Source organism: Centropristis striata, chromosome 2 (genome assembly GCF_030273125.1).
Source record: "Centropristis striata isolate RG_2023a ecotype Rhode Island chromosome 2, C.striata_1.0, whole genome shotgun sequence".
Lineage (NCBI taxonomy): Eukaryota > Metazoa > Chordata > Actinopteri > Perciformes > Serranidae > Centropristis > Centropristis striata.
In genome coordinates, this window is record NC_081518.1 from 41,914,712 (window position 1) to 41,986,800 (window position 72,089).

The window sequence follows — 72,089 nt, forward strand, 5'->3', positions numbered from 1 at the left end:
TATTTTTTTGAGAAAGAATTTTACGAGATTAAAGTGGCAAATCTACGAGAAAAAAATGTGCAGATTTATGAGATTTTAAATGGTGAATCTGTGAGAAAAAAGTTGCTTTTTCCCCACTTTTTTCTCGTAAATCTAGTACTTTTTTCGCGCAGATTTGCCACTTTAAATCTCTTAAATCTGCGACTTTTTTTCTTGTAGATTTGCCACTTTAATCTAGTAAATTTGCAACTTTTTTCTCTAAATATTACCTGAAGTTACCAAATATAGTTCTTTGCCTGATAAAGGGTAAAAAGTGTCAAACCTGCTACACGGACCCGGGGAGGGGGGTAATATTTTGAGAAAAAAGTTACAAATTTATGAGAAAAAAATCTCAAATTAACGGTAAAAAAAAGTTACAAATTTGTAAGAAAAAAAAATCTTAAATTAATAGTAAAAAAGTTGCAAAATGGCAAATCTACGAGAAGAAATATTCAAGAAAAAAATGCACAGATTTATGAGATTTAAAGTGGTGAATCTGCGAGAAAAAAGTTGTTTTTTCACTTTTTTCTCATAAATCTGTGACTTTTTTTCGCGCAGATTTGCCACTTTAATCCTCTTAAATCTGCAACTTTTTTTTCTTGTAGATTTGCCACTTTAATCTAGTAACGTAGCCTGATTTTTGCTGATTAGCTGGAAGAAATCCATGTGGTTCTACGACCTCACAGAGAGACATGGGGACAACATTTTGATATCCACTGAAGTTACCAAATATAGTTTTTCGCCCGATAAAGGGTTAAGCAGTTTATCCTGAACATAGCAGTTCACTGGTTAATATGCTGTACATCAAATGGATTATGATTGCATTTCACTCCTCCTGCCAACAGAGGGGAGTAGCACATTGGAAAATCAAGTGAAACAAGGTGCTGAGAGTTGTATGCAAGCAGAAAAAACCTCCAGTTTGTATATGATGGATTTTTTTCCTCAGTATTATACTACGACAAAAAAAAGAAATAAACTAAAGCCTGGAGGATTCAGTAACCGAAAAAATGTATTATTTCTATGTAAATGTAAATATTTTAATTGTGTGTCTCCTGGTATTTTGTACAATGCCCTTCTGAATCCCTTACTTTCTTTCCCATGGCTGGACAAAAAGTTTATTATCTCATTTTATTTTTTCACACCATTAGGATGGAAACAAAATTAGTTAACTATGTATGAAATCCCAAAATATTCAATATTAAAAAAAAGTTGTAATGAAATCAATAATCAAGTAAATATATAGTGTATAATATATAGATGAGCCAACCGTTTTTTAATCAATTATTAAAACTCAATTAATTATTATGTTATTTTCATAATAACTTATTTAATATATCCTTTTTTAATATATTATGTAGACATTTAATTGCAAAATGCACTCTTTCAAATTCTGGTTTCATATTCTTTTGGGATTTAACCCTTTATCAGGCAAAGAACTATATTTGGTAACTTCAGGTAATATTTCAAGAAAAAAGTTGCAAATTTACTAGATTAAAGTGGCAAATCTACAACAAAAAAGGCGCAGATTTCAGAGATTTAAAGTGGCAAATCTGCGCAAAAAAAGTTGCAGATTTACGAGAAAAAAGTGGAAAAAAAGCAACTTTTTTCTCCCAGATTCCATGCATTCTGTCAACACATTAAGCACTAATTCATGGCAATGTTAACCCTTAATAGGGCACTCATTGAAATACTTGCAATTTCCAAATTTCAACCCTAGAGAATATTGGAGGATATTACATCCAGCCAGAATGTGTAAAAAAAAAACCATATGAAAATAAAAATAATATTTTGAGAAAAATGTTTACGAGATTAAAGTGGCAAATCTACGAGAAAAAAATCCTTAGATTTATGAGATTTAAAGTGGTGAATCTGGGAGAAAAAAGTTGCTTTTTTCCCACTTTTTTCTCGTAAATCTGCAACTTTTTTTCTTGTAGATTTGCCACTTTAATCCAGTAAATTTGCAACTTTTTTCTCGAAATATTACCTGACTCTAACTACCAAATCTAGTTCTTTGCCTGATAAAGGGTTAACTCAATAACATCTTTCATGTTAAGACTTATTTCATAAAGCCACTTTTCACATTAAAACATTTTTTTTACAATGTCATTTGATGAGATTGGTTTTATTTCTGCTCTTTCACCTCTCAGCCAATCACATACAAAGAGGTAGATGGTGGAAAAGAGAAGTCACAGGGTAAATTATATCTGGCATCATATCACTGGGGTACGACACATGCAGTGAGTGTAACTGAAGCAGTGATGTTGGAGAGGTTACAACAGATGGCGCTAGAAATAAAGGGATGGTTTTTGAACAGACCTGCTAAGCAAGACAGAACCAAGGTGTTTTTTGACGGTGCACCATATTGAGTTTTTCTGAAACAACACAAAGTTTGGGGGAGTTAACACTGGCTCTTCATTTTAATGCTGAGTAAATCAATCAAATCAAGCCCTACCGAGTTAAAAAAAACCAGGTTGTTCGCATTTGTAGCATTGTTGGGTGAAAAATAAAGATCTTTGTTTCTATGTCTGTATTGTGTTTATTTACATTAGCAACTAGTTTGTTGATTCAGAATTAGTCCGACACTATTGTTGCTCTAGCTAACAGGTGCTAATTTGCTAATTCGAACTATTATGATTTTGCTAACCAAAGAGGCAGAGGGTGTGATTGGCTGAAAGGTAGAGGGCGGGGACACCACTGTTATGAAAAGTGACATTATGAAATTAACAATAAAAATGAGAAAAACATTTTGGTAACGCTTTATAATAAGGTCCTTAATAACCATTAATTAACAAGTAATAAGGCATTGTTCTCGCTTTAGATCCGGTAGTTGCAAAAAGCATAGTTAACTTATAGTTAACTTATAATAGAGCAAATGAGCAATACAGTATATTTTAATATCAATAAGCAAACAAAATAAGATTAATAAAGGCATGGCAAAGACATCTTGGGTGTTTGTAATGCCTGTATTAACACTTATATAAGCTTATAAACACACAATAATGTTAATAAGCATCTTGTAAGGACTTACAAGGGCCTTATTACTTGTTAATTAATGGTTATTACAAGGACCTTAATATAAAGCGTTACCAACACTTTAAAAGAGAGCATTATGGAAAAAAAAAAGTCCTATTTAAACGTAAAAAAACCCCCAAACACTTGCATGTTTTCCACAATTTATTCATCTGATTATTTATTTAATATTAAACAATTTGGAGCTCCACAGCTGTCAGAACCATTTGACTTGAGGAGGAAGTGATAGTGATGTTGTTTGGTGTTTGGAGCTGGTTTTGTCATCAAGGACCCGAGTTCAAGCCACCTGTTTAATTCTAATACAAACCCATACGTGTTTATGGACCCACCTGGTAGTTTGTGATGCTGGACATGCCTTCCATGGCTGTGTGTGTGTTTGTGTGTTACACATTATGCTTTACTCATCAGCAAGTTTACTGGCTGGGCATGCAGGTGGCCTTTCAACCAGGTGGCCAGTGTGGCATAGAGCCAACACACCAAAGTAGATTAGGCTTGGTCAGAACAGAATAGAAAAGAGTCAAAATACAATACATTATATTTGGTTATACACATTAATCAATGTTTAGTTCACTTTTTCAAATATAATTATGCAGTCTGCACAAAAGAGAATAATATTTCATTGATTCAACACAAAGTGCATTCATCTTTTTCATCATTTATTTGATTAGTTTTATTCTCACTAGAAATTAAATGAAAGTATTCCACTGAAATGCTCATAGCAGAATGATCTCCAAGTAACAACAATTGCCAATTTCTTTTTAAACTAGTTAAATGACCACATCAAACAGCTGAATTAATGTTGCACTCGTGCAATTTCTATGGTTTTCTACTCAAACTCAGACACACCACCAAAGCAGTATACATTTACTGTCAATTTTAGACATTTTACTATTTAATCTTCCAACTGTATGCTCAAAACTTAACATAAAACATTATTAAACTCAAATAGACTGTAATTTGCTAAATTGTATAACCTCAAATACATTATAACTGTAAATTGGCCCATACAGCAATCAAATGCCTTATTTATATTGTGTAGAAGTGTATTTACACACTGCAAAAAAGCCAACTTGTATTTTTTGGCCTAAAACAGTGATTTAAGGTGGTAAAACTTGGAAATATAAATTATTGACATTTAGGGCAATAATGTAAGTTAGCACAACAAAGGAAGCCAGTTGTCTGCTCAAAAACAAGTTTGTGAGTTGTTGTTACTTATATCTTTAAGTTGGGGTTCACAACAAGGGACAATAGTTCTGATAACTCTTATTTCTCTGTTGTGAAATGCGGGAAATCGCTGAAATTCTGTCATTAGCGAAAGCTAGCGGCTAACTGAAGCTAGCGGCTAACTGATGCTAGCGGCTAACTGATGCTAGCGGCGCTGCTCGTTACATCTACAAGAGTAGCCATTAGCGTGTCAATGCTAACTCAAAATTGTGGTCGCAACATTAGCTGACATTTCATAGTGCCGTTACAATCGTGCCAATTCAGCACATTACAGAAGTTAGCAGAAGTAGATTAAAAGTTATTATAATGTAAAATTATAAATTAGTACAACTTACAGTTGAGTTGACAAAAATCTGAATTCAGAGTTGTGCAAACTCAAAAACAAAACTTAAAATATTTAGTTTAATTGTCCAACTTAAAAATGTATCGAAGTTTGTTGCCTTGAAATTTTGAGTTCACCCAACTTTTCTTTTTCTTGCAGTGTAGAGAAAACATGCATATTTGTCTTGTAATGCATTACTGAAATATTTTACTGTAGTTATAATAAAAATAAAGCCTGCAGCATTCTGATTCATATTTGTGACATCCATAAAATAGTATAGAGTGAAAAGGTGCTAAAACCCTTAATCATGATACATATTGCTGCAGGTTGCTAGTGTTATGAGCGACAAAGTTTTCTTGTTGGAATCAGAGTTTACTAACTAAGGGCCCATGCAGGTACAAACAGTACTCATATCAACTAGAATGGGCTTTAGCAAGGGATTTCCCCATGTTTTGTTGGTTGATGCAAAGACAGCTGAGATCATCGGTGTGCGGGCAGGGATTGATTGATGTTAGCCTCTGGGGTTTGATCCCTCCTGAGACAAACCATCATCAGAGACTGCTCACCTGGATACAAAGAGAGCAGTGAAGCAGAATGACTCACACACAACAGGTGCTGATCCTCATGACTAACCGGAAAACCCTGGGTGATAAAACATACTCTTTATTTGTAAGTAAATGTAGCATTTGTAGTTGTCAGCAAAAGTGGTTACACAATATACAATGGGGATTTCCAAGGAGTCACACTCTTACTTTTGGCTTTTTTTTTTTTGCTGAGGTGGCGTAGAACTACTTGAACATTTCAGTTTGTTTGTTTTTCATTTATATGTACATCTAAAACACTGAGAAACTGCACAATTTACTACATGCACTGAGGCTCAAATGAAACTCCCAGGAAGGCTTTAGCAGAGATATTTATGTGTTCAGTAGCCTACAGCACCTTTTTTCCTGCATTAACCTCAGGCCACAAAGATAAGTGAGGATTTGGACATACTTCCCTTCCATACCAAACACAACAAACTACTTGAAACAACTTCAAAACATATCTTCTGGTATCTTGATGGCTTAATGGAATACTTCACTCCTATAATGCCAATTTGTATATCACATCTATGCTAAAATCTTACTATTTAAAAAACTTCTACTTCTACTACTACCACTCGTCCAGGACAGCAGTGCCCGAAATGTTTTGAATAATAAGATTTCAGTGAAAATACATGTGATTGGGAAGAAGTGAGCATAGCACTGGATAAATGAAACTTGAATTATACTGTGTAGGTTCGAGAGAGTTTGTAAAAGGATGTTTTAATATAGTTTTGCAGTTGTTAAATGCATCCCCTACTTACATAAATCCACCATGGAATTACCAACAAGGCATGCAAGAAAAACAAATTATTTAAAACAAAAATTTAAGGTAATGCAGGTTGAGTAATTAATAAATAACAAATTTGCATTTATGCATTTATCATACTACCTCTTTCTCCAACTATTTAATCCTTCTTTGTAACTCCTCAATTCATTAGAAATGTAAACTAGCAACAGGGAAATTGATCTTTTGTGACTGCTGTGGTTTATGAGTTTTTGGACTGAGTAGCTGGTAACCATTAACACACACATTCTGCAAGTAGCTACTTCCTTTTGCCTTAGATCTTATCCAGTGATGGATCTCATTATACGGACGTGTCTCTCCACAGTCCCTGAAAGACAGCAAACGACAGGGACGGCCTGAGGAGCCAGGTTCATTAAGCCGTCCACAGTCATGACAAGTGCTTCCTTTTTACCGGGGCACATGTTGACTAACCTACCTTTTCTGTTTATTTGGAATAAATGCCATTGCAAACATAAAGTGTAATCATTATGTGTGTGCCTGACCGAAACTTCCAGTTACAATATTCTCATATTGATTAATGCAGCTATTCTCAACATTGGGGTCGCGAGATAATTTTTGGGGGTCGCCAAATCATTTTTGGAAGTCAGCTCTGTCCCCACTGTGTTAAAGTGTTCATAGGTTAGTCTTTTTGGTCATTTAATGTCTTTTTTCGGCATTTTGTGTCTTTTTTTAGTCATTTTGTGTCTTTTGGTCATTTTGTTTCCTTTTTTTTGGGCCATTTCGCGTCTTTTTTTTGTAATTTTGGGTCTTTTTTGGTCAATTTGTGACTTTTTGTGGTCATTTTTTTAAAATCATTTTGAGTCCCTTTTTGCTTAATTTGATGTATTTTTTGGTCATTTTGTGTCTTTTTTTTTATCATTTTGTGGTCAATTTGTGTCTTTTTGGTAATTTTGTTTCTTTTTTTTTGGGCCATTTTTTGGTCATTTTGGGTCTTTTTTGGGCCATTTTGGGTCGTTTTTTGGTAATTTTGGGTCTTTTTTGGTCAATTTGATGTATTTTTTTTGGTCATTTTGTGTCTTTTTTTGATAATTTTGTGGTAATTTTGATTCTTTTTGGGGTAATTTTGTGTCTTTTCTGACAAATCCCAAAGTAGCAAGTTCTTACTTTCCAAGGAGTCTCTGTCTGGAAGCTGACTGTTACACACTCAGGAGGTCAGAATGGACCTTTAAACTTATAGCAAAGGACTTAGATTAAAAGTAACAATAAAATATAAATATATATATATATATATATATATATATATATATATATATATATATATATGTAAATGCACAGACAGAGAGATGTTTTAGTTGTTGTCTGCTTCAATATTTGTCCAAAATTCGTCGAGTTTGTCTGATCTGAACTGTGATTGTGTTCAGTGAGGGGGGGTCGCGGACAACATGCATGTTAAATTGGGGGTCGCCACTCAAAAAGGTTGAGAACTACTGGGTTAATGAATAGTGAGTTGAGTTTATTACACACAATGGGTTTTTTTAGCCTACATCTTATCAGTATTTTTCTGTCATATTTAGATTGTGCGTGTGTGTGTGTGTGTGTGTGTGTGTGTGTGTGTGTGTGTGTTGTAATCTATCAGGTCGCTCTGGTAAAGCTTCTCAGGGGAAGGGGGAGGGTCATGTTTGCTGCGTCCGCCTCGGCCCCTTTCTCCTCTCCCTCCCCGCTTCACCTCCATCCGTCCGGTTGATTTAAGCATTGTAGTGGTCAGCTCCATCAAGCCAGCCACAAGCAGACAAGACCATGCCGGAAATCGTCCCCCTTCGAAATAAGAGCCAAGCGTAATCTGGAAGAAAAGTTTTAAATCGTTCAATAAAAAACAGACAGTTTGCAGTTGCAGTTACCTTGACAGCGTATGTTTTCACATTGGTCAAATAAGCCAATATACGGCTTCCATTAACTCCCTGTAGCGTTGTGTAATGTACATTGTTTAATAGATGATGTCCATAGGACAATATATGAGAAAGAAATATGTTAAAGGTTTGGTAGAAATAAAAAAAATAAAAAATCCTGTAATAGTTTATTATAGTGACTCTTTCTGCATAGTCTTCACTGTCATATCATCACACTGTTAAAATAATCACCTAAGGCATTTTTTGTCTCATATTGGGTTTTTTTGCCTAAATCATCTCCTCATGATGCCGGCCACCTATGGTAAAATCACCTACATCCTCAGTTGATCAGATCATGTGATTTTACCCCTTTAAGATCATCACTTCTTTGACAATTTGCCACATTCATAGGCATCAAATAAGAACCCAGCAAAGAAGAGCTAGAGGGAGATTGTTTAGTTATCAGTTTAGTTTATCAGTGTTTTATTGTTGACACTAATATTGGTAATACTCTAAGGTGTCTACATAAGAGTGACATGAGCGTGTCATAAACATAACATGGGATGTGTCATGACACTTTTAAGTAACATTAATGCTCATGATACTTGTCATGTCATGTTTCTGACAGGCTTGTGTGACTCTTATGTAGACACCTTCAAAATAAAGTGTTACCATATCTTGCTTAAGTCACAAAGGCATGTTCAAAAAAATCATTCAAAAGTCATTTATTTCTCTTAAGTTACATCATTTACACACAGTGTTATTACTATGCCAATAGCCATCCCTTGTTACATAATTTTTGAGTGGAATGGTCACTAAATGTCATATGTTACACTTTTGGTGAAGTTTTCTGCAAAACCTGAAAAAATGAGTTAGGCGATTATTTTAACAGGGTGACGATATTCACAGCAAAAAGAACAAGTCAGTCTACTGGACTTTTATTTTGAAAGTCGCGACAGGGACAAGTCGTTACCGTGCTGTGACTCTTGACTCTGGCATCTCCACGTTAAGTCGCTACCGACACTCCACGAACAGCGGACCAGTGTCAGTCCTGCTCCGGTAGGGAGACCTCACAGAGCCGCGGACTGATAGAAACTAGCCTAGTATCGGCTCCGGCAAGATTTCCTCTGGGGGAAAAGGGAAAAACTGGACGCAGAGGGCAAAGAAACTGGCAAATATATATATATTTTTTACGAGTGGTCGCGGTCTTAAAGAGCCGCGTTCGCTGCAGCTCCGACATTGCTCTGACGTTAATGTTGCTGCTGAAGGAGTCGGTCAAGTGCGGAGAACTTTTGGCTTTTTATTTTGTCGTTGTTTTATACTTTGCAACTTTCTCAGGGTATATTAAACTGCACTCCAATAGGCATTGCCACGACAGGGGTTAATAATAATAATCCACTGGTTTTGAATATGTTCGCAGTAAATGATTTACTAAAAAGCATTTTTGTGGTAGATCCACTTTGCTGATAGTAGGCCAGGCAGGTCTTTTGTAAAGTGCACGTTCAAGGTGACGCCTTTGATGTTAATTTAATGAGGCACGCGCTCCAGTGGGTAACTCCCACTCGAGATAACAGTACATTAGGAAAGGTGAGGCGGTCTGTCAACGCTGTGCACACTTGAAGGAGGAAGCTGGACTCATGAGTGAAGACCACTTCTGTATGGAGGGTCTGGTTTTAGTGCGGCTCTGACTCTAAATCTGGAGTGAAGCTCTTTTCCAAGATGCACGTGCACTGCTGAGGACTGTTGTAGCATTCTTGTCGGGGAAAACTTCACAACAGTTTTTCTTTGAGGTTTTTTTTGCATGCATTTTTTGCATTTTGCACGCATGAACTAGCAATACTGCGAGTTAAACTAGTCAAAAACACCGTTTTTAACCGAGCCACACCATGGCCTCCTCCGCGCGGAACAGCTGCTTCTTGTTGCTCTGGAGACGGACGTTCCTCGCGCTGTGGCTGTGCGCGCTGGTGGCGCGTGGAGCAGAAGATGACAGCCCCTTCAACTCAGAGGTAAAAAAACACACAGCAGGCTAATTACTGATGAGACTGGCTAAGTCATGATTGTAACTTACTAACCAGGAGCTACACATGTTTACGACTAGTTAATATCATTTAATACATTTTAACTGGTTTTCTTTCAAAAATGGCCAAAAGGCATTGGGTAAAAAAGCGTTTTGATTCCACCAAAACAGGCATTCACTGCAGGACCGGTTCTAGGCAGCATATATGAGGGGGCATCATGTGGACACATCATGCTCCAGCACTTTTTTTTTTCTGTGCTTATAGTAAGGATGCTTTCTTCATTGAAAGGGGTCTATGTGTCCAACCCCAACCTGGAAAAGTGGATTCAGCCTCTACCTTCAGACCTTCAGACTAAGCTCCTGCTGGTTTAGCTCTTAAGGTCACTGAGGCACGCAACCCCCTGACCACAATAAGGTGGCAACCCCTCAGGGGGGGAAACTGAAAAATAAAAATAAAATAAAACATCCTTCATCCAGATTTCAAACAACAATCATGTATCTTGTGACCCTTTTTCGGCGGATTTTTCAGATACTGCAGATACTTTTGTCAAATTGTAATGTATATTTATTTTGTGAGTATATTAAAATGTGCTTTCTCAACTTCTAAAATTTTGATTTGAGGGAGGAAGACATTTATTTAAGGCCCCAGCGTAGAGTGATTTGATTCACTGTCGAAAAGAGTACCATTTTACATGATTTTTCAAATGAGATAAATGAAAATATACGCATAGGTGTGCTATTCAAATGGTATTCCTTTGGTAAGCAATAAACGGTGTCAAGTATTTACATATAGTTGTGTAATACTATATTATATACACTCACTGGGCACTTTATTATGTACAGTCTGTGCAACTGATTATCATCCCAAATATCTAATCATTCAATCTTATGGCAGCAACTCAGTCCATTTATGTATGTAGACATGGTCAAGATGACCTGCTGAAGTTCAAAACGAGTATCAGAATGGGGAAGAAAGGTGATTTAAGTGACTTTGAAGGTGGCATGGTTGTTGGTGCCAGACTAGCAGAAACTGCTGATCTACTGGGATCTCACACATAACCATCTCAAGTGTTTACAGACAATGTTACGAAAAAGAGTTCAGTGGAAAATGGGCAGACTGGTTCGAGAGAGAAAGGCAACAGAAACTCAAAAAACAACATGTAGAAGACCATCTCTGAGTGCACAACACAACAGTAGCAAAAGACCACACCGCCACTTTATTATTTTATTATTAGGTACACCAAAGTGTCTGGTGAGTGTATATATTTATAGCTGCATGGTCATTTCTGTGTGTCTCATTTTAATCAGCTGAGATGAAGGCAGGGAATGTACCTGTAACAGATTTAAACATAATCTAGCCAATCAGAATTCATAAGGACCATCTAGTCCCCAACATCTGGTTTATGATATTAGTATTGATTACATGATGATTATATTAACCTTTACACAATCATATTCATCGGGTTAGCAACAGGATTAACAGACAGGTGTACAGTCTACAAAAACCTTTGGACCATGCACATCTTAAAGGTCTTCTCTCCCCAAAGAACCTTTTTTCTCCTCATCCCTCTTTCACATTTTAAGGCATGTTTTAGTTCAGTTTTTTTTGGGGTAGTCTAGTAATTATTTGACCATTACATACACAAAAGCAAGCTCATCCCACTTGTACTGATCATCACTCCAGGAGCCGTTGTTGAGGGAACTATTTGTAGTCAAACTTGTTTCTTTAAGTAATCATTGGAGCAGAACCAACAAGACCCAACTCATTTCTCCTAAAGGATATCCAGTGGTATGTCTTTATGGGCTCGCTATTTTTTGCAATGCACTTAGTAAGCATCAACATGTGCCAGAGTAACAAGTTGGAACTTAAACCTGCACTTCTTGCATTCCTGTTTTTGCCAGTCCAGCAGCTATCTAGCATACGTGTTTGTTTTGGGAAACAATGTAAGAGATGCAAACAAGTTGACTTTATGCCTAAAAGAGCGATTAGTGGTGTAGCTGTTGTTTGTTGTTTGACAGAGAGACAGACTGACAGACAGACAGAGAGAGAGACCGCTCCGTCATTAGAGGTGAGCTCGCATTACCAAACTCAGTGACCTGGGGGAGTCTGCCTGTCAGCCAGGTTACGAAATATTCTGATGGGGTGTTTTGTGTATGTGTATGTCCAGGCGTCTGCTCATCATGTGGTTTACTGAGGCAAGCAATAGAAAGTTTACACAATGTGTAGACAGATGAGAAATTCAGAAGTACTTGTTGCTAAATCTTTGTTGTGTTTGTATGCTGAAATAGTATTAATTGCATTACCCATGTCGTCTGCTTAACATTGGGAATGCTCACATCTCTGAAAGTAAAGTGCATCTTGGTCACAGAGTTCCTTGAGAAGTCGTGCTGTGTGTTCGATGATCTGCGCTAATCTCCATAACCTGCCCACTAATCTTTATGGAAAGGGTGACCCCGGCTTTTATGAAGTCACTGGTGGTCTTTGTGGGTGAACATTTGTTTTTACTCACAACACCTATAAAAAGGGTTTTTATGTGTGAAAGGAAAATATGCTCCAGTTTCTTTGGTCAGGAGTCGGCATAGTACATACTGTATTGTTTACTGTCTTAACCCTTTGATGCACAACATGGGTCTAAAGTGACCCGACTGAGTTTTTATATTCTATATCTTTGCAATAAATTAATTTCATCATTCAGTATTCCAGGTTTTCCTCAATTAACTTGTTTTTTGATCATCATACATCCTATTTTTTTGTTTCCATTTCTTACTTTTTCAATAAAAAGCCCTTAAACGCTTCTAATGCACAAGATCATTTTCGACCCATGTGTGTAAACTTGATGTAATAATACAAAAACAATTTTTCTTCATAAAGTATGAAGGGAAAAATGGATATAATGATCTGTTGTAATATATAAAAAAAGATATTATAACACACAGTCAGCATGTTGTGCATCAAAGGGTTAAAAAGAGGTAAAGGATGACATAGAGTCAGAAGAGTAATGACATAACATGTTAAAAGGATGCCTTCTTTGGTTTGGGTCAAAGTTGCCTGTATCTGCTAGGGACGTTTCTATCAATGTATCAATAATTTCCCTGAAGTTCAAACTGCAGTTTCACCTTAGACTAATCAACTAGTCTAAAAGTAAGAAAATACTCATAAAACAATAAAAATTGAGGAACAATTTAATGTATGATGTTGTATATTGTCTGAAAAATGATTGTGTATATTATAATAGTTGTTTGAAATCGTAAATCACTTTTTTCAATAATCAAATCGTATTTTAAATGTAGCTAAAATCAATACGTGGCCAGAATCTGCTTCGCTGGAGCGGCTCAGGTCAGAAATGCGCCTCCTGAACCTGCTGTGTGATCTAATAATTGTTGAAATACCAGCAAGTACTGTGGTGTATAAAGAGTCATGGTTTGGCATCTCTTATACCATTATTATCTTATTATGCAAGTTTAATTTATAGAGCTAGCAGGCGTTTACCCACCTTTTTGATTCATAGCACGCCAGGTCGCTAACTTTAGTCTGTAGCATACATGCTAGCTGACTACCTAGCTAGTAAGCTACTTTTATTGTGCAGACGCTATTTCAGAAAGAGGACTCTGGGCAGGCGAAGGCAGGGAGAACGCAATGCAGTCTGTAGTAACTGTAAAACAAACCCTGACTGTGTTGAAACTACAGTATACACCTACTCTCAAGGTTTATTCACAGACTGAAACACATTGTCTAAAGTTCAATCTGATCCTCATTCTTCAGATGTAGTTTCAATCCATGTGTTCAGCATTTGGCCCAAGACCTCTACTCCTACTCTGTCTGGACAAAAAGGATGACGTGGGAGGGTAGAAGAGTGAAGCAGAAGAGATGAATTAGGAGTGTAACAAGAATCTGAGAAATTTTGATTGAAAAAAAAGTCACAGTAACGACCAAGAAAAACCTGCGGTGGCATTATTTATACAAATAGTGAAAGGAATACAAAGATGGAGAGAGAAAGTTGACGGTGATGGTGACGGTCAGTCTCAGCTGTGCAGCATGTGATGGCTGAATGTGACAGCTGTTCTCTCACTGGAACACACACACACACACACACACACACAGTTCACAGGCACACTGGGCCTGGGACTCCAAGGCATCTCAGGAAATACAATGAAGCCTCTTGTCTGATGAGAGAGAGCTGTGAGAGAGAACTTGCGAATAGGAGAGAAAGCGGATGGGAGAGGACAGAAAGAAACATGGAGGTGATAAGACAGGCTGCATAGAGAGAATGCAAAAAGTGTGCAGCAGCAATTTGTAGCTAAAGCAGAGCAGCGAGGAGAGTGGTAATCAGTGACTTATTGCTGCACATAACTCGAAAACTTCCTCAATCTGTATCCTCATTGTATCCGTGTAATCTGCAGCGTGCTGTCTCTTCACATTCCAGCCGCTTCCCCCGTGCTGCACTGTGATTGGCTATCGCCGTGTACACAAGGACTGGATCTCTGAGCGTGTATTACAAAGATTGTTTCTGTTTAGGTTTTGGATATTGCTGTCCTTGCATTATATGTCTATATGTATATGGGTCAATGACATATAAGGATTGGCTAGATGTCAAATGGTGTAACCACAAAAAAATGATAAATATTACATACTTCATCCACCTACATTGTATTTTATATTATTTTTATATATTAGTGGACTTAAACCTAAAATTACTTCATTTTAAAAAGCTTATTTTTAAAACCATTTCTACCATTTTACACATTTTCATCAATATTGAGCAAAACATATTCAAAATACAACCATTTTTTTCTAAAGTTTTGACAAATTATGTAAAATTTGTTATATACCGTAGTGTTGCAATGTAAACGTTGTATTTTTTTTTTTTCTAATTTTAGTTCACATTTACTTTCCTGTATATAATCAGATTTTTATGGGAAGAAAATTACTGGTTACACCAACTGACACTGGGTTAGATCACGTCATTGACCCATATGTTATACGCAGAAAAATATGCATGCCGTTTTTACTCCACGTGTGCTTTATTACATTTTTTTTTGTGATCAATTATTTTTATTTTCAAAAGAGAAGAGCATGAAACAAGTCAAATACAGTAATACAACAAGTAGTATTCACTTCCCTTTACCCATCCACCCCTCCCAGGTTAGCGACCTCCCCCCTCCCTCGATATCCCAAAAAGATCTTCTACATTACATACAGCATACATCACATAGTACATAAGTCATATCAATGTCCTATATGCCAAAGTAAGTGCATGAAAATAAACAAAAAATTACATATATTTCAAGTAAAGATATCTTTCTCAACTCAGTAAATCTTTAACCATTGCCACTGCAGAGGTCCAGGTTTGGATTGTTTTCTGACTAGCTCCATGCATTTTTGCCACAGACAACTCCATATAGAGTATGCTCAAAAAAATTATTGTAACCACTGGGTGCGTGAGTGTGTGGGGGGGCTTCGAGCGCAAGGCTAGCATTTTCTTAGCTGCAGTCAGCCCCGCTAATAGAGTGCGGGTCCGAGCAGATGACAGATTCAAAGATGAGGTGTCATTTAGAAGTAGTATTTTTTTTTTTTTACATTTTGTCTTTATTTAGAATCACATTTCAATATCACATTACAACAGTCATCACCGTTTTGATAATAGACACTGTGATCCATATTTTCAGATTTTTATAAACAAACAAACGAACGAACAGAACTTGGGGGTGTTTCCATCTACAGTAAGTAGTAAAAAACAGATTAAAACATTTTTTAAAAAGAAAGTTACACAATATTAAACAAAAGAAGGGCGTTTCGGGGCGATGTACAATCTCCACTTCTCCCAGATTTCCTCAAATTTGGCTTTTTGAAGCCTCAGAGAGAAAGTGATTCTTTCCATTACAAAAATTTCATAGATGATGTCATACCACTCGTCTATAGATGGGCTGTCTGGCTTAAGACATTTCCTTGTTATGGCTTTTTTAGCAGCTATAGAAGTAGTATTTTAGGAGAACATGGTATGTCTACCTCCAATAGGCCTGCTTTATTCAATGTTTTAAATAGAACAAATGAAATTCTCCTCCTCCTCTTCATCTGTGTCTCTTTCTTCCTCACTACTCCATTTACTTATCCATCCTCTCGGTAGGACTTTGGGGGGTAAGAGATGGCAGCAGACCAAGCCTTAGGAATAAAAGCTCTGTTAGTATCTTGGCTGACATTGTGGTGGACACACACTCACACTCAAACACGCACACACTCCTGGCAGGTTTTACAACTCCTTGTATATTGCTGGGTCTGGTTTTGGCAGGTAAGCTCAAGGACTCTTTGAAAGACCATTTAATAGACGAGGCCAAACGTACACGCGCACCCACACACACACACCAGCTCCAGCCGATCCCTCCTGTTGTCTAAGACTTGTTTTGTATTCAGCCCAGCTGATGAGAGAAGGTGAGCGGCCAGACTGAAGTACTTTAGTGTTTTAGACGATGGGTGTGAGGGGTGGCGGGGGTTCATATGCCTCCATACGTCTTCTCAACAGCACTGCAGCTCTTCCCTTGTCCCAGACTACAGTGTGTTGTTGTGATAATTTTTGGGGGTCGCCAAATCATTTTGGAAGTCAGCTCTGTCTCCACTGTGTTAAAGTGTTCATGGGTTAATGTGTTTTAGTCTTTTTGGTCATTTGATGTCTTCTTTTGGTCATTTTGTGTTTGTTTTTTTTAGTCATTTTGTGTCCTTTTCTGGTCATTTTGTGTCTTATTTGGTCATTTTGTGTCTTTTCTGGTAATTTTGTGTCTTTTTTTGGTAATTTTGTGGTCAATTTATGTCTTTTGCTAATTTTGTTTCCTTTTTTTGGTAATTTTGTGTCTTTTTTTTGGTAATTTTGTGTCTTTTTTTGGTAATTTTGTGTCTTTTTTGTCATTTTGGGTCTTTTTTTGTCATTTTGGGTCATTTTTGGTCAATTTGTGACTTTTTGTGGTCATTTTTTGTCATTTTATGGTCATTTTGAGTCCTTTTTTGCTTAGTTTGATGTATTTTTTTGGTCATTTTGTGTCTTTTTTTTGATGATTTTGTGGTCATTTTGATTCTTTTTGGGGTAATTTTTTTGTCTTTTCTGACAAATCCCAAAGTAGCAAGTTGTTACTTTCCAGGGAGTCTCTGGCTTGAAGCTGACTGTTACAGACTCAGGAGGTCAGAATGGACCTTTAAACTTATAGCAAAGGACTTAGATCAAAAGTAACAATAAAATATGAAAAAAATACATATAAATGCTGGTTTGGAAGGGAGGCAGAGTGTGTGAGCAACATGGTCTCATAGAAATCAGTGAAATAGCCACGGATTTCGCTTAACTCAAAATCCGTGGAATAGCCACGGAATCACTCAAATTTCCGTGAAACTGACACGGATTTCGCTTCAATGCAAGTTAATGCCAGTCATATCCCGTGGCTATTCCAACATACAAAGTGATTATGTACATTCACTGAGTGAAGATTTAGAAAATAAAACATATATTTCTCGCTAGAAATGTGATCAAAATCCATTTTTATGCAGAAACTAAGTCAAAATATTGATTTTTCACTAAAAATGAGAGAACTGTCCGCCATGTTTTTTGTTCTGACCGCCGGGACCTTGAAAGTCACGTGACTTGGAACAAACCAATAGGAACAAATATCCATGGAATAGCCACGGGATATGACTGTCTTTAACTTGCATTGTAGCGAAATCCGTGTCAGTTTCACGGAAATTTGAGCGATTCCGTGGCTATTCCACGGATTTTGAGTTAAGCGAAATCCGTGGCTATTCCACGGATTCCTGTGAGACCAGGTTGGTGTGAGACAACATCAGATTCCTGGGTATGCACAAAGATTCACACCACAAGGAGTCTAACATCAGCGGACATGAAGGCATTTCCCTTTTTCATCAAGCACTATCACTGCAGCAGTGTGTAGATGCTGATCACAGCGGAGTGGGGAAAGTAAGGTAGCTGGAATGTGAAAGACGCATGTTGACTGAAGATTACACAGGACACAAGCTTAGGTTTTTCTTTAAATCACTTTTATTGGAATTCTAAAGGGAATTGCAATATTACTCCGATGTTGCTCCCACAGAGTCTGTTGTGGTCGGATGACTTTTAGTGGGTGCATTACAGCAAGTGCTTTGTTTTTATCCCCGGGCAGTATGAAATATGAACAGCATTAGCTGACATGAAGCGACAATCAATATTGCTCATTACTAATCAGCTCTTTAAAGATTTTGTGTCTTCTGTGGACATGTTTTTTGTCATTTAGTAAATTCATTTATTTTCTTCAACCCCATCTAGTGGAATTTAACCGAGCAGAATTACCATTTTGCTCAAAAAACTGTCAGATTTTTGTGGGTTGGTTGAATGTGTATGCAGCTGCTGTGATGAAATCAAAGTCCTTGGTAAGAGGCAGTCTGAGTCTTTGATAATGAACAATGAACCATCATAGCTTAGCAAATGTAACCAGGCGCAGTCGGCCTGTCAAGCTTTGCATTTATCCACATGCTAGTGGGGTAGTTAGGGAGACAATTTGCATCTAAAGACTTGAAGATGAAGAGTAAAAAAAAAAAAACATTAAACAAGAAAAGCACTAAACAGACTCGTGATCTGATAGCTGTACTTTCTAAGTGTATATTTTTGGCACCTATTTTTTAGGTAGCTACAGCAAATGAAAGTTGTCATTTCAGTCGGCAAAATCAGTAGCTGGCTGAAAATGAGAAGCCTGCTTTTGTTTGCCTCCTTGTAAAATCAAAGACCTGTTGTTAAGGAGGGTCAATTCCGGCCCAAGGCCCAGGGGGGGACCATGCAAAGCCCAATTTGGAAAATTTGGTCCCCTCTCCACAATTCCCAACAGCTGGCCTGCCCATTGTTTAACTTTATTGAAATTTAGATTGGTATATATGCCACAGTTGTTACTTTTAACTGAAATATGTTCCACGAGAAATCGGACAAGTAGCACAGCAACCATGTGGGGCGGGGCTTATCAGGCAGTGGTTTGTGTTGGATTATTGCTGGTAGTGGTATTATGGCACATAGAAGTCAAAGCACAAGGATCAGTTTCATTTGATTTGATTTGATCTGAACAGGCAAGAAAAGACAGATAGTGCAAGTGTTTAAAGACAGATACAATCCTCTTGCTCTTGCTTAAATCAAAACAACGAACACATATCATCTTAGTGATTGGCACATCGTCCGTGCTGCTTTAATAATAATAATAATAATAATAATAATAATAATAATAATAATAATGCATTTTATTTATAGGCGCCTTTCAGGACTCTCAAGGTCACCTTACAATAAACAATTAAAAACAAAACAATAATAATAAAACAGCAATGGCAGTAATAATAAACAACAATGAAACAATTACAGATTAGAACAATAAAAACAACAATGACAGCAATAATAAACAACACTGAAAAAGTGTTTAGCTGACTAGGAAGCCACAGAATGGTCTTCCAGCAACGCCTATCCACTTGTTGTGCTAACCTCAATGCATGGTTCTGAATGCGTGTTTCTAACATTTACATTTACATTTAGTCATTTAGCAGACGCTTTTATCCAAAGCGACTTACAGGAAGAGTAAAAGCAAACAATCAAAGTATAGTGCAATAATAATTAGTGCATCAATAAGTGCTAATGACAATTATTTGAGGAGTAGAATTATCGTGTGGTGCTAATAGAGAAGATGCTCTCTGAAGAGCTGAAGGTCTTCAGGAGTTTTTTAAAGGTAGAGAGGGACGCCCCTAACAGCTAAAAGTTACCAGGTGCACTGCAAAAAAGCCAACTTGTATATTTTGGCCTAAAACAGTGATTTAATTTGGTACAACTTGGAAATATAAATTACAGACATTTAGGGCAATAATGTAAGTTAGCACAACAAAGGAAGCCAGTTGTCTGCTCAAAAACAAGTTGGTGAGTTGTTGTTACTTATATCTTTAAGTTGGGGTTCACAACAAGGGACAATAGTTCTGATAACTCTTATTTCTTTGTTGTGAAATTCGGTCATTAGCGAAAGCTAGCGGCTAACTGATGCTAGCGGCTATGGGATGCTGGCAGCTAACTGATGCTAGCGGCGCTGCTTGTTACAGCTACAAGAGTAGCCATCAGAGTATCAATGCTAACTCAAAATTGTGGTCGCAACATTAGACTTAAACTTAGAATATTTAGTTTAATTATCCAACTTAAAATTAAGTTTGTTGCCTTGAAATTTTGAGTTCACCCAACTTTTCTTTTTTTGCAGTGTGGAACTCATGCTTGTAAACTTTGGTTACATACATTACATGTATCAGTCTACATACTCATCCCTAGCCTCCGTACTGTGAAGTAGAAATACATGAGCCGTTAAAGCCCAAAAACATAATTTGTACCGTTTTTAAGATGAAAAGAATGTTTTGTGAACCCTAGCACCTGTTTCCCTTGCCAATGTGTGTGTGTGTGTGTGAGAGAGAGAGAGGGTATTTAGATAGTGTTTCAGGAAGTGCATGTTTGTTTTGGAGAGTATGTGTGTGTATGTAATTGTGTGTCTGAAGCTTCCTTATCTGAAGGCAGAGGTGGGTCAGGGTCACATCCAGTTCAGCATCCTCTACATCTCTTCCTGCTCCTACACACTCACTCACACCGCTGATGTCACCGCTGCCAGGAAAGGAAAGGTGAAGATGCGACAGTCAGAGGGAGCGAAAACAGCGTAGAGAATATATTTTACAGCTCTACATCGACAGAAGAAAATAACGGGGTTAAATAAAGTGGAATTAAGATAAAATAAGATAACACTTTAATGTTCCTTGGGGTGAAATTAGGTGTTACAGCAGCATAAAAAGAAACAGTGGGTAGAAGAACAGGAGTCAGCAATATAAAAATGGGAAAAACTATACATTAATCAAAATTACATTAAATCTACATACACATACAAACAAACACCCATATACATATACTACTAATTAATGTTCAGTAATGAGAAATATGTGCTGACTCAAAACTGACTCACATATATCATAATACTGTAGCTAAATTGACAAGCAGTAGCTTAAGTCAGTAGTTCTCAAACTTTTTGAGTCGCGACCCCTAATTTAACATGCATGTTGTCCGCGACCCTCGCTCACTGAACAGAATCTCACATGCACAGTTCAGATCACCCAAAAAAGAAACAAAATGACCAAAAAAAGGAAACAAAATGACCAAAAAGACACAAAATTACCAAAAAAGACACAAATTGACCACAAAATGATCAAAAAAAGACACAAAAAAAGACACAAAATGACCAAAAAAAGACATTAAGTGACCAAAAAGACTAAAACACATTAACACATGAACACTTTAACACAGTGGAGACAGAGCTGACTTCCGAAATGATTTTGCGACCCCCAGAAATCATCTCGCGACCCCAATTGGGGATATTTAAATCAAAAGGATGCAAATAGAAAAGAGGCATACGATTTTTATTTAATTTTTATTTAATAAATTAATGACATTGATGTGTTTTTTATTTGAAATTTGATTTTGCATGTCTGCACTATTTAGTTATATATTGTATGTTTATAAGCGTTGCTGGTTCCATATTTAATGTTAAAGCAAAACATGTTTGGTATGTATTAAAAGGTTTATTTGTTCAATGTTGGCCCGCGATTTTATTCAAGTTTTAAATTTTGGCCCATTGTGTATTTGAGTTTGACACCCCTGCTATAGGATATCCTTTCAAAAGCAGCTACTTTCCCTAAACATAAAGGAATGTTAATAACAAGAATAATGATAGAGCAATGCTAAAGCAATGGATGTAAAAAGTTCAGCACACAGCAGCCCGCCTTTATAAATGTGTTTGGTGAAATAAAGATGAAACAGGTTTTAAAGGTTGAGCTCCTCGGGGCAGGTGCTCCACAGCCTGAGGGCTCAAACACTTTCAGTTTCCACCTTTGACCTCCCAGTGGCCAGTGGATGCACGATAGAGACACGAAGGCTCAGGTAGAGGATTTTTTCCTCACTGCACTGCACCTTCGAGTCAGTTGAATTCATTACAGATTGAATTTGAAGAAATGTTTGGAATGGAGTTCATTCAAATTTAAAAAATATTTTTCTTATGAATGTTTCCTTGCCTTAGGTGAAAATAACACGACCAGAGAGTAGTAAAGCTAAAGAACAAACATCTTTCACGGACACAACCAGCTCAGTTAAACACATCAGCTGCTTTTATTATTAACATTTTATGTTGTTTCATTGCATTTTGATGGCAAATCAGCTCACTATACAACTTAATTACACGTTTTTTTTGCTGCTATCAGAAGAACTTTACACGTCTGATATAAAACTTTGGTGCTACTTGAACAAAGCAAGGTTATTATAGTTAACGAAAACTAACGAAATAACGAAAACTAGAATTGAAAAAACATTTTAACTGAAATAAAAATAAAAACGAAAGTTTTTAAAAAACAATAACTAACTGAAACTGTATTTTGTGGTTACAAAACTAACTAAAACTAACTAAAATTATAGTGAAAATGTCCTTAGTTTTCGTCTTTGTCAATTTTTTTCATACGTAAACCTTTTTGGTTGATATGAAATCTATTTCATCTATCTGGTTTTATGACTTAATAAACTTATTGGGGCCGAGATGGATAAGACAAAGAAAATAAAGGAAACATTTATTGTGACCTTATTGAATCTGGCACCCAACAAATACCCCATTACAAAAAACTAAAACTAAAAAAAAAAATGAAAAAAACTAAACTAAAACTAAGAATTTTCCAAAAAATAAAACTAATCAAAACTAGCAAACTCACTCTAAAAACGAACTAAAACTAACTGAATTTGAAAACAAAAATTGACAACGAAATTAAAACTTAAATGAATGAAAAATCAAAAGGCCATGTTTTTAAAGGGTGACAGCAGTCATCTACTACTTTTATTGATCACAAAGGATGAGAAGCCATCAGGATGCAACAGCCTCAGCTCAGCAACTGACAGTGATTGATCGGTGGAGGCATTATGCGTTCACTCCATAAACATAAATCAGGTCTAAATGTAACGGAAAGAAACATGCGGGCAAAATAAAATATTCAGATTGAAGTCATATTGAGGTTACCAGCTGGGCTGGTGTTTTAATGTCAGTGGCTCTGTGTTGATCATGTCCCTGCCTCTCATCAGTGGGTGATTTCAAAGAGGAGCACCGGTCCACACCTTTGCCTTTTATTACACACAGTCATATTGTAGCTGTGTGGACAGAGCAGGATATTCAAGCAGAGAGAAAACAGAGTAAATCAAAGGTCTGGGAGACCCTTTGTAATTTGTTTTCATTGGACTGTGGGGACATTTTGTTTGTGTAAGACACACAGAGCACATAAACTTTTGTGTCTGTGTGGGGTTACCACCTCCTCTATCCAGTTTGGAAGGTAGTACATATATGTGACCAGAGCACTTGTTATATACAGTATTTAAGGCTACGTTTACATGATGACAGTCTGAACAGAAGACGCAAAAGTGGCGTCTCGTCTTCACTTTTTATTCCGCGTTTAGACGAGCGTTTTCGGGAGGAAATCTGCTGCATACGGTGACGCAAAAGTGTGTGAAATTCGATTGTATGCAGCCAGGCGGCATCACTTAAAGAGATAAGAGCATCTTTGGGCATGTGGAAGTTTTCACGCGACACATTTTCATCAGCTACTCCTTCCACAAAGTTCTCCACCATCACTAGATCTCCCAGGTAGTCCAGATCCTTCTCTGTTCACTAATACTATCTGTACATATCCTGTACATTTGGTGGAAAGACTCCTGTGAGTTTATTAGAGCTGCCAGAGCAGCTTGAAGGTCCCACGCATGGAAATAATCCACATGTTTGTTTATTTTCCTGTACTGGAGCATGTATGTGACGTAAACACATACGTGACGTGAGCAGATCAGATCAGAGTTTTGTGTCTTGTCAGTGTAGACGACACGCTACGGAGGAGAGGATTACACTTTTCCACTTTGGAGGGTGGTTTCAGATTTTTGCGTTTTTAAGCCCCCAAAACGCCGTCACAGTCTAAACGAAAGGCACTTCCGATAAAATATTTTGTCGTTTTTACCCGCAAGCGTCCTCGTGTAAACGGGGCCGAAGATTCAAAATATGTGTGTTTTGTATGTGCGCGTGTGAGAAAGAGAAAGAGATTGTTTTTATGGCTTTTAAGGAGTGGATAAGTAAATATAGATTATCAAGTTGGCGTTGTGAAAGATGGGTGTAAACCTGAGACACTCACACAGCTACATGCATGAGCACACACACACATTCAGACACACACCCTTTTACATTCCCTGCACCACCGTGGGGAGTGTGTCCCTGTGCAGGCGTATCTAGTATCTGTGCTTGCCTGTGTGTGCTTGCGTGTGATATCAGGTTTCTACATAACAGGTGGGATAGACTTTGCGTCATCTGTGATTGGGTCAAATATCCATTTCCTCCCTCCAGTCTGTCATTAACCCCCACCTCCACCCCAGCCCTCCCAGTTTGCTCCCAGATAAAGTCTGCTCCACAGACCCCAGACACCCAGGTCTTAAACCAAAGTCCTCCCTCCCTGCTGAGTACCAAATCTCTGTCATGTCATCATGTTACAGAAGCTGAAGCTGAGAAGGAGACACACTTTGTGGTTTCTACTAGGGCTGGGCGATATGGCCCTAAAAGAATATCACAATGTTTCAGGCTATTTTTGCGATAACGAGTATTCTTCACGATATTACGAAATACTTAAAAAGATATAGAAAATGTTTTTTTTTAGTCTGTATAAATAAATAAAAATCTCAAATGTAGTGTGAAATGCAAATCTCAACAGTTGCCAAATACAAAAAATTTACTCTTGACTCTTGAGTATGAGCAAATAATAAAAATAACCATTTAGGGGTTCCGGGGGCATATTTTAATGACATTTTGTAAAGGAGAATAAAAGTTCTTGTATGTTTTATTTAAGGCATCTTATTTTCACAGTCTTCTTGTAAGTTCTGTGGTGGATTATGTTAACACACCATGCTCTTATTTTGAAACCTGCATGTGTTTAGCAACAGAGAGTAAGTAGCTTTTTGTGATTAAAACAACTTTAATTGTTAGTTAATATTAGCCTTACGCCACTACATCAAGAAGTAGGAATGTTGCCAATATCATGATATGCATCTTTTTTAACCCTAAAAATATCACGATATTTCAGGCTATTTTTGCGATAACGATTATTTTTCACGATATTACGAAATACTTAAAAAGATATAGCAAATGTTTTTTTTTAGTCTGTATAAATAAATAAAAATCTAAAATGTAGTGTGAAGTACAAATCTCAACAGTTGCCAAATACAAAAACGCTGACTCTTGAGTATGAGCAAATAATAAAAAATAACCATTTAGGGGTTCCGGGGGCATATTTTAATGACATTTTGTAAAGGAGAATAAAGGTTCTTGTATGTTTTATTTAAGGCATCTTATTTTGACGGTCTTCTTGTAAGTTCTGTGGTGGATTATGTTAACACACCATGCTCTTATTTTGAAACCTGCATGTGTTTAGCGACAGGGAGTAAGTAGCTTTTTGTGATTAAAACAACTTTAATTGTTAGCCTTGCGCCACTACATCAAGAAGTAGGAATGTTGCCAATATCATGATATGCATCTTTTTTAACCCTAAAAAAAATATACCGATATTATCGTGAACGATACGATATGGCACACCCCTAGTATCTACTGCTTGTGGCAACAATGCTCTCAGCTGCAAAAGCTCCTCCAAAAAACTACAAATTGCCCATATGCTCATAAACCAGCCCAAAAAGTTATTTTCTTTTGTCATATTTCACTTCTTGATTATATAGAAAGAGTCTTGTTTCTGAGATCCTATCATGTCTGTCTAGAGTAAGCCGCTGGGCTTAAAGGCTTATTGTGGACACATTCTGTCTTAGTTTAAATTTAAATTTTTTGATGTTGTCAGCTTCAGTAATATACATTTAATGAGCTTCGATTCAAGTGAGTCAGCATCACATTATACAAATAGATGTTTCCTGTTCCTTGTGTCTCCAGGCCTGGCTGAGGATGTACGGCTACCTGCCCCAGGCCAGCAGACAGATGTCGACCATGCGATCAGCTCAGATTCTGTCCAATGCAATCGGAGACATGCAGCGGTTCTACGGCCTGGAGGTCACTGGACAGATGGACCCTCAAACCATCAGGTTAGCAGGGCTTCACTGTGATGTTTTTGTACATTTAGGCTCACACACTCCTAAAAAAAATACGGACAAGCCCCTAAAACACTTATTTCTTAGTTTCTTTTGTTCAGACAAGGGTAAGTAGGAGATGTTTTTACCTGACATGTTTCGACTGACAACTTCAGTCTTCTTCAGAGGTCCTCTGAAGAAGACTGAAGTTGTCAGTCGAAACATGTCAGGTAAAAACATCTCCTACTTACCCTTGTCTGAACAAAAGAAACTAAGAAATAATATTCAGAAGTAGACAAAATGAAATTGCTGGAAACCCTAAAACACTGTCCTGAAACCCATTTTGGGCCCCAAGCTTTAGGTAAATTGATGCTTTACAACTACTCTGCCATTGTATGACCGTCAGTCATCTCAATACTTCATGCATCTTGCTAGCTTGCCAGTATTTTCCACCCCTGAATCTTTCTTTAGTACATTGGTGTGGGATGCCCTCGAACGTTGGCCACCTCAGAATCAGTTTGTTGGCTAGGAGCTTTCAAAGTTTGGCAATGACTGGCCAAATCAAAGCCCTTGAAATGTTTTTTTTAATAGGATGATTTAGCCTAGAATTAGAAAAAATAGACTCATAACCAGGATAGGGTTTTCCTGTCGAATCCCCAGTAACTGCTTTTGAGCAAAGTGCGAGTTCTCCCCAGTTGCTCTAGAGGAGCAGGATCAGTAGTCAGGCAGCTCACAGGTAAACTCTAAATTAAACAACAAAAGAAGTACACACACTTCAAGGGGAGGAAGTCAGAGTTTACATCATGCTCTTTTAGTTGATCTTTCCTGTCAACACACAAACACACACCCACACACACATTTCTTGCCTGCTTCTGACTTCTTTCAACTCCTTCAGTGCGATGAAGAGACCTCGATGCGGTGTGCCTGACAAGTTTGGAGGCCAGATCAAAACCAACGTGCGGCGGAAACGATATGCCCTCACCGGACATAAATGGAACAAGAGCCACCTCACCTACAGGTATCAAAAAGACTGTTTGTAGAGAAATATCTACCCTGCCAAGCACACACACAAAGTTAGACATAATGTAAGTTGGGATAGGGTTCTTTTGCTGCTTATGAAGCCACAAAGGGATTTTTTTTACTTGAAAACTCACATGGGAAACATGGAACTGGCCTTTGTAAGATTATCTTCCCCTCTTTGTTCTCATAGTATCCAGAACTACACTCCAAAGATTGGAGAGTATAACTCATACGAAGCCATCCGTCGGGCGTTTAAAATCTGGGAGAAGGTGACCCCGCTGACCTTTGACGAAATTCCCTACCAAGAGATCAAATATGGACGCCGCAAGGAGCCTGACATCATGATCTTCTTCGCTTCGGGTTTCCATGGAGACAGCTCTCCTTTTGATGGGGAGGGTGGCTTCCTAGCTCACGCCTACTTCCCTGGACCTGGAATGGGAGGGGACACACACTTTGACTCAGATGAACCATGGACCATAGGAAACCAGAACGTACAAGGTAAACAGTTACTGTCAGTGTAATGCAGAATTATATTGTCTGTATTGGGGAAAAGGAAAATAATAGAAAACATAAATAACAATGGGAAAGATAATGATGTTCCACACATACTAATATGCAACAAAAACCTCTCAAGGAGACTCTAGGGACTAAAAAACAACAACAACAACAACAATAATGTCATAAATGGTTTCAAGTGGGTGAATGGTAGACAGGTAGACCTAAAAGCATAGCGGCTGTGGCTCAGTTGGCAGAGTGGGCGCCCACTGATCGGAAGGCCGGTGGTTCGATCCCTGACTATGGTAGCCTACAAAATATTTACTGATATAATTAGTCAAATCAGAAGTAGGGACATTTTCTCATAGACTTCAATGCAATTTGCAACCAGTGAGGTCGATCGTTGGTGGCGATGATAAAGAATTCAGGTTTATCCCTTTATCAGGCAAATAACTATATTTGGTAACTTCAGGTAATATTTTGAGAAAAAAGTTGCAAATTTATTAGATTAAAGTGGCAAATCTACAAGAAAAAAAGTTGCAAATTTATTAGATTAAAGTGGTTAATCTGTGCCAAAAAACTCTCAGATTTTACAAGAAAAAAGTGGGAAAAAAGCTACATTTTTCTTGCAGATTCACCACTTTAAATCGCCTAAATCTACTTATTTTTTTCTCATAGATTTGCCACTTTAATCTTGTAAACTTTTTTCATGTTTTTTTTTTACACATTCTGGCTGTATGTAATATCCTCCAATATTCTCTAGGGTTGAAATTTGGAATTTGCAAGTATTATTACATCCATGTTGGCTTCACATTTGAGGCTCAGAAGCTACGTAATCTTTATAAGGTCCATAATTATTTCTCTGGGTGCTCAGCTGAAATGCAGTTTGCAGAACAACAGTCATGTCATGTTGTATAGTTTGTAATGGATCCGTATAATAGATTGCTAACAGCTGTCCCTGTCGCTTTTCTCAATACCTAACTAGAGTTGGCATGGCTCAGTTAGCTACATCATCTCTCATTTGTCAGGCACAGCCACTCCATTTACCTCTGTAGAGGTTCAAAGTCGGCACTTGGTGACATCACAGCCAAATAACTCTCCTTATATTCCTCAAATGTTGCTCAGTTTGTGTACAGAGTGATAGATACTAATCCTTGAACTCTTTGACTTATCTGAACAAGCTGCACCAAACACACACACACAGACACATGCAAGGACTTCAGTTCACTGAAATAATTGCTTAAACTTATCGATGCTTCATGCTTAACCTTTACACTTTCCTTCAGATGAACCCTAAACCCAATTACAACTCTCAACGCCAATGTCTAGCACTAAACTAATCCAGGAGTGAAGATTAAAAAAAAAAAGGTCTTCATTTCTTTTTAAAGCTTTAAGAAGTCTACAGAGTTCCTCTTCTTGCTGTGCACCCATTAACCCTGCTGACTAAAGAGGAATCTTTTTCACAATGGGCTTTCTTGCCCTGTTATCTACATACAGACAGCTAAACTTTGTGTGTGTGCATGTTTGACTGTGTGTGTGTGTGTGTGTGATCAGCTGTGTGTGGGATGTGCAGCAGGACAGATCACAGGGACCGTGGAATGCCACAGTAAGTGGGAGTGTGTTCCACTTGGGGATTCTTTAGACCGGTCCCTTTGTTGCACCACACTACTTACACAGCTCAGAAGCAAAGTAGATCCAAATTACAATCCTGTCTGACTTTAGTTAGACACATCTAATTAGTGGGACTCACAGATGTAGTCTTCATTTTACTCCAGCATTTTACTGCCCTCCAATCACACTGGTAAAGAAATATATCCCATACTCTTTGGGAAATTAGAATTTTGCTTGTTTTTTTTTTTCAGCTGGCAAAACACACTCAGATTGATCCAATTAAGTGTATCTTTTCTGTTACACAGCATTTCGAGCTGAAAACAATAACAACAAAAACACAATAGTCATGAAACTTAATTGAGTTCATTGTTTAAGGCAGTTCGTAATAAAAGTGGCTCAACTTTCTATGGCTCTAGCTGATCAAATGAATATTTGCTGCTTTTAAATATGTTCAGGTTTTGCACTCTTAGTTAAACAAAAACTATGTGAAAAAATATCAATAGAAAATACCTAGAAAATTGTAACAAGCATTTGCTCTGACATTTATTGATTTTCTGATTAATCAATACAACAGATTACCAATTATTGATTTAGGAAAAAAAAGCAATTGTTGGTAGTAGTTTCATCATTTGCCTACTGCAAATATGACACAAAAAATCATCTTTACAGTTGCTTTACAGCTACTGATGCAGAACAGGGATATTTTAGGGGGTATGTTCATATGCTGGTGCAAACAAAAGTAAAATGAATTGTACCTAACCTCACATCAAACAGTAGAATTGTATAAAATAAGAAGTGAGACTTTAAGAGCTGTGCTCAAGCCTCAGTTAACATCCAACCTGCAGAAGTGTCCTTGAGTAGGAACAGCAGCTCTGACCTTTGACCTCCTTTGGAACGGTGGTTCAAACAAAAAAGACTTAAGGAAAGACATAGGGATCAATAGTTATGCATAAAAAATTCATTGGAAAGTAAAAGCACAAATCTATTTCATCCATTCTTTGCTGTCTTGCTGTGTTCTTTACCTTTTCCTGACCCTGGCCTCATTTGTCCATTGAGAAAAACAATTCTATTGTGCGTTTTTGGCTCGAACCTTGTGATGCACAATGTGATTAATCAGCCTTTTTCCAGCACAGATGAACTAAAAAAGCTTTCACACTTTATCCAAATAACTTGCTGACATGCACACTCAAACTCACCTTACTCAGATGAAACGCTGTAGGTCAGAAGCTTTTGTGGTTCTTTGTGGTCAGATGACACTAATGTGAGTAAGTCGCTGGCTATTGGCAGGATAAACTTGGAGAGTGTGCTTTGGTTGTCAGGATGCTGCTTTAGTGTGCATATCCTTCATAGGGAATCCCCTCAGCTACTGATGAATGAGGTGTGAGACGAGGTAAACAAGTGAACAATGCTTCAGAGAGCTGAAATAGGGCTTGAATGATAAAATATGCGTGTGTACAGGGTAGTCAGAAATAGTTGCACTGGCTGAACTTCTAACTTCGCCAAGACTTTTGAAGTTTACCCTTGCTTTTCTCTGTCCAACTGAATGGTTGTCACAGTTACCTCACAAAGGCTTCTTTATCTGCTCTCAGTGCTCTCTCTTTCTCTCTCTTTTGGTTCTCAGCTATCTCTGGCACTCTGTCTTGCCCTCTGCTGTTTTCTCTCCTTGAGTGTTAGCTGCAGCTTAGTACACCATGAGGACATTCATGTGACTCTGAAATTATAGATGGTGGGGGAGATGAACTGTGTGTATCCTGTGTAACTGCGTGTGTGTGTGTGTGTGTGTGTTTTGCAAAGAGGAAATGAGGAGATACACAAGGACAAGCATCCAGAGCAGCTCCTCTTCACTTGCATGCACAGCAGTGACATCACCTAGTCCCAATCCCCCAACAGCATGATGTCACTGGCACAAATCTGACCAATGAGTATGTGCCATTTCACCAGACGAAATGGCTAGCAAGTTTAAAGTTCACAGAGAGCAGGGCCTGGCAACAAAGAGGTATTGACTGAGGGGAAGAGCCCGTAATTCACAGATGAAATCATAGGAATATGTTGGTCAAATGTGAACCAGGTTTCCTTTGGTTTTACTCTCAGACTGTGTGAAAGAAGTGGAAGTTGCCTTCGGGGTCTGAAAAGTGGAATGTGCAATTGTGCTTTAAACCTGCATTCTTTCTAATGGCCACTAGGGGGCGACTCCACTCGCGTATGTAAGTGTAAGTGTATGAGGAAATGAGCCTTCTCATTTGATTTATTACCTAAGTAAACATTTTACTAACAAGTTAATAGTCCCAGTTGCTAGTTTCCAGACTTCTTCTTATGGTTCCATTTAGAGTAAAATGCTTTGGGGCGTGGCTACCTCATTATTAAAGTTACCATGGCACTTTTTCAAACAAAAAGAGGTGCTGCAATGAGCATCCATGGCAGTGTGTTTTAAATAGCTGTGAACTTGTCTTTGGTTTTTATCATATTATGGAGCTAACATTGTTAGCAGCAACTTTGCACAGGGTAGCTATGAGCCAGAATCAGTCAGGTTGCCTATATAGATGGAAGTGCATAGTTTTCGAAGGTTCAAAGACCCAAATATGTTCCCTTCTGGCTCCATAAAAACAGGCCAAAATGCCTATAGAGGCTTCAAAAAACAATGTCCACAAACCGTGGGTGATGTCAAAATGGCTACGTCCACTTCTTTTATCCAGTCAATGGCTTTACTTTTCTAAAAACAGTCTGTATGAAGTCTTTTGTGTAGAGAGGAAGTTGATGCAGTGGTCAGTGTGTCAGCTGTGTGGCGGGCAGTGTGTAATTGTTGCGGTGGCATTGGACAACGACCTCCCTTCATTGGTTAGAAATGTTACAAATGTATGTTGATTCATATCAGCAATCATTAGCATGCCTGTGTGTGATTCATCTGCCATATCTACGGAGATGTTTATTGACATCGTAACTGTGAGAGAACAATGAACGCCATTCTTATACACTGAAGGCGTGTATTTATTGGGACTTTCTGCTTTCTGCTGTGGCCTGAAGCTTATGCAGTCATGTTTTTTTCATAAAATACATGTATGACTGGAGAGGGAGACATGTTTTGTTTCTATTTCTCTCCACTGAACAAGCTCAAACAATCCCTTTTCTAGAGATAAAGTGTGAAAAATTCAGTGCATATCTTCTAATTTTCCTTTCTTAACTTGTGTATTTCATTATATCCATACAGGTAATGACCTCTTCCTGGTGGCGGTCCATGAGCTGGGCCATGCTCTGGGTTTAGAGCACTCTAACAACCCACTGGCCATCATGGCGCCCTTCTACCAATGGATGGAGACGGACGATTTCCAGCTGCCTGAGGACGACCGGCGAGGCATCCAGCAGATCTACGGTAGGGTGTTGTTTATAACCTGTACAGAATGCTGAATCCAGGATGACATTTGCGTTTGGAGACAGTTAGCTTAGCTTAGCATGAAGACTGGAAGCAGGGGGAAACAGCTAGACTGGCTCTGTCTAAAGCAGGGGTGGGCAATTCATTTTCCTAAGGGGCCACATGACCAACACCACGAAGGTTGTGGGGGCCGGACCAAAGCTCTGAACTAAATTCTGCTTAATATTAATTTAATCGCTTTATAAAATACAGTCAATTATCTGGTTTTGAGCTGCTACTGATAAGAATACAATGTTGTGATGCTTTTATTTTGAAAAGGTGCCGTCTAGTGTGAAACGGGTGCTTTTATTTTGAAAGATAGTGACAGGATATAACAGGTAGAGCGGTACGAGTGCATCGTAATTCATATAAAGTTGATATAAAGTATCAAAAAGGCTTCTATAGTGGCTGACAGGACACAAGGTTTGTTAAAGTTTATTTATTCTGTCATATATATTAGTGGCTATATTTGTTGTCTTAACTATAGTAAAAGTGCTTGTTTGGTCAAGTGCTAATGCTAATGTTTGTTAGCTCTTACAGTGGATTCACAAGGTGACCAAGGAATGTCTTATTTTTATGTTCATGGAGCTACGATTTTAAATAAATCTTGTGAACTATCAGTAAAGAGTCAAGTCTTTGCAGGTGGGTACGTAAACCACCTTCAAAATAAAAGCACTGCGGTTGTATTGAACTAATTTCTGGGTAACCTCATGTGGCCCGCGGGCCGGCCAATGCCCAGGTCTGGTCTTAAGGTAACAATATCCACCAACCAGCTCCACTGAAGCCTGCTCACTAACATGTTTTTTTTGTCATTTGTTTAATCCGTACAAACTTAAATTTTACAAACAACACATTTTTAATAATACAGGAAACGAGAGGGAAAAAGCAGCCTACCCCAGCTTTATGTTTTATAGCATTTTATTTGAATTCAACACTTCTGAGCTTGATGCATTAGTGTGGTTGTCTCTCTTTCTTCATCAGACAGTCCTTTATCTTGTCTTTATGCATAATGTGATAAAATATTTAACCCATCCTGATTGTTTGTCTCTGCAGGACAACCAGACAGCGGCCCCACCCAGGCGCTGCCCACCGTGACTCCCCGTCGCCCAGATGCAAGACCACCTCAAACACCTCCTCGGCATCCTGACCGGCCCAGGACCACGGAAAGACCAGACCACTACGGACCCAATATCTGTGAAGGGAACTTTGACACAGTTGCTATGCTCCGAGGAGAGATGTTTGTTTTCAAGGTAAATGGATTGAGTTTTGAGGGAAAAGGAAGGTTTTTAACTTCAGCCAAAGCCTAGATAGATAGATAGATAGATAGATAGATAGATAGATAGATAGATAGATAGATAGATAGATAGATAGATAGATAGATAGATAGATAGATAGATAGAGAGAGAGAGAGAGAGAGAGAGAGAGAGAGAGATAGATAGATAGATAGATAGATAGATAGATATACTTAATTTATCCCAAGCTGGGAAATTACAGTGTAACAGCAGCATTACACACAGAGACAATGACAACACAATTAAATAAAAAGAACAACCTAGGCATACTTCAAGCAATAAAATATAAAAATACAATAAAATACAATAAAAAATAAAGTGTCTAAAGAAGGAGTATGTATTAAGGAGTAGAATAGAATTCCAGTGCAGAATAAATATGAATATACAGTATAAAAATGTTGGTGCTATGAAACAAATAAGGTGCAATGAACAGTGTGCATAAACAACACATAAAGTGCATAGACAGTATGTAATGAACCAGACTATTATTTGTTATTGTACAGTGTGATGGCATGTGGCAGGAAAGATTTTTTGTATCAAAGCCTGTTAGCTTGATCGAAGTTACATTATGAGCATAAAACTTAAGAAGAGATATGTTTACCTTCACGGTGGTTTATTACATGTCCTTGCTTGGAAATGCAGTCGGCTTCCAGCAGAGGAGCTGTCCTGACAAGTTAACTGTGTCAATAAATTAGTTATCCTTTTCCCTCGAATCAGTTTAAAACAAATGGCGTGTGCGCTGCCAACAAGGGGTCTGTTTTCAATCAGGTCCTTGTGGATTGTAAACCAACTGGGCCAGTGTTTTTTATGAGCCGGAACACTGTTAAAAGGACGGGGTGTGGTCAGGTGTTTGCCTTAAAGAGCCTCTGGACCCACACAAAACATTCATAAGGGCTGAAGCAGCAGTGAGCTATTAGCTGGGTTATGTTTTAGAAAATGGTTTGCCAGCGCTGGTCATTTGGCTGTTGGCTGCAGTTACTGTCAGCTGGGTTGTATTATATATTTAATATTCAAGGTTTTTTTTTTGTATGTATCATTATACATCTGCAAAGTGTTTTCACCTATCATGGAGGTAATGGTTCAGTCAGTGCCGATGATCTAAGGCATTTTTGTGGTTTCACTTTTAACCCTATAAAGCCTGAACCGTGAAATAATTGCCAGAAAATTCTAAATTTTTTTAAACTGGAGTGGTTGTTGAACCGGCTAACATTTTTTTCAATTCAATATCAATTTTCATATATGAATTTAATTTGGATCATATTTGATACATCAGGTCTTTTTGTGCAATTTGTTGCTCACAATTTGCTTTTCTTGAACTAACATAATCACATAAAACCTAATATTTTTAACCAAATAAAACTTTGACTTTCCTTTTAACATTTTCCTCAAACAAACAAAATATTTTTTTCCATATAAAACAACATCATACATCTGCTGATATGAAGTTTTCACGCAGCAATCACAGATCCACCAGTGGAACCAGCAAATCATTTTTGTTACATCTGGTATTTTTGTGAAATTTGTCGCTCAGTTTTTTTAATCATCAATTCATGTATTCATCAGGTTTTTCAGGAAAAGAAAATATCACACTGATGATGTAGAGGTCCCAAAAACGTATGTATCAAATATGATACACTTGGCTTTATAGGGTTAAAGTTAAAGTAACTTTCAGCAGCAAATTGGACATTTCTTCCTGTGTGTTTTCTCCTCTCCAGGGTTGGTTCAGTGATGCTTTATACATAGAGCAGCTCTACAAAGATAAGTAATGATGTGTGTCGGTGGGAGAGGTCGGAGGATGTGTCCAGTTTTGGCAGCGTTAAACACTGAAAAGGTTTGCAGATATTAGATCGAGCTGCACAGAGAACACCCAGGCTTTACTGTAAAAGAACGTCAGCTTCACTCCCAAAACAGTTGTCATGATTTCTGAAATGTTGACATTTCACAGGGAACCGCAGCAGCAGGGATTCCAACAGCTGAAGATATCCAACAGTATCAAACTATCAACTTGAACTGGATGCCAGTAAATAGTTTGACATGTCTACGTCAAATGTAAAATATATTATCTATACTTACACTACTGGTCAAAAGTTTTAGAACACACCAACTTTTCCAGAATTTAATTGAAAATGATGCAGTTTAATGTCTCAGTGTACTCTGAAATGAATGCACATTTGCAACATTTAAAATTCTTTATTGAGCATGATAGTGTTTTGAAAGTAAAAAAAAGATTCAAAATCACATTTTATGTTGGACTAAAGGACTAAAAAAAGACAAAATGACCAAAAAAGACAAAATTACAAAAAAAGACACCAAAAGACACAGAATGACTTAAAAAGACACAAAATGACCAAAAAAGACACAAAAAAAACACAAAATGACTTACAAAGACATGAAAAGAATTCAAAAATGGACAAAATAGCCCAAGACTCCATAGAGTTAAGTTGTTAACCCATTTCATGTTCCCTGAAAAAGGCCTTCTTGTATAATTCTGAAATGTACATTATTTTTCAGTTTTGGTTAAGCTTACCTTTTTTTATTTTCCTCTGGCAGTTCACCACTTACCTTTGTACCCTTTCAAGCTGTTCATTTGACTTGAACTGCTTGAATTTCAATAAAAAAATGGAAAAATTGGGGTTTTCTAAAACTTTTGACCGGTAGAGTATATAGTACATTGAAGTGAAAAACAACTGATGAAGGTGTTTCCGTTTGCATTAATCCTGGAAAACAGTGTAATCTTAAAGAGCCCTGTCCCTCCAAACACAGAGAACACTCTATGAATATCTCCTATCTTGGACTGTAAGTGTTTCTGACACTGGCCAGGACTTATAAGACTTGGCGTACAGCTGCCTGGACAAGTGCTGCACATGGTCAGACGGTTATATCTGTGCTCTTGGATTTCATTTCAGTCAGTAATGTCTGTGTTCTTGGGTTTCATTCACAGTAATGAAGCTAGTCTGGATAGCATTAATCAGTTACCAAAATTAACTTTTTCCTTGCTGCAAGTGGTTCTTAAACTATGATCTAATCAGAGTGGACGCAGACCAAAAATAATCTATACAAGCAGATATCTGCATATGAACTGGACAAGACTTTGGTACTGAAGCATTCTTTTTCTTCAGAGTTAAATTGAATGTTAATTGGATGGATTGCTATGAATATATGCATGTGCATTTGTTCAATTTTCGGACAAGTCTAGTTTTCATTAGCTATTTTAAGCTTTAACAAGAGAGTGTGATTGACTTGTAGTTCAGTCAGGTGTATGGGTGGCACCTTGATATCATGGCTCCAACTCTGGCTCCAAATGACATCACCGGCACAAGATGGCTGCGTCCGTAACCGGGATATTTCGGCTTCATTTTGTACAGTGGGAGGAAGTGAAGAGTTGTCGTCCATTCTATATACAGTATATATCATGGCCATGTTTATTGTTTATTGTTTATTGTATCCTTTGGATCCCCATTAGTCTTAAGAGATTTAAATTATTTATTAGATTTAAATTGTATGATTTTAAGAACAAACAACGGTCACATAAAACGAAACCAAATAGTCTATACAATATTTAGATATTTAGACATAGTCTGTATAAAATGAATAAACTGACCACATAAACATAACAGATAAAATACATAAATAATAATAAAAGAAAGAGGGGAAAGTGAAGTGAAGAGTTGTCGTCCATTCTATATACAGTATATATCATGGCCATGTTTATTGTTTATTGTTTATTGTATCCTTTGGATCCCCATTAGTCTTCATAGAGATGAAGACTATTCTTCCTGGGGTCCACATTAAATCAAACAATTATTACACAATTACAGCGTTTACACAGATAATAACATGATGTTATTCATCCTAACATGTAATGATGCTGATGTTAGACTTCATACAGTGTTCAGAGTGGCTGGAGACCTGTAACTGTTATCCAGTTAGATGCTTTAATGGCATTTAGTGCTTTACTTGGGATTCTTTTCCCACTGTGCTTTTCATGTTCGAATTTTAAATTCTGAAAAAATGCCTCCACTTTTCAGAAATTGTATTTATAAATAGTAGACATTGTTCCTCTCTGCTGTTACTCTGCATAGGAAGAATAGCTTACTTAATGTACTGAGAGAGTGGGAGTAATCTGAAGCACATCAGTCCCACTCTCGCTTCTCCACAGAGTCCTGTCCATTAAAAGAAGAAAGGGGCTGTCACTTTTTTTATTCTCTTTTTAGTATTTCTTCCCAGCGGAGGGCTGGGCCATAAAGACAACCAGCAGAGCACACAGAGCTACTTTCAATATTGAAACTCCCACACTGAGATCTGGTCTGTTCTGCTGAGGACTAATATGGTCAAGTCAGTCTTAATCTGGTCAACGCAAGGAGCTGTCAGCCCACACAAATTGAAAAGCACGCAGTCTGTTCGGTTCGGCCCTGATCTGTTTCTCTCTCCGACCCATCTCCGTTCTGTTCTGTTCCATTCCATACCGTGCCGCGCCGTCTCGTCTGCCAGGGTGTCCTGCGTGAAGGACAAAACTAGGTGTGCTTGCCAAAAGGAAGCAGCACTGAGCATTTTAGCGTTACATTATCCAGGACAAGCAGGGCTACTGACTCACCACTTATGAATGAGTCTGAGGGCTTCTAGTGTAAATCTGTCTGCTGGCGTGTGTGCACAGCATATAGAGTAGATGTGGATGTTCTGTGCTCGGGTTAAAATGTGCCACTAGTGATTGCTGACTTGATAATGAGATCACAGTTTGGTATAAAGTTATCTTGTATTAGGCTGAACAGAGAGAGTGCAATAAAGGGACGTGATAAAGCCACCAGAGCAGAGACCGACTATTATTAGCCTGCCAGTGTTCCGCTATTGTTAGTTTATTGTACGTTCTGGTCTAGTTATCCTTGCTTGGCATGATGACCACCAAGCATTACTACAGCGCTGTCAGACCTCAGTGGGTCAAATAGTTAAAATCAGTGGACTAATGAGAAGAGAATACCTTTCTACAGCAGCTTTATGGGCATCCACTGCATATTTCGCTGCAGAGGAATGTTTTGAAAAGGCAGAGGGATAGGATGAGGGATGAAGCCATATGTTTTGAACTTATTTGGGCATTGGTTTACTTTGACTCTGAGTTTCAGGAGTTAAGAAAGACAAAGAAAAAACTACTGAATATAGGGTTACTTTGGTGCTTTTATAATGCAATCAATCAGAATATGTTTTGAGAGCAAACTTTCCTCGCTGCAGAGAAACATTTTATTTGAGAGGAAAACTATCAACACTGCGTTTTTTTTTTCTCCATTAAAATACGTTTGTGATTTTAAGTGTGTTATTGCGGATTAGAAACTTGCCTCTGCACCTCACTGTTGGAAATTCAATTTTTCTTTTTCTCTCTGCCATCAGGCCCACAGTGTCCTTGGTGTAACATTTAGACATTGCCATATGCCAAAAAAAGAAGCTAAAATTGCACTCAGCGACAAAACTTCATTGGTTTCCACTGTAATATCATTACCACAATATCTTTTGTGAATTGGACTTTGCAATTGGGCTGATAGTAGTTTCAAGTTATGTGCAATTCATGGTGCTTTCAGTGGACACAGTCTATTTGTTGTGAATTCACCTGTGTGTGTTTTTAAAGTCAATTTTCAAGTCAAGTCAGTTTTATTTATATAGCCCAAAATCACATCACAATACGACATCCTCTGTCCTTAGACCCTCACATCAGCCGGGGAAAAACTCCTTAAAAAAACCCTTTTAGCAGGGGAAAAAGAAGAAGAAACCTCAGGGAGAGACAGAGGAGGGATCCATCTCCCAGGACGGACAGACGTGCAATAGATGTCGTTGTTTCAAGCAGCAATAAGAAATGATCAACGCCTAAACACACAATTTTTTGTCCCCTTAGGGCCGTTGGTTCTGGCGAGTGCGTAGGAACAGAGTTCTGGATAACTATCCCATGCCGATCAGTCACTTCTGGAGGGGTCTGCCTGGAGACATCGATGCTGCCTACGAGAGACACGACGGCAGGTTCGTCTTCTTTAAAGGTAAGCAGCAAACACTCTGACACGAGCACATTAATGAATGAATAAGAGTTAGGTCAAGGTCAAGGTCACGTTTATTTCTAGAGCACCTTATCTACAACCAAGGTTGACCAAAGTGCTTTACATAATTGAATAACAACAAAAAATCCAATCCAATACAAGATACATAGTTGAATAACAATAAACTCACAAATAAAAATAAAAGACAATTTAATCGAATAATATATGAGATGAGATGTACAATACAGCACACAGAAACAACTTTCTTCTCACGCAGGTTCGAAAGCCTGGGAGAAAAAATGAGTCTTAAGAGAAGATTTAAAATTGTCCAAAGTCTTTGACGACCGGATATGCAGCAATAAACTGTTCCACAGCTTCGGGGCAGCCACTGCAAAAGAGCGATCGCCTTTTGTTTTTAGCATTTAGACACATCCAGGTAGGGCTCATTTTAAAAACAAACATCAGGATCTTAAAATCTATTCTGAAATGGACAGGAAGCCAGTGTAGAGAGGCCAGAACTGGGGTTATGTGTTCACGTTTCTTTGTGCCTGTTAAAAGATGCGCTGCAGCATTCTGTACAAGTTGTAGGTGTCGCAATGAGTTCTGGTCTAAACCTACATACAGCGAGTTGCAAAAATCCAGTTTTGTGGAAATGAAAGCATGAATAACCTTCTCCAGGTCACTAGGAGAGAGGTACGGTTTGTGTTGTGTGTTTTGATCCGATTTACTGACACTGGTCTGTACCGAACTGTGTGCACATTCTTAAAAAGTTTGGTTTTGTAACCCAAAACATGTGTTTCTGGTATCTTGTTGTTTAAATCTTTACATTAGCTCTATGGAGCAGTTTTGACATCCAGATAAAAAAAAAATCCCTTGTCTGAATGTGCTATCTTTTACCTTGCAACCCAATGGAGATAAAAAAAAAAATCCAATAGCTGATGTATATAATTTAACACAAATATCTGTAAAGACCAAGAGCAGAGAACAGCTAGTCAGTACCTTTACTTGTTACCTTTTATCCTTTTGGCCAGGGAAGGATTATTGGATCATGTTTAATATAGAAGAAATCTGTAATTATCATATTTTTGTATGATATAAATCAAATATCGAACCACAGTTTTGCATCCAAACCAAATTTCTATTCATAAAAATGGCAACTCTTTTTAGAAGATCATTAAAGCGACTGAGTCAGATTCACCTCTTCATCCATACTCCTCTTATCCTCCTCCACCCGATCTCCCTCAGGGAATAAACATAACATCTATGATTCTGGTTCTTGTTGCTCTAAAAACAGGCCTGGCCTGTTCTAAATAATCTTCTTCTAGTTTTATTAGCTGTCACTTTTAGAGCAACACAGACTTCCAGAAGCAACATCAGCCTTTGAGAATATTCCCAATTTTGAAATTAGGGTAGCAGCTGCCTTACAGCGCCCAGGAAATAAACTTTGTGTCACAGCACTGCGATTCTTAAATAGCAACATCCAAACAGTGTTTGGATTCATTTTCCAGTCAAGCAGCACAGTTTACTCTGTCATGCCAATACACAATACTAAATGGATTTACTGGATGCTGTGTTGGAACACAAGATCAACAAGAACAATTTATCATAGGTCAGTCAGTCTTACATAGAAATGTAAAAATATTATTCAAAGTCAAAGACAAAGTCAAATTTATTTATATAGAGCATTTACAGACGGCTGAGTGCTTCACATAAAAGTGCAAAAAGTGCAATAAAATACAGAATTGACAAAGGTAACAAAAAAAACAAAAACAAAGCAAAATTAAATTTAAAATAAATTAAAAGAAGATGGGATATACACTACTGGTCAAAAGTTTTAGAACACACCAACTTTTCCAGAATTTAATTGAAAATGATGCAGTTTAATGTCTCAGTGTACTCTGAAATTAATGCACATTTGCAACATTTAAAATTCTTTATTGAGCATGATAGTGTTTTGAAAGTAAAAAAAAGATTCAAAATCACATTTTATGTTGAACTAAAGGACTAAAAAAAGACACAAAAAGACACAAAATGACTTACAAAGACATGAAAAGAATTCAAAAATGGACAAAATAGCCCAAGACTCCATAGAGTTAAGTTGTTAACCCATTTCTTGTTCCCTGAAAAAAGGCCTACTTGCATAATTCTGAAATGTAGCCTTACCTTTTTTTATTTACCTCTGGCAGTTCACCACTTATCTTTGTACCCTTTCAAGCTGTTGATTTGACTTGAACTGCTTGATTTTCAATAAAAAACTGGAAAAATTGGGGTGTTCTAAAACTTTTGACCGGTAGTGTATTTAAAAGCACTGTGGGATTACTAAGGGATACTATTCCCTAGCACTTGCCGGAGGAAAAAAACAAAACTTTAATAGAAGGCAAGAGAAAAGAGGTGGGGGTTTTTTTCTTCTCTTCTCATTTTCATAGATAAGATATTGCAATGTTCTTGAAGTCCAGCGTTCATATCACGAACATATGGAACATGAGTATACATTTTGACATACTCTCCTGCACAGAAAACCATCCACCATCTGGTTTATTTTTTACAACCTGAATACATTTGTAATGCCCCATGGTAATTTCACTCCATCATGCTTTAATGCTTTCATATTTTAACAGTAAAACAGATTCTGGAACTGAATCCATCTTCAGATGATGTTGAAGATGTACATAATGTATTGTACATGCGGAGGATAAATCTATTTTAGCACGGCTCATTATTTATACTGCCAGTCACTGAGACCAGCTTGTCTTTTACAACTGTGGATAAAGTTTGCTGAACGAAAAAAGAAAGAAGTGAGTCTTTAATGCGGCTTGACTCTGGGAGCTACAGGCTTTGGGGCAGCTGTTGGTGATGAGGAGGATGATGTCATCGGCAAGCCTCTCAGTGTGACACTTGGCTGCAGGCCATTAGCAAAGAAAGAACAAGAGAAACGAAAAGGAAGGGAAGAAAAAAGGAAGGAAGGACTGGCAGACCTGAGAAGGGGACCTTTAAATGGACCAATCAGATCACTCAACACCCTTACTTTCTGTCAGAGGAAGACAGCAGGCCTTTTTCAAGCTGCTTTTTTTCTGTTCTTTTTTTTTTATTTAACCTTTATTTAACCAGGGAATATCCCATTGAGATTAAGAACCTCTTTTTCTTTAAGGGAGCCCTGGCCAAGAGGCAGCAAACACAGAATACAGTTACATATTTACATAACATACAGACCTTAAACACGTCATGAGAAACAAGTGCATGTTATGGAATTGGCTTCAATAACTCTTAGTTTGGATTTAAAAGTGCTCAAAGTAACAAATTCAGTTAATTTCCATTCTTTCTGGCGCATATTCCAGCATAAGGTGCAGAGTAAACAAATGCCCTTTTACCCAACTCCGTACGAGCATAAAGGGACAGAAAGCAACAATTGATCTTCTTGTTCTTGTTCTTGTAGACGTGTGGCCTTGTGTGAGGATGAATGGACGGATGGGTAGATGGTGGTTTTTGGAGATATTGGGGCTACGTTTACATGATGACGGTCTGAACAGAAGATGCAAAAGTGGCGTCACGTCTTCACTTTTTATTCCTCGTTTAGACGAGCGTTTTCGGGAGGAAATCTGCTGCATACGGTGACGCTAAAGTGTGTGGAATTGGATTGTATGCAGCCAGGCGGCATCACTTAAAGCGATAAGAGCATCTTTGGGCATGTGGATGTTTTCACACCACGTATTTTCATCAGCTACTCCTTCCACAAAGTTCTCCACCATCACTAGATCTCCCAGGTCTCCTCCAAAGCCGTCTGGCTCGCCTCCGACCAATCGGTGCATCTAAAATGTGATGGAGGTAATTACAGATCCTTCTCTGTTCACTAGTACTGTGAATGAGAAAAGAAGACGGAATCACAAAAAAGAGTCAAAATTACGAAGAAAAAAAAAATCAAAATAACGAGAAAAAGTCGAAGTCACAAGAAAAAAGCCAAAATGACAAAAAAGTTGAAATCACGAAAAAAAAAGAATCAAAATCACGAAAAAAAGTCAAAATAAGGAAGAAAAAAAAGTCAAAATAACGAGAAAAAAGTCAAGAGAAAAAAGTCAAAATGATAAAAAAAAAAAAGTCTATATACTGAGAATATATCTGTACATATCCTGTACATTTGGTGGAAAGACTCCTGTAAGTTTATTAGAGCTGCCAGAGCAGCTTGAAGGTCCGACGCATGGAAATAATCCCACGTTTGTTTATTTTCCTGTACTGGAGCATGTATGTGACGTAAACACATACGTGACGTGAGCAGATCAGATCAGAGTTTTGTGTCTTGTCAGTGTAGACGACACGCTACGGAGGAGCGGATTCAACTTTTCCACTTTGGAGGGTGGTTTCAGATTTTTGCGTTTTTAAGCCCCAAAATGCCATCACCGTCTAAACGAAAGGCACTTCCGATAAAATATTTTGTCGTTTTTACCCGCAAGCGTCCTCGTGTAAACGGGGCCTTCGATGTCTTTTTTTGGTAATTTTGTGTCTTTTTTGATCACATTGTGTCTTTTTTTTTTGTAATTTTGTATCTTTTTTTGGTCATTTTGTGTCTTTTTTTGGTCATTTTATGTCTTTTTTTTGTCATTTTATTTCTTTTTTTGTCATTTTATTTCTTTTTTTGGTCATTTGTGTCTTTTTTAGGTCATTTTGTGTCTATTTTGGTCAATTTGTGTCTTTTTTTTGGTCATTTTGTGTCTTTTTTTTAGTCATTTTGTGTCTTTTTTGGTCATTTTGTTTCTTTTTTTTGTCATTTTATTTCTTTTTTTGGTCATTTGTGTCTTTTTTAGGTCATTTTGTGTCTATTTTGGTCAATTTGTGTCTTTTTTTTGGTCATTTTGTGTCTTTTTTTAGTCATTTTGTGTCTTTTTTGGTCATTTTGTTTCTTTTTTGGGTGATCTGAACTGTGCGTGTGAGATTCTGTTAAGTGAGTGGGGGTCGCGGACAACATGCATGTTAAATTGGGGGTCGCGACTCAAAAAGGTTGAGAACTACTGCCATAAAGGATCATTAAGCTCTCCTCTCCTCGTGTAAACGGGGCCTTCGATGTCAAATATCTGGAATATCTATTTTGAAAGGTGCAATCCAGACAAAAAAAAGTATCCATTCACTTCTCTTAAACAGCTGTAGGATTACTCAGAGGTTTCACAGCTGAAACCAAGCTGTTTATCCCTTCAGAAAAAACAAGAGTTACACAGCAGGAAGGACTCAACTCTTTAGGTCACTGAAGTGTTTTGGTGTCGTTATGGAAAGTCATGGAATAAGTCATGGGATTTTACATCAGGGCTGTGCACCGCAGGAACCCTGGGAAGCATTGCATCAACCTCTTGTTCTCTCCAGATGCTGAGTGGAGAGCTTTCATTTTAAACAAGGGGCCGGAGGTGGGTGGATGGATGGGTGGATGGCTGGGTGGAGGGAGGGAAAGGCGGATTGGAGCCAAGAGGAGAGATGTAATGGTGCCAGGAGGAACGGAGTCCCCCTGTCTGACACAGAGAAAAACAATAAAACCCTCCCTTCAGCCTGACATGAGACAAGCCGCTCCTAATGGATAATTACAAGCCAAACCAAAAGTCCTTAGTCAATGATGTACTCATTTCTGCTGTGTTTTCTGATTGCTTGCCAACAAATCATTATTGCGTTCATATAATTTACAAGTGTGTAAACGCTGGTTTGGTTTCTCTGATAGTTCTTATTGTTCTCTTTTTATTCCTCATTCAGTTTCAATTATTCAACATATTCTGTGCCAGCAAATTAAATGTGAGCGCAGCAGCAGAATGTGTTTGGGTACATCTGTTCCTGTATGTGGACGTGTGTGTTACCAAGTGTACTTGACATGGACTGTATGATGGCGTGTGCTAACATTTTCCAGGGTGCATAAGGGTTATGAGTGGGGGTGGATGGGGAATGTACCGATGTATGTATGCACATAAAGGATCATTAAGCTCTCCTCTCCTCTCCTCTCCTCTCCTCTCCTCTCCTCTCCTCTCCTCAGGAACCAGATTCTGGCTTTTCAGGGAGGCTAACCTGGAACAAGGCTACCCACTGGAGCTGGTTGATTATGGTCAAGATATTCCCTACGACAGAATAGACACAGCCATCTGGTGGGAGCCATCCGGCTACACTTACTTCTTCCAAGGAGACTGGTAACGTAGCCTTCAATCTGTCAGCACCACATGAAACCCCTCTGACTCACCTGCTACCCAGTATATAACTATATGATGTATTATAGTAGACAGTGTTTCCCACAGACCAGATAGCAATTTGTGGTGCTCCACTGACACCGGTAAAGCCCTAAATTCTTTAAATATATCACTTTATTGACATTTCAAACATTTTTAAGGCGAGAAAGTAGCCACTTAGATCCCCAGAGCGTCGTTAATTTGTCTAATTACCAGCTGTTTACACTTTTGTTACGCTACTCAAGCTAGCCATCGTGAGCAACGCACTTCCGGTTACATTTATAAAAAACGCCTGTTGCCCTTTACAACGATAGTATTTGTGCTTTTACTTTGAAAACAGGAAGCGAACCTACCCTCGATGTAGCTAGCTTGAAGCAGCCGTTTTGACTGCTCTCGTCCCGTTAACGGCATTTTTTAGTCCTGTATTAACCCTTTATCAGGCGAAGAACTATATTTGGTAACTTCAGGTAATATTTCGAGAAAAAAGTTGCAAATTTACGAGATTAAAGTGGCAAATCTACAAGAAAAAAAGTTGCAGATTTAAGAGATTTAACATGGCAAATCTGCAAATTTACGAGAAAAAGTGGGAAAAAAGCAATTTTTTTCTCCCAGATTCACCACTTTAAATCTCATAAATCTGCATTTTTTTCTCGTAGATTTGCCATTTTAATCTCGTAAACTTTTTTCTCAAAATATTATTTTCGTATGTTTTTTTTTTACACATTCTAGCAGTATGTAATATCCTCCAATATTCTCTAGGATTGAAATTTGGAATTTGCAAGTATTTCAATGAGTGCCCTACTAAGGGTTAAAGTGGTGAATCTGGGAGAAAAAAGTAGCTTTTTTCCCACTTTTTTCTCGTAAATCTGCAACTTTTTTCGCACAGATTTGCCACTTTAAATCTCTTAAATCTGCAACTTTTTGTCTTGTAGATTTGCCACTTTAATCTAGTAAATTTGCAACTTTTTTCTCAAAAAAATCAATATCAATAATCACGCTTTGGGTCTGCAAACCCTCGCTAAGCACAGTTCACTCGTGCATTTACATTCAGAACTGACTTGCATGTGTGGAAATCGGACTGTTAGACACACCACGTACTGTCCTGTGTAAGAAGTCTGCTCTTTTCTTGTTTAGACAGTTGATAAACAGTAACAACCATCTTCTCCGTTACTGTCTGCAGGTACTGGCGCTTCAACGAGCAGTCACGGCTGGCTGACCGAGGTTACCCGAAACCAATCAGCGTCTGGGGATCGTCAGTGCCTTCTTCTCCCAAGGGGGCCTTCCTCAGCGATGATGGGGGTGAGCTCAGACAAGAAGAGTGCTTTTTGTGCATGTGTGTGTGTGTAGGGGCAGGCAGACATGCCTGAAACAAAGAAGCAGGGTGTGGTCATGCAATTATCAGGAGAGACAGGGGATAGCATGTGTGTGTGAATTTGAGCCTACATGTAAAGGGCTTTTTGCTGCACTGTGCCTGGTTAGAGTGGAAATAGAGAGGCAAGGCAAGGCAAGTTTATTTGTATAGCACAATTCAACACAAGGTAATTCAAAGTGCTTTACATACACATTAAAAACAGCAAGACACAATTGAAAACAGTAAAAACAGTCAATTAAAACAGGGAAATAGAAATAAAAATATAAATAGGATAAAATAAGATACAGCAGGATAAAAAAGAGATAAAATAATAAAAAGCACAAGTCAAACATTGTGTAGTTAAAAAGTAAGGGCAGTAGAGTAGAGCAGATAGGTGTTAAAGTTAAGAGGACGCTGCAGTAAACAATAGTGTTTTTAGTCCTGATTTAAAGATAGATGGATAGATAGATAGATAGATAGATAGATAGATAGATAGATAGATAGATAGATAGATAGATAGATAGATAGATAGATAGATAGATAGATAGATAGATAGATAGATAGATAGATAGATAGATAGGCAAGGCAAGGCAAGTTTATTTGTATAGCACAATTCAACACAAGGTAATTCAAAGTGTTTTACATACACATTAAAAACAGCAAGACACAATCGAAAACAGTAAAAACAGTCAATTAAAACAGGGAAATAGAAATAAAAATATAAATAGGATAAAATAAGATTCAGCAGGATAAAAAAAAAGAGATAAAATAATAAAAAGCACAAGTCAAACATTGTGTAGTTAAAAAGTAAGGGCAGTAGAGTAGAGCAGATAAGTGTTAAAGTTAAGAGTACGCTGCAGTAAACAATAGTGTTTTTAGTCCTGATTTAAAGGAGCTGACCTCATATCTACAGGTAGTTTGTTCCACAGGTGAGGAGCAGAATAACTGAAAGCTGCCTCAGAGAGGAGTGATCCAGTCTCCAGGCAGACTTTGTTAAAGACAGGAGACATTTTTATGCCTCTGTGCTGGTGACCGTGAACTTAATGCTGTGGACAGAGGCATTAAGTTCTCATTTTTGCAAAAAAGCAATATCTCAGGAATGTCTGGAGGAAATTCCTTCTAATTTGGCAGAAACGTTCATATCATTTTTGGGGTTAAAGGTCACTGTGACCTCACAATACACATTTCTGGCCATAAGGAATTCTTATGTTAATTCAAAATTTCACACGAATGTCTAATAGGATAAAATGATGAAGAGATGACGTTTTATAAGATTAGATTAGATTCGATTTTTATTTGTCATTGCACAGAAATACAATGAAATTCAATGCACTCAGGTACTGGACTCATATAAAAAGCATAATAAATAGTAAATAACAAGATACATTCTTATCATCTCATCTCAATAAATAGTAAATAGAAAAGATACATTCTCATTCTCTCAGCACTTAATATATTCATGTCATTCATTCACTGTACCATCAACTTAGTGCCATTGTATGCATTAAAACAATACTGTAATTATATAAATATATAAAGTGCAGAGCATTGTGTTAGGTGTGGATGTCCTTGATGAGTGCTGTCGGACCGGTGAGTTTGTTTTCAGGTCGGAGTAGAGTATGGTGATATGGTGATTATAAGGGTCAAAGGTCAACTTGACTGTGACATTAGAAACAATTTTCTGGCCATTATTCAGTGTCATAGCTCAGGAACAGAAGAGGAAACCTTTGGTCAGATACTGAATTGGTGGCACTAATCTTGGAGATGTGTGTGAAGCATCCACACTTTAGATTTGTAGCTTCTCTGTAGCAACATTCAGATTTGAAGCATTGTCTACTGTCACAGCTACAGCGTTGTGTTTTATCCTTCTTCTGGTAGTCCATCACGAGCTCATTGGTTTTGCTGATATTGAGCTTTAGGTGATGATTGTTGCACCATGTGACAAAGTTCTCTATGAGTCCTCTGTACTCCTCTGTAAAAATAGTCTCTAAATGAAGACAGCATGTTTCTCAAAAAAATATACACCATTCAGTAAGGTCATACGTCTTCAATACATATATGAGACTGGACTGATGTGATCGCACAAAAAATGGTGAAATGACCTCTTAACACCACATTACGCCTTTACTGTCTTAGCTCCAAAGCTGTGGAACAAGCTCCCCCTCAGTATCAGAGCAGCTGAGTCTGTGTATCATTTTAAAAAACTTTTAAAAACCCACTTGTACAGGCTGGCATTTGTGCAATGATTTCTAACGTTCCTACACATATTTTAATTTTGTATCCTATTATTTTTGCTTGTTCATTGTTTTTGATGATGTTCTGTTATTTTTGTTTTAACTGTTGTATTGCCTCCCTGATAATGTGCTTTGTAAAGCACCTTGTAACCCTGGTTTTGAAAGGTGCCATAGAAATATAGTAATAAATTAATTAATTAATTAATTAACCAAGTTCCTGGAAGTTGGCAGACATTCAGTGTAAAAAGGCGAGGAACAGAACAGACAGATAATGAGAGTGATCTCAATCTTCTCATCTCTTGCCAAGAATCAAAAAGTGTCAAACTGTTTCTTTAAATTGTAACGTTGTCTGACATGTTCTTGCTCTCCTCTCCTTCTCCAGCGTACACCTACTTCTACAAAGGTTCCAAGTACTGGAAGTTTGACAACCACCGCATGAAGAGCGAACCGGGCTACCCCAAGTCCATCCTGAAGGACTTCATGGGCTGCACCGTGGACCTGGACCCGGACAGAGACACGGACACGGACTCAGGGCGCAAACACCCGGACGTGAACCGGCCGCCGGTCAACCCGGACGCAGACGACGGGGACAAGGGCAAAGACCGGGACGGGACAGACCGCGGGGGGACGGACAAAGACACGGGCAAAGGAACGGACAAAGACGAAGACTACCGCGAGGGCCGCGAGGAAGACACCAACGAGGTGGACGTGGTGCTGAAGGTGGACGACAGCGAGGAGCGGACCATGAACATCCTGATGGTGACCATCCCGCTGGTCCTGGTGCTGTGCATCCTGGGACTGATCTACGCCATCATCAACACGCTGCAGAGCAAAGGGGCGCCGCGGCTGCTGGTGCACTGCAAGCGCTCGCTGCAGGACTGGGTCTGATCCTCGTCAGGAGGGGACACTTGACCTTTGAACTCCAATTGGACCTTAGACACCACGCCCCTAATCCAAGCCTTCTCCCTGTGATCCATCGTCTCAAGTCTCGTAGTACATGTGGTAGAAAGTCCAATACTGTACTGACACACACACACACACACACACACACACTAGAAGCAAGCATAGATTATGTCTTACTTATACACACACACACACCACCCTAACCTCCTCCTGCCTCCCATGGTGCTCTACAATGCGTTGACTGTAGTCTATTTATATGAGAGAAGTTTGCACATTGTTTTTTTTTTCTCTTTGTTTTGATTCATTTTGTGTGATTTTTTTTTGTTATTATTATTATTATTATTATTAGTTCTTAACCAGGAAGACTATTCTATTCTTTCTCCCGTCTTTGCACCTCCTTCCTCCTTCCTCTGATCTCAGTCGGGGCTTTGTCCTCGCCGATAACTTGACATCTGCTTTTGCTATCACAGTTGCCACAAAAGAAAGAAATGAAGAGGGTTAGAAAGCGATTTGTAGATGGACAACGATGCTTCAAGTAGAGTTTGGTAGTTTTCCTTCCTCCTCTCATCGTCTTCTTCTTTCTCTACAGTATGTCATGAGGTGGGAGAACAGTTGGAGAGAAACAGGGTTTGCTCACAGCAGACGTAGTTTACATTTAGAGGTATATTTAGGCCTCCCTTGAGCCCAGATATTACCAGATATTAGTCTCCCTTTGACTCCCTCCAACAGAGATTAGGCTTAAAGCTGTAGTTCAGTTTGTTGTCATACAGACACTGATTTGTTCTTAAAGGTTAATTCCTGTTTATTACAACTTAGATCTTATTTTCTATGGCAATTTCATAACATATGGAAATCTTGCCAATGAAAATAAGACTCAAGTTGAAATAAATAGTACTTATCCTTTAAATCCAGACTACTTCCTTGTTTTGCTTCTTTATCTTGTACTCACATTACTAGACAAAAGGTCTACCTTCTTTCATTTCCTTATTTGGAAAGCATTTAAAGACCTCTTTGGCTGAAAGGGTACAGACTTTAAAGGGGATCTCTTCCCTTAACTTTAATTTATGTGGCTAATTTTTAGAGAGCTTCCTTTCTGTCAAGACCTTTTCTTTGTGCTAGAGAGGAGAAAGACCAATGGTTAATTTAAAGAGTCAGCTTACTGTGAAATAACACAAGAGAGGGAGCATTCATTGCATCTGTGTGTGTGTGTGTGTGTGTGTGTGTGTGTGTGTGTGTGTGTGTGTGTGTGTGTGTGTGTGTGACATAAAACATGGGAGAAACAAAGCAAAGCCACAGCCTTTAACTTCGGAACAGGATGTAACACCACAAGCGCAACACGGCAGTCACAGGGTGCAGCTAATGTAGCATGAAGTTTGTAATGGACTTTTTACTGCTGGTGTTTTTAAGAAACTTCACAGATGAGCTGAGGTCGAGCTGTTGTAAATATAGTGTAGCTGGGAGCAGCAGGGTGGGCTCGGGCCATGCAGGCTCATGTGAACACAGACTAATCCTCTTCATTAAAAAACAGCAGGTGTGTGTAAATGCTGTTAACCTCAGTGACCCCTAAACTAAACCTTGAACTCCCAGAGCCAAAACACTCTCCACTCCCTTTTCATCTCACAAGAACAGAGATGAGACTGTGGGCAGCGAAAAAATGTCCATCTTAACTACACTGCAAAAAAAAGCCAACTTGTATTTTTTGCCTAAAACAGTGATTTAAGTTGGTAAAACTTGGAAATATAAATTATTGACATTTAGGGCAATAATGTAGGTTAGCACAACAAAGGAAGCCAGTTGTCTGCTCAAAAACAAGTTTGTGAGTTGTTGTTATTTATATCTTTAAGTTGGGGTTCACAACAAGGGACAATAGTTCTGCTAACTCTTATTTCTTTGTTGTGAAATGCAGGAAATCGGTGAAATTCGGTCATTAGCGAAAGCTAGCGGCTAACTGATGCTAGCGGCTAACTGATGCTAGCGGCTAACTGATGCTGGCGGCGCTGCTTGTTACAGCTACAAGAGTAGCCATTAGCATATCAATGCTAACTCAAAATTGTGGTCGCAACATTAGCTGACATTTCATACAATCGTGCCAATTCAGCACATTATAGAAGTTAGCAGAAGTACGGATTAAAAGTTATTACAATGTAAAATTATAAGTTCAAATATCTGAATTCAGAGTTGAGGAAACTCAGAAACAAAACTTAAAATATTTAGTTTATTTGTCCAACTTAAAATGTTATCAAAGTTTGTTGCCTCAAAATTTTGAGTTCACCCAACTTTTCTTTTTTTGCAGTGTACTCATTATAGTGTTTTAAATTTTATTTTTTTTTAATCATATTTTTCCTGCAGTCCCTCATCGGCTTCCATTTATTTTTGTCAAGTATATGAAAATCAGGCAGATTATTAAGATGCAAAAATAATTTACTCCGATGGATTGTACTTCTCAAGCAAGTTTGCCTACTGATTTTCATATTTTACAGAAAAAAATGACATTGAAAAATGTTAATTTTTTCAAAATCATCACTGGAGCTAATGCTAATGAGTTTACAGACAGATGAAAATAATATAACAAATATTCAAATCCTTGTATTGAACTGCTAAAACCAATTCAAATACAACAATTCTGATTTGCATACAGCCCCAAAATGAACTTAGATAGCAAAAAATATTCATAAAAAAAGATGATTTTATTTTTTCATTAATCTTCTAATATTCGTCGCTAGTTTTTCTAGCTATTTTTTTCACTGTAACTAATGTCAATGAGATTTCAGATAGATGAAAAATAAAAGAACAAATATTCAAATCCTTCTATTGAACTGCTAAATCCATTTCAAATACAAAAAAAACCCATCGTATTTACATACAGCCCTAAAAATGAACTTAGATAGCAAAAAGGATTCATAAAAAAATGTTTTTTTCATTAGTTTCTTGGGTCAGGTGACATTAACACTATACTTGTGGAATGGGCAACTCTATTAAACTCTACAGTAGCATATTTTACAGAAAATGACTATGTTAATGTTTTCAAAATCATCACTGGCGCTAATGCTTATGAGTTTACAGACAGATGAAAATAAAATAACAAATATTCAAATCCTTTTCAAATTCTGATTTGCATACAGCCCCAAAAATAGCAAAAATATTCATAAAAAAAGATGATTTTATTTTTTCATTAACCTTCAAATATTCGTCGCTAGTTTTTCAGGCTATTTTTTTCACTGTAACTAATGTCAATGAGATTTCAGATAGATGAAAATAAAAGAATAAATATTCAAATCCTTGTATTGAACTGCTGAATCCATTTCAAATACAAAAAAAAAAATCTTATTTACATACAGCCCTAAAAAATGAACTTAGATAGCAAAAAGGATTCATAAAAAATAGTTTTTTTCATTCGTTTCTTGGGTCAGGTGACATTACCACTATACTTGTGGAATGGGCAACTCTATTAAACTCTACAGTAGCATATTTTACAGAAAATGACTGTGTTAATGTTTTCAAAATCATCACTGGAGCTAATGCTTATGATTTTACAGACAGATGAAAATAAAATAACAAATATTCAAAACCTTGTATTGAACTGCTAAAACAAATTCAAATACAACAATTCTGATTTGCATACAGCCCCAAAATGAACGTAGATAGCAAAAAGGATTCATAAAAAATATTTTTTTTCATTAGTTTCTTGGGTCAGGTGACGTTACCACTCTATTTACTCTACAGTAGCAATGGAAAATGTGAAAATTAACAAATCATTGGTAGTTTTTCAATTAAAATGAGTCTAATGAGAACCTATAAAGCAGCCCAACATGAGAGAGAGCGTAGGAGTGAGTGCAACTTCAAATCTGAATGGGAGGACGGCTTATCTGAGGTAGCATGGAGCAGTAAGCTGCCAATCGGACCAGAGGGGGCTCAGCTCACCCAGCTCAGGTTACAGATGTGGCCGGGGAGGGCAAGGAGAGACTGGATTTCTTGCAGTTGAGACAAGGGAAGGGGGGAGGGAGGCTGACCTCGTCTGCCTGAGCTTGCAAAGCTTGAATCTGAGGAATAAGGAGGTCTGGGAGAGGGAGAGAGAGAGGACTTTGATGGCTCAATCCCACTGGCAACGGCTCTTGTGACCCAAATTCTCCTGTTAGCTCTCCAACAGTGCCAAAGAGGAAACTTAAGCTTACAGTAGGTGACAGATCCTTTTTAGCAAGACATTCTGTAAGTGCTTGACTTAACCGTAGGGGTGTGCCATATCGTATCATTCACGATAATATCGGTATTTTTTTTTTATGGTTAAAAAACATGCATATCATGATATTGACAACGTTCTTACTTCTTGATGTAGTGGTTAAAGTTGTTTTAATCACAAAAAGCTACTTACTCCCTGTCGCTAAACACATGCAGCTTTCAAAATAAGAGCACGGTGTGTTAAGAGAATCCACCACAGAATTTACAAGAAGACTGTCAAAATAAGAGGCCTTAAATAAAACATACAAGAACCTTTATTCTCCTTTACAAAATGTCATTAAAATATGCCCCCGGAACCCCTAAATGGTTATTTTTATTATTTTCTCATACTCAAGAGTCAAGACAACATTTTTTTGTATTTGGCAACTGTAAAGATTTGCACTTCAAACTACATTTTAGACTTTTAACTATTCAGACTAAAAAAAAAAAAATCATGTTTTGTATATCTTTTTAAATATTTCCTTATATGGTCAAGAATATCGTTATCGCAAAAATAGCCTTCAATATCATGATATTCTTTTAGGGCCATATCGCCCACCCCTACTTAACCGGTTAAAAAACAACCTGCATATTGATTCCAGCTGTGCCTCACAAGCAGTAGCGGTTCATCTGCCGTCCATTTGACACGTAACACTCGTGTTGTGTGACTTCACCTCCTGCGAGGTGCCGACAGGTGGAGGTGAGACACAGACGGAGGTAAAGTTAACAGGACACTTAGTGAAAGGGAGAAAAGGAAGAGCATAATCAGCCGTCACCAGGAGTCTGCAGATTGATCTGTGGCCAGTCAATAGCCGTTGCCAGGAAACGGTGTCCTGTGTCCATTGCTCACCTCCTCGCCATCAGGGTTGAGGAGGAGGAGGAGGGGAGGTTGGCGGACGTAACTAATCAGTGTTAAAAGCACCCCCAACCCCCCCTCTGCTCTCTCCTCCTCCTGTCCTGCTCCTCCATTGGTCCTACAGGCACATCAATGCTTAGACAGCCGAGTGTCTGGACAGGCTCAGAAAATGTCGACTCATTGCACCGGACACAACGCCGGAGTTCTTGTTTATCAGCGCTCCGTTTCTCCTCTGTAACCTCCACACAAGGAGCCCACAGGGAGTTAACCACTTCAGAGCTAAAGCAACCACTTCAGAGTTAAAGAGTGTACCTACCTGAGTTTTCTTTTCTCGACATCACAGTTTGTGCAAGTCAGCAGTTTGAGTGATTATTCTCTGTTAGGGGGATTCATTGTCTGAGGACGGAAAGGAGAGGAGAACTATTGAAAGGTTGGAGAAGGAAGCCGGCCAGGCTGATTGATGCCTGTTTGTGTGTGTGTGTGTGTGTGTGTGTGTGTGTGTGTGTGTGTGTGTGTGTGTGTGTGTGTCGAGGTGTTCAGTTAATCAGCTCTACTCTCCATAAGCGAGGCCTGTTTTCTGACTGTAAATCTCCCACACTCTCTCTATCACCAGCCCTCCGCATACTCAGCCCAGCCCTCTAAGCCCGAGGGGATCATAATAACAACAATGGCCTTCTCTCTCTCTCTCTCTCTCTCACACACACACACACACACATTCTCTTTCCCTTTTTTCTCTCTCCCTAATACACACACAAACACATTATTGTCTTCCCCAACCTCACCTTCCTCCCTTTTCTCCTCCTCCCCCTTAGGAAACTAGTCTAGGCCAAGGTCCAGCCTCACACGGCAGGGCCTGTTTTTAGATCCAGCTCATGTTCAGCACCTTTCTATGCCTATAATGCACTATAAACATATTTATAATGCATTGTAGTCTGTTTAAAATGCAGTATAATGATAGTTATAAGAACTCATACACCTTTATAAAGCTTAATAACAATAATTATAACACATTATAAAGCATTTTATGATTTTTTGCAAGGATCAAAGTGCATTATACTTCTGATAGTTGCAATATAGTAAAATCTCTTTATAATGCTTTATAATGTGATTATTAGTGGTAATTGGGTGCTTAAGTAATGAAATATACTCAGATACAATGGATCATAAGCTGGTTATGGTGAGTTTGCTTTAAATTAAATTAAAAAAATATAATTAATTCTATGCAAGAACAGCACACAAAACATGTTATAGAGCATTATGAATATGTATGAGTGCTTATAGGTATAATTATACAGTGCTATTAGCAGATTATAACTATAAGTATGTTTTTAATACATCATAGACTTGAGCAACACAGAAGGTGTTACCCAACTTGGAGTACTGTGGAAGGATTCACTGAAACACACTGTACCTGTCAGATTTGACAACAGGATGTCACATTTAGATTCAAAGTTGCAAAGTCCGAAGTTCTTTTATGTAAATGCCCTGTTCATTTTTGAAGTACAGGGCCTTGATGCAAAGTTTAGGTAAGGTTAGGACATCGCTGAGCTTGTCTGAGCTTTCATCTCTCTCAGGATGTGTTTCTGTAAACACTGCATGTTCCTTATTCAGCCCTGCTGTTTTAGCTCTGAACATGGGCTTTCTTTTTTGTCTTATATTTTAATGAACATCTCCACAATGACTCAGAAGGCAGGTATTCTTCTAGCTACGTCTGTGCTCTCTGCACTTTTTGTGTTTCATCTTCCTGCAGCCACTGTGTATCGCTGCACTTCCTAATAACTGCAAGCTTCAAAAAGTCATTGCATCAGCCCTGTGCAAAGTCTGAACTCTGCAGAGAGAAACCAGATCAATAAATAAATAACAGACTGGATGGATCAAAGCAGAAAAGAAAAGAAAAAATGTCCGACGTGACATACTGTACGACTGTTCTGTTTCAGCTCCACTTTGGTCAACTTTGTGGCTTATGATGGCTCCAACCCAAAGGATCATGGGTTGTCCAGATGCTTCTCTCTTTTCCCAGAGTGCATCTCACCTCGCTCGTTGACCCCAACCACTCATTTTAAATCACCACTCGGCTTCTCACCGCGGGGGTGAGACAGGAAAGATGGCTGACAAATGACTTTCAGCATCCTTGTCCCGGATGAGTGCAGCGGATCAGCTCTCATGGTGCTTCAGACACAGTGAAACTGTTGAGCAGGAAACTGTTTTCATCCACTGACTGCAGCGACAGTAGAGAGCAGATTTAGTTGGATTAAGTCAGTTGCACACTGACCATCTATAGTGGAACTTGGCATCTCACTCTACACCTCTCTAATGGTTCAGTGACTTTATAAAAAAAATGTGATCATCAACCCAGTCGGGGCTGAGATGGGGAAAAATAAAAACAAAGAAAGACAGCAGCAGTCAATTAAAACAGCTGAGGTATTGTTTGTCTGATAATTGTCTTATTTTGATTTATTTTGTGCATTTTTTTTCTCTCCAAACTTGATAGGACATTTTTGTTAATAACATTCCAATTGTTTTATTTTTGATTGGTTGTTAGTGATTTGTTTTTCTGTAGAAAATGTAAGATTTTATACATTTGTGTTGTTGTGTGTTCACCTCTAGTTGAGTGTGTTAACAAGCCATGCTGGACATGTACACATTAAAAATTGCTCTGAAAATACTTCTTGTAGTTTTCTTTAAAAAAATGTGGTAATGCTTTATAATAAGGTCCTTAATAACCATTAATTAACAAGTAATAAGGCATTGTTCTCGCTGTAGATCCGGTAGTTGCAAAAAGCATAGTTAACTCATAGTTAACTTATAATAGATGAGCAATAAAGTATATTTTAATATCAATAAGCAAACAAAATAAGATTAATAAAGGCATGGCAAAGACATAATGGGTGGGTCATGGGTGTTTGTAATGCCATTATTAACACTTATATAAGCTTATTGATTGATTGATTGATTGATTGATTGATTGATTGTCTTTATTTCAAACATGCAAGCAATAAAAAAAACAAGTTTAAATATTAATAGATGAAAAAACAAAAAAGCAAAAAAATGGAAAAAAACAGACATCAGACACTTATCTAGTTGTACCCCTTAACAGGTCAGTATATACATACATATATGAATAATCAATATAGTCACATACAAATATTATAAATAATTATATATATACATATACTATAAACACTTTATATTACATTGTGAATACCTATACATGTATATTGTAAATTACTATATATATATAAATATTATAAACACACAATAATGTCAATAAGCATCTTGTAAGGACATACAAGGGCCTTATTACTTGTTAATTAATGGTTATTACAAGGACCTTAATATAAAGCGTTACCATTTTTTGCAGCACAAGGTTTTCTAAACAATTGAGAATGAGAATTACAACTCTGCACACACACACACACACACACACTCACACACACCCTCCTTTCACTTCCTGCGGTGAGGTCACTGTCCATAGGGCCTTGCTTCCTGTCTCACACGGGACAGGCAGCAGAAGGCTTTATGGACCAGGGGAGGTGGGAAAGAGGGTCTGGCTGATCGCCAGGAAGCCACATGACCCTGCAGGAAGTTAGCAAGCCACTTGTCGAGCCTATAAGAAACCAACAGGGTGATGGTGTCGTCACATTGAGAGGAAATTCATTGTTCACAGAACCACAAGACTTTTTTTGTGATGGATTTTATCCAAACACCAAAATTACAGAACAGAGACTGACGGCAGCCTTTAATGAGACGTTTCTGTGATTTGGAGTAAGTTATTGCCAAGACCGAAAATGAATCGACACCTACTCACTTCCTGTCGTAGGCGTAATTGGGTAAAATTGACACCAAATGATAATTATTTTGTCATCATCTGAGTCAATCAATTGATGGAGGAGCTGAGGTGATGGATGCATGCTTTTCAAAAGAAAAGGTATCACTGGGATGAGAAAACAAACACAAGACGACCTTTAGACATTATGTCCCCTGGGTTGACGGACGGACAGTGAAATATCTCTCCACTGGATGGGGAGCAGCAGCAGTACAGATAACAATGGTCTCCAGAGGATGACAGGATATCCCATAAAAAATACCAAAACTAACAACACATTGGTCCATCTTTCAATACTTTCTGATGTCCCTATCCTGTCTGTCTACTCTAAAACCAAGCAGCCACCTCTGGGGCTGAAAAGTGAACGCGAAGAGCAGAAAGTCCATTTCACAGCCTGGGACAAAAAAAACATTTTCTCTAACTATAGATAATTTTCCTATTCATGACAACTGTTGAGTTGGTGCATTTTTTAATAATTTACCTAGTGGGGCGGCTGTGGCTCAGTTGGTACATTGCAAAAAAGCCAGCTTGTATTTTTTGGCCTAAAACAGTGATTTAAGTTGGTAAAACTTGGAAATATAAATTATTGACATTTAGGGCAATAATGTAAGTTAGCACAACAAAGGAAGCCAGTTGTCTGATCAAAAACAAGTTGGTGAGTTGTTGTTACTTATATCTTTAAGTTGGGGTTCACAACAAGGGACAATAGTTCTGCTAACTCTTATTTCTTTGAAGTGAAATTCGATCATTAGCGAAAGCTAGCGGCTAACTGATGCTAGCGGCTAACTGATGCTAGCGGTGCTGCTTGTAACAGCTACAAGAGTAGCCATTAGCGTATTGTGGTCACAACATTAGCTGACATTCATAGCGGCGTTACAATCGTGTCAGAGGAATTCAGAGTTCAGCAAACTCAAAAACAAAACTTAAAATATTTAGTTTAATTGTCCAACTTAAAATGTTATCGAAGTTTGTTGCCTTGAAATTTTGAGTTCAGCCAACATTTCTTTTTTTGCAGTGTAGAGCGTTTGCTCATTGATTGGAAGGTCGGTGGTTCGATCCCTGACTATGGCAGCCTACATGTCGAAGTATCCTTGGGCAAGATACTGAACCCCAAATGGCTCCTGATGCTGCGTTCATCAGTGTGTGAATGAATTCCCAATGGTGGCAGGTGGCACCGTTAAGGATAGTATGAAAAGCGCTTTGGATAGAAGTGCAATCCACACAGCAGTCCAATCAAGGCTTAAAGTTATGCCAAATTAAGGGCATGGCCGCTTTGAGTGACAGGTGGGTGCAGCCACAGCAAAGCTGTGGTCAAGACCGACTTTATTGAGTCTAAGTCAAAGCCAAGAACGGGTCCAGCCAAGTCCAAGTCAAGACCAAGTCCAAAAGCTGTCAAGCCAAGTCCAAAGCAAATTGATTCTTAAGACCATATCAGGCAAAAGTGTCTTTCAAATGTTAACAGTGATTAAGGACTTAGAAAGGACAGAAATGATCTATCTGCCTTCTAACATCAAACTAATCCATCATAATGGTGAAATCCACCAATAAGCATTGTTCTTTACAGCTAAACCCATATCAGCAGCCAAGAACTATGTAATAATTACTGGAGGATGATGGATGCAAAACCAGTGTAACGAATGTTCTGTCTCCAAATGACCTACTTTTAGATTCACTGTCAACGATTACAACACGGACATACCTCTGTGCACTTTGTAAACAAACAACTTTAATGGTGCATGCCGTGCGTACGGGGTATTTGAGTATGTTGGCCTGTTTTGCACTGTGTTTACATGCTTTTAATGTTTTCCTGCTGTGGATGTGAAGTCTGAGTCTGGCCAGGATCATTGCTTGTTAAATCTATCAGCTACAGTTATCACCAGGTACACCCTGTGGAGTACCATAATTACTTGCAGTCATCTCGTTCCTCTGGGTAGAGAATTAACTCACATTTAACGCAACAGCACACACACACACAGTATGTGCATGCACACACACACACACACACACACAGAGGAAGTTAATTACTAGCAGCTATCGCTAATGACTCAGCTGCAAATGTCTGAATGTGGTGAAGCTGAACCACCTGCTGAAGAATATTTTTACAGTAATGCACCTGTTGGGCAACTGGAGTGCTGGGTTTAGTATACATTTTGAATATAGATTGTTTTCACTGGAAGTTTTGACCAAGCACTGTCATTAGTAAGAGATTGCTGTTGAATTTTAAGGCAAACTATCATTTGGCACTTGATCCACCACTTCAGTCCAGACTGAAATGTCTGAATACTTTGGTTTAAGACTAAAAACGTGCCAAACAGATTAACATTCCCATCAGAAACATTTGTATTTTGTGTTTACGCGAAGTAGCAAAAAATATGTTGTTTTTCCTTGTTGTCCCTTTAGAGAGCAACATTTTCCAGCTCCTCCTGCTGGGTTCCCATTTGTTCCTAAACCAGATGAGATATAAAAATCCCTCCAGTGTGTTCTGGGTCTACCCTGGGGTCTCCGAGCAGTTGGACGCACCCAGGACGCTGCTTGATCAGATGATCCGAACCACCTCCACTGAATCCCAGCGGCTCAAGCTCTCTCAAGATATCTGTTTTGTTGAGTCCAACCAAAAACAATCACATCTTTTTAAAAATGAATATTGTTAAGTAAAGATTCTAACTGGAATTACACACAGGATGCATTGTTAAGCAATTTGAAAACCTGTAAAATCGATGTAGATAAGCTGAAATGTGCAATGAATTTGAAGGAATGTTCTTTTATTGTACTTTTCATTAGGTGTAACATAACTTATTTAGATTAGCTGATTAGATTAGATGAAACTTTAATGAGTGCTGGGGGTAATCCGAGGCAGCACATAATGAGATACAGCAAAGAAAAATAAGAATAGAGCAGTTGGATGTCAGAAAAATAAGCATCTAAGATGTTCAGAATTACAGCATGTGATCATACTAAGACAAAGAATAGAAAATATGGCAAATACTGGACAGAGCATGACCATAGAGACAAATAGGAATGAACCGAATGCAATATAGATAATAAAACATAAAAGTGTGGTATCTCCATTGTGCTGACGATCCGTGGTCAAGTCCTGTGTCAGGCAGTTATACACAGTTCAGTAAACCAGCCCATAAGGTTTTCTGTATGTATGTGTGATGTAAAAATGCCTTACCATAATAACACAGTTTCCATTTTCCTCTTCTCTGTCACATCCCCCTTCCCTCCTTCACTTTTATTGTTTCACAGTGAGGTAATGTCGAGGTAACATCTGGAGCTGTAATATTGCCCAGTCCACTGTGTTTTGGTGCCAGCTTTGGCACACATCACCACAGCACAGGGTGTGGACATGCTCCTGCCGGGCAGAAGGGGTTTACTGGTGCGATTGCCAGTGTTTCGGTCAGTGGCACAATGCTCCTGATGCTTGTAAAATGCTGTGTGGGTCATAGCCACAGTAATACTTGTTATGCCTGGCCCGTTCCGGCTATAACAAAGAAGGGAGGTGCGCACAGAAACAAATTAATTAAGCACATAATTTATGAAGGTTAACTTGACATAAGCAAAACATGGTATGTGGAATTAGGTGTCAGTGGTGAATTGTGCACTGCAAAAAAGCCAACTTGTGTTTTTTGGCCTAAAACAGTGATTTAAGTTGGTAAAACTTGGAAATATAAATTATTGACATTTAGGGTAATAATGTAAGTTAGCACAACAAAGGAAGCCAGTTGTCTGCTCAAAAACAAGTTTGTCAGTTGTTGTTACTTATATCTTTAAGTTGGGGTTCACAACAAGGGACAATAGTTCTGCTAACTCTTATTTCTTTGTTGTGAAATGCGGGAAAGCTGTGAAATTCAGTCATTAGCGAAAGCTAGTGGCTAACTGATGCTAGCGGCTATCTGATGCTAGCGGCTAACTGATGCTAGTGGCGCTGCTTGTTACAGCTACAAGAGTAGCCATTAGCGTATCAATGCTAACTCAAAATTGTGGTCGCAACATTAGCTGACATCTCATAGGGAGATGAGATTTAATAAGGATTAAAAGTTATTACAAGGTAAAATTATAAGTTAGTACAACTTACAGTTGAGCAAACTCAAAAACAAAACTTAAAATATTTAGTTTAATTGTCCAACTTAAAATTCTATCGAAGTTTGTTGCCTTGAAATTTTGAGTTCACCCAACTTTTTTTTTTGTTGCAGTGTGGGTGATGGATGCTATGAAACTTTAGGCACTTACTAACCTAACAATGCATAATGAACAGGATAAACTAAACACAATCAAACCACAAGCTCAATTATCTGCAGAGTTTTTCTTTTCTCCAAAACAAACGGAGGTGATTAAAGCCATTAAAAACACTAAATAAAGTATTTGCTCAGCTTCTTTCTTAGACTTTCTGGTGGTTTATTACTAGGAGCCGAATTATTCACAGACTTGTCCTCCTCTCCAAAGCTCATGAACCAGGTGATTCAAACCACTAAAAAATACTAAATAAAGCAGTTTAATGTTGAAAATCTCAGTTGTTTTTGTTGTGTTAACTTAAATGTGGCTTAAAACTAGATAAAAGAACATTTATGACAGCTTCTAGCAGACAACCACACCACTGGTGCATGGGCAAAGGGGATAAGATGCCATTGACAGGTGACAGATACAGAGTGTGTTCTCCTGTAACCTCTGTGGTGTCATCTGTAGTTTAAACCTGCTACTAACCTGTGTCTCCCTCTCTGCAGCTGATTGCTGTAATCTGGTGTAATTCCCAGTGTACTTAAGGCTGTCACTTTCTGGCGGACTCCCTACACTGCAAAAAAGCCAACTTGTATTTTTTGGCCTTAAACAGTGATTTAAGTTGGTAAAACTTGGAAATATAAATTATTGACATTTAGGGCAATAATGTAAGTTAGCACAACAAAGGAAGCCAGTTGTCTGCTAAAAAACAAGTTTGTGAGTTGTCGTTACTTATATCTTTAAGTTGGGGTTCACAACAAGGGACAATAGTTCTGATAACTCTTATTTCTTTGTTGTGAAATGCGGGAAAACAGTGAAATTTGGTCATTAGCGAAAGCTAGCAGCAAACTGATGCTAGCGGCAAACTGATGCTAGCGGCGCTGCTTGTTACAGCTACAAGAGTTAGCCATTAGCGTATCAATGCTAACTCAAAATTGTGGTCGCAACATTAGCTGACATTTCATAGCGGCGTTACAATCGTGCTAATTCAGCACATTGCAGAAGTTAGCAGAAGTAAGGATTAAAAGTTATTGCAATGTAAAATTATAAGTTAGTACAACTTACAGTTGAGTTGACAAAAATCTGAATTCAGAGTTGAGCAAACTCAAAAACAAAACTTAAAATATTTAGTTTAACTGTCCAACTTAAAATTGTATCGAAGTTTGTTGCCTTGACACACACATTTTTCACTATGCATCACAGACAGTCCTGCTACAACACCACCAGCCACCACACTCCAGGCAGGTCATAAAAAATATAGCATAGCTTTTAAAGGTTTTTATATATTTAAATGTTACATATACTTTGAAAAATGGTGGCTTTGTGCAGCATATAGTGATATTTTTCTCTGAACAATCAGTAGGCTGCAGTGTTTTAACTCTGCCTGTTAGTCCCAGCTCATTTAGCTTGGAACCTCAACCAGGTGGGAACAAAAAAGTACCAGCTACTATCATCAACTTTGCTCATTAAAAACCGAAAAGAGCAATTGAAATGAGAAGAGCCGTGCTAAACCATGCAGTGGTAATGAAGCTTAGTGGAAGTTCAATCAAGCACAGCCACATTTTGCCACAATCTCCCTCAGCCTATCATATTGTGGCTGTCCAGATTAAAAACTCCTATCTACTGTTGTCAGTTTTAATTTAGGTAAAAAAACATAATTCCCTCTTCCACCAAACTCACATTGAGTCTTCAAACATCCAGAGCACAGGGTTCCTTCCACTAAATATACTATGTTATGATGCTGTCTAATCACCAGATTTTCATCATTCACTTTATTGTTTACCATGCATTTAATATATTGTTTATTTTAAATAAAGTCTCTCCTGATTGAAATACAGCCATAGACACATACAGCTCTGGAAACTCATCCAAATACTCACTGTTCCTTCAATGATGTAGTGATTTTTTTGTCTCTTACTTTGTTGATAGAACTCACTGAAGACCACCTGTAAACCAGACGTTGTTGTCAGCCTGGCAACTTTTGCTACTCAACCAGTCCTTCTTTTTTTTTTTACTACTGTTTGTTGTAGTTATTGTTTTCATTTTAGAACCCTTGGGATGTCTTTGCAGTTTCCTGGTGCCCCCTGGAAGTAGGTTCATTTTCTCATTGACTTCAACGCAGTCAGACTTCTTTCTGTTCGAAAGAATGCAGGTTTCAGGCACATCTACACTGGCTTCTGTTCTCAGTTGCCCCTTGGTAAAAACTGAAAACAATGAGCATTACGGTACAACTGTACATGTTTGTGTTTATTTGTTAGTGTGGATTTGTTCGACTGGTTTGTCCAGTTTCGCCAGAAATGTCCCCACAGTCAGTCCGTCTCCTTTTCCTGAGAGAAAGCTGTGACCTCGTCTCCACAGCAGCTGAATCTTAAAGACTCCTCACTTCCCACAATCCCTTATGTTATGAACCTTTGACCTCCACAGACCCAGGAGAGATGAGAAATAAAAGGCAGAGACGTATTCTTAACATGAATCCTCTCTTGTGTTTGTGAAGCTACCATGTTCAGTATATGGACAATTAAGAAATAAGTCTTTTTAAATGACTCATTGGATAATTACATAATTGCACGATTAAACAGATTAGTTTTGTTTTGATGAAACTGTAAGGGGAATATCTATTGTCTTTCCCTTAGGTCTTTTTCATTATTACACCCTTACATCACTGTATCCTCTATGAAGCAAAGAACATCCTTCACACTGTGGGGAACATTCACAGCCCTAAAAAAAATCAAACTCTACATTCATCTCACACATCAAGACCCACAGGGAAATCGTACAACAGTCATGGAAAGACTTACCTGGTCATCATGTTCTCCTGACTTTATGTGACTGTCTCTAAACTTTTATTACATCCTACATCAAGTCTTTGCAGCGGCTGATGTGTATCGCTGTGCATTGATGTGCACTACAAAGCTAAGAGTACAAAGAGAGCCCAGATGAGGTGTTGAGATTTAATGCAAACCTGCTGTGTCGATGCATTTTATTATGATATGTACTTCTCCCATCTGTACCATAAAACTTATATATGCGTTACACTCTTCTGTGTGAGCATTAGGATGTGTATGCAGATAGAACCAGTGCAGGGTCTGTTTCACGCTGATGTTAAACCTATTATCATAACATCCGGCATGAAAGCTCATAAAATTATGGGATGTAATAAAGTTAATGAGCAACACATCACAAGGGACACATTGCATGTGTATCTGTAGCTGTGCCTGTGTGTGTGTGCCTGTGTGTGTGTGTGTGTGTGTGTGTGAGTGAGTGAGAAAGCTATGAAGATGAGGGACCACAGAGGAGTACTGGTGTGCAGTGTTGGCCAGCGATGCATTATTTTGTGGCACATAACAGTGATGTCATTACTTTTTACCGTAACCAATAGTATACAGTTACAGTTTCCATTCATTAGTTACATTAGACTTAGTTAGATGAGTTTAGAGATGAGTATATCTTTTTTTTTTTTACATTAATTTGAAGGTTTTAGGGCAGAAAAACTGAAAGTTGCAATTATTTTAAATTTAGCAATGTGATGTGCATTCTTTTGTGAGTGTATATATATATATATATATATATATATATATATATATATATATATATATTATACACTACTGGTCAAAAGTTTTAGAACACACCAACTTTTCCAGAATTTAATTGAAAATTATGCAGTTTAATGTCTCAGTGTACTCTAAAATGAATGCACATTTGCAACATTTAAAATTCTTTATTGAGCATGATAGTCTTTTGAAAAGACACAAAACGACAAAAAAAGACACCAAAAGACACAAAATGACTAAAAAAAGAAACAAAATTACCAAAAAAAAAGACACAAAATGACTTATAAAGACATGAAAATAATTAAAAAATGGACAAAATAGCCCGAGACTCCATAGAGTTAAGTTGTTAACCCACTTCTTGTTCCCTGAAAAAGGCCTACTTGTATAATTCTGAAATGTGCATTATTTTTCAGTTTTGGTTAACCTTACCTTTTTTTATTTACCTCTGGCAGTTCACCACTTACCTTTGCACCCTTTCAAGCTGTTCATTTGACTTGAACTGCTTGAATTTCAATAAAAAACTGGAAAAATTGGGGTGTTCTAAAACTTTTGACCAGTAGTGTTTATAAATATAAAAGATAGCTGCTAGCTGGATCAGCGTACATGGAGAGGCACAACCAAGTGGCTGGGATAGTGTACAGGAACATCTGCACACAGTATGGACTAGAAGTACCCAAATCCTGATGAGGCGTACCACCGCAGGTTGTTGGGAACAACAGGGCTAAGGTGCTGTGGGACTTCAGCTTCCAGACTGACAAACAGCTGCAGGCTAACCAACCTGACATAGTGGTGGTGGACAAAGTGCAGAAGAAGCCAGTGGTGGTAGATGTGGTGATACCAGCTGACGGCAACATCAGGAGGAAGGAACACAAACAGATTGAGAAGTACCAAGAACAGCTGGAACAGATGTGGCAGGGTAAAACAGAGGTGGTCTCCGTGATAGTAGGAGCACTGGGGACAGTGACCCCCAAACTGGGAGTGCAGCTCCAGCACATCCCGGGAATAACATATTAGGTTGAAATCTGTATTTATATATTTATATATATATATATATATATATATATATATATATATATATATATATATATATATATATAGTACAGGCCAAAACTTTGGACACACACCTTCTCATTCAATGCGTTTTTCTTTATTTTCATGACTATTTACATTGTAGATTCTCACTGAAGGCATCAAAACTATGAATGAACACATATGGAATTATGTACTTAACAAAAAAGTGTGAAATAACTGAAAACATGTCTTGTATTTTAGATTCCTCAAAGTAACCACCCTTTGCTTACTAGAATATAAGACATGTTTTCAGTTATTTCACACTTTTTTGTTAAGTACATAATTCCACATGTGTTCATTAATAGTTTTGATGAATTTACAATGTCAATAGTCATGAAAATAAAGGAAACACATTGAATGAGAAGGTGTGTCCAAACTTTTGGCCTGTACTGTATATATACATATATATATATATATATATATATATATATACATATATATATATACATATATATATATACATATATATATATATATATATATATATATATATATATATATATATATATATATATATATATATATACATATATATATATACATATATATATATACATATATATATATATATATATATATATATATATATATATATATATATATATATATAAGTGAGACTCTGTTTGTACAGGACAACAGAATGTACATGATATTTACAATTATATATGTTTATACTGCTCAGAAATTTGCCATCTACAGGCTTTGATTCATTTATTGTAGTTATTTTTTTGTTTGTTTGTTTTTGTTGTTACAGAGTTGGTTTAAAATACTGTCTTACGTCTATGGGTGTATTTTTAAGGGTGTGACAGGTGTGTTCATGTCGGGTTATTCAGCTGATATTGCTGAAAACACAATCACTTCACTGAACATCTGGATACAAAATTAGTCAGACATTCTCGTGATTTCTGGCAGGTGTTTGGGTTACACACACACACACACACACACACAAACAAACGAGCACACACCTACAGACACACATTACCTTCATCTGGAGAAACTCTGCCTCCATCAGGGCAGGGACATCTGGAGCTGAGTCCAAAGAGAGGCAGCATTAGCGGGCCACACAGCAGGAGGGGAGCCCCTGGTCCTGGAGAGGCTCTGGAGATGCCGTCATGTTTTCCAGGCAGCTGGCACAGGAATGGTGCGGCTGCCTACTAACTAGCAGAAAACAAACAGATGCCAAATGGAGAATGGAATGAAAGACGCACAAGTGCATGTGTGTGTGTGTGTGTCTGTGTGTGAGGAAATTAAAAACTTTTACACACCAGGTGGATTCCCAAGGCCCAGTGCCCTAGTCTGCTTTCGGGGGAAAAACTCACATTCATACTGGATATTTGCCATGATGCATTTAAATAATTTAGACAAGGATCAACAAAAACATTAATGATCACTGATAACACTTCAGGAGCTCTTGGAAAAGATCACATTAACAGGATAAACAGCTGCTGCTGGTTAAACAACAACAAGGACATGAGACGAGAAAACAGCTCCTTATATACAAAACAAAACGGCTGATTCGCTTTTATTTAAAGGAATAGTTCAACATTTTGGGAAATGCACTTTTTAATGTGTAGAGTTGGATCCAGAATCCATATCTGGAGGATCAAAGTTTACTAATTCTCACAATGTGTCTAATAGGAACATACATCTATACTTCAGTCAGTTTTAACCCATAAGAACCCAGACCTATTTATTCTTAAAGGAAAATTATGCGGAAATATACCACAGACCAAGTGGACCACATAGAACACATTTCTAATTAAAAAAAAAAAATTCTACCCCTAAATGTCAAAGATCTGTGATATGACATATGTTACATTGGGCATTTATGGAAGTGATGTTTATCAATCAATCAATCAATCAATCAATCAATCAATCAATCAATCAATCAATCAATCAATCAATCAATCAATCAATCAATCAATTAATCAATCAATCAATCAATCAATCAACACTTTATTTCGGACACAGGGTCCATATAACAATAGAATAAAACACAATGATAAAAAAATAAAATAAAAATCAACAAGACAGAAACAAAAAGGATAGAGAGACAGACAGATATTCAATATCAAATATTTACATATAGGCTAAAACGCCAGTGCTTCCAAAGCCTTGAGGTAGGTGATATTTCTTATTTTAAAATAAACAAACTAGACACCTTTTCTGCTTACAGAAACACAAATCTGCCTTTTTCTTTGCATCTCCACAACATTTATCAAAATTGTGACAGGATAGGATTATTTTTTGTTCATTTTTGGTCAAATGTACTTAGATTAGAATTAGAATTGTTAAATTGGTTTAAACTTAACCGAGTAACAAACAATTTGTGAAATTACCTCTTTTTTTTACATTTCTGTTTCCAGTCACACACATATTTTGGAGAAGTCTTGCTGAGAGACTTAAGCTGAATATGGGAGATTCTAGAACATTTCAAGTGTTTGTTACACGGGTGTCACCATAGGTTCTTATGGGTTAAATACAAAATGTTGCCATGTTGGTGCAGTGTTAGTTCTCTTTGCAAGCACAACGTGCACCATGCCCGTCTCCTTGTCTCCGGCCTGTCACAAGTAGCTCCCTTAATCAATTTATAAACAAATATAATATTATAATAATCATTAATCATAGTTTACCATGTCAGTGTCTTCCCACATAATAGAAGAGAATGTCTTTCTCTCGCGAGTGGAGATTGTGTACAAGTTAACCAATCACAGATGGGGTTGTTCTCTTCGTTAAAAAGACAAAAGAAAACTGCCAAAATGTGTCACAAAAACATTGGTGGCTGTTATAAAACCTGCCCAAATAAAGTCTATGTGTGGAAAAGACAGTTCACTAATATAGTACAAGTTGGATTTAACGCTGTGGGGCTGTTGGCACAAGTTGCTGATGTCGGCTACTTTTTAATTTGCCAGAATGTTTTAAAACAACAAATGCTGTATCAACCAGTTTGCATAAAAGCTTGTGCACCGAACCAGACCAGGAAGACCATAAATGGGCCCAACTCCAAAGTCTGCTCACATACGATGTCACAACACATCACAGAAGTTAAATAAATCAGATCTGCTTGTGTATGAAGCAGAGCAAGCAAGCTGTTTCTCCTGTCTCTTTATGCTAACATTATGTAATCACCACTGGCAGTAAACACATATCGACTTCTCATCTAACTCAGAGCAAGAAATTAAATCAGTGTATCACTAAATAATTCTTCGTTTAGAGTTAAGGATTGGGGCAAAACATGTGTTTATTAATAATAATAATAATAATAATAATACATTTTATTTGTAATGCACTTTACATTACAGGAAATCTCAAAGTGCTACAGGTTAAAAGCATAACAGTCTAATTATAAAAAGGATAAAAAAGGAAAAAAACAACAAAAAAAACAGCTAAAAATAGAAAACATACATACATAATCAATAACATAATGTTTCTAATCAAACAACTAAATGTGCCCTCTGACCTTTGGCATCCATGCACCATTAACAGAGACATGTATGCACTTAACACAAAAGAGTCATTATACAATGTGGATTATTATATCTTCTGCTGTATGGCAAAAAGCAAGAGCGCTTGAAGGCACCACACAGGAAGATGTACTGCACTTTCAGCATAAATAGATCCGAGTACAAACATCCTGTTTATAAGAAGCAAGGGGTTTCAGAGAATATGGTTCTATTTTGAGAAACATTAGCATGAACAATAATGCCTGCCAGGACATAGTCATTATTTGGACCACAGTCTCATTTGTTAATGCTGATTAAAGCAAGCTATCCAAATTAATTAGCAAAGTTTAATGCTACAGGTGGCTAATTAAATATTGCTGCTCTTCCATTCGTCTCTTTGTACAAGAACGGCTGCTGCAGTCTG

At 37.8% G+C, this 72,089-nt stretch overlaps 1 protein-coding gene across 1 annotated transcript; it reads left to right on the plus strand.

Annotated features, from left to right (window-relative positions):
* Positions 1-8,827: 8,827 nt before the first annotated feature.
* On the plus strand, positions 8,828-50,610 carry mmp15b (matrix metallopeptidase 15b). Its single transcript, XM_059351519.1, has 10 exons — positions 8,828-9,815; positions 25,841-25,989; positions 26,870-26,992; positions 27,185-27,492; positions 32,306-32,467; positions 33,560-33,756; positions 39,677-39,815; positions 45,811-45,961; positions 47,178-47,296; positions 49,965-50,610. The coding sequence occupies exons 1-10, from the start codon at positions 9,696-9,698 to the stop codon at positions 50,468-50,470; spliced, it is 1,974 nt and encodes a 657-aa protein (XP_059207502.1). The 5' UTR covers positions 8,828-9,695; the 3' UTR covers positions 50,471-50,610.
* Positions 50,611-72,089: the final 21,479 nt, after the last annotated feature.

What these genes read in the sequence shown, in the direction of transcription:
- mmp15b (XM_059351519.1), top strand. Translation starts at nt 9,696, where the DNA reads ATGGCCTCCTCCGCGCGGAACAGCTGCTTCTTGTTGCTCTGGAGACGG. An exon ending in AGGCATCCAGCAGATCTACG is followed by an intron (nt 32,468 to 33,559) that starts GTAGGGTGTTGT and finishes TTGTCTCTGCAG; the next exon opens with GACAACCAGACAGCGGCCCC. An exon ending in TACTTCTTCCAAGGAGACTG is followed by an intron (nt 45,962 to 47,177) that starts GTAACGTAGCCT and finishes TACTGTCTGCAG; the next exon opens with GTACTGGCGCTTCAACGAGC.